Source organism: Homalodisca vitripennis, chromosome 7 (genome assembly GCF_021130785.1).
Source record: "Homalodisca vitripennis isolate AUS2020 chromosome 7, UT_GWSS_2.1, whole genome shotgun sequence".
Lineage (NCBI taxonomy): Eukaryota > Metazoa > Arthropoda > Insecta > Hemiptera > Cicadellidae > Homalodisca > Homalodisca vitripennis.
In genome coordinates this window covers 23,670,840-23,727,525 of record NC_060213.1, presented here as the reverse complement: position 1 = coordinate 23,727,525, position 56,686 = coordinate 23,670,840, and the positions used below count along the sequence as shown (strand labels likewise).

Genomic DNA, 56,686 nt, shown 5'->3' with positions numbered 1-56,686 from the left:
CAGGGTGTACATAAAGTCCTGCACGGGTATAATATTTTCTGAACGATAACAGATAAATAAACAAGATTTGGTATATCAATACTACACCTAAAAATCTACTTTTTGAAGGAACTATCAGTTTTCTGTAATATCATGGGGACGTCCCGCAAGGAGTCAGAAGGAAATCTTAAATAGCAGCATAGGTCAATATGGACATCATTTTAAAGGGCTTATCTAGCAGAGTGTAATGCCGCAAACCGCACTCAAAAAGATTGATCCAGTAAAAAATGGCGGCTGTTCAAAGATTTTACTTGGTTACATTTTATTAGTAGCCATAACCCCAGTAAAGCAAAACTGCAACCAAACGAATACTGCAGCTAACTACTACATTATGCTTGTCAGTTGTACAGAAGTGAATTATGACATTAGTTATCCTCAAGGGTTACAAATTTGGTCCTAATATATTGATAACGGGGAAAACCTGATAACAGTAACAATTAGAAATCTCTTATCTTTGGGTCGCAGTTAGGACTTTCCTATTAGCCAGTCTATTCATAGTAGGCTATTCTAGTTTTCTTGTTTTAGTAGTGCTGTCCATCCATTTTATCAGTGCGCTTTAGTACAAAAGAGTTTGTCGTATTGCTTGTAGTTCTTCAACTACACTATGTCGCTTGACGAACGTGAACGTATAGACGATCACACGAGGAAGCATGCCATTTATTTAATGACTACTTTCACGAGAGGCAGCCAATTTCTAGAACAACTGTAGGGAGAACTGTTCAACACTTTATGAAAACAGGAAGTGTTTCCGATCGTCATAGGTCGCTGAGATTTCTAATTGTTACTGTTATCAGGTTTTCCCCGTTATCAATATATTAGGACCAAATTTGTAACCCTTGAGGATAACTAATGTCATAATTCACTTCTGTACAACTGACAAGCATAATGTAGTAGTTAGCTGCAGTATTCGTTTGGTTGCAGTTTTCCTTTACTGGGGTTATGGCTACTAATAAAATGTAACCAAGTAAAATCTTTGAACAGCCGCCATTTTTTACTGGATCAATCTTTTTGAGTGCGGTTTGCGGCATTACACTCTGCTAGATAAGCCCTTTAAAATGATGTCCATATTGACCTATGCTCCTATTTAAGATTTCCTTCTGACTCCTGGTGGGACGTCCCCATGATATTACAGAAAACTGATAGTTCCTTCAAAAAGTAGATTTTTAGGTGTAGTATTGATGTACCAAATCTTGTTTATTTATCTGTTATCGTTTAGAAAATATTATACCCGTGCAGGACTTTATGTACACCCTGTATAAGCCCATACATATATGCTATGGTGGTTTAGGATTAACGTTAGGATCGGAAAAAAATGAAAAAAAAAACACCCTATATTCCATCATGAAGGCGATTGCAACAGGCAGGTTTCTAGGAAATCTATCTAAACATATATATGTTTAGTCTCCTGATATTTAAAAAAAAATCCTTAAATATATATAATCTAATAGTAGTATCATTGTACAATTAAATATGATTTCAATAATAATAGTACTCCTCATAATGAAACAAAAGGTTTGAAATCTTAGTTTTTAACCGTAGCCAAATGTAACATTCAACATTAAAACATTACTTACACAATAACATGCATGAAACAGTTCAACTTCACTGTAGTGAATCATTATCATTAAACAGATGTTCCAACAACACAAGTGTGATGTACATCGTACAGTACTCTACACAAATTACTTACACAATAACATGCATGAAATAGTTCAACTTCACTGTAGGGAATCATTATCATTAAACAGATGTGCCAACAACACAAGTGTGATGTACACTGTACAGTACTCTACACAAATTACTTACACAATAACATGCATGAAATAGTTCAACTTCACTGTAGGGAATCATTATCATTAAACAGATGTGCCAACAACACAAGTGTGATGTACACTGTACAGTACTCTACACAAATTACTTACACAATAACATGCATGAAATAGTTCAACTTCACTGTAGGGAATTATTATCATTAAACAGATTTGCCAACAACACAAGTGTGATGTACACTGTTCAGTACTCTACACAAATTACTTACACAATAACATGCATGAAATAGTTCAACTTCACTGTAGGGAATCATTATCATTAAACAGATGTGCCAACAACACAAGTGTGATGTACACTGTACAGTACTCTACACAAATTACTTACACAATAACATGCATGAAATAGTTCAACTTCACTGTAGGGAATCATTATCATTAAACAGATGTGCCAACAACACAAGTGTGATGTACACTGTACAGTACCAACACAAATTACTTACACAATAACATGCATGAAATAGTTCAACTTCACTGTAGGGAATCATTATCATTAAACAGATGTGCCAACAACACAAGTGTGATGTACACTGTACAGTACTCTGCGTCTGTATTGGGTTGGCTCAAGTTTAGCTAAACATCGATCAATGAGGCTTCTTGCTCATGTACACGCTGCCAGCTTTTCGATAATTAACTGACGCAATTCTCTTGGAGTATTACAAATAGGAGCCTATGTTTTCGGAACCGGTTTAAGCGATTTAGAGCCTTAATATATCAGTTGCGTTTTGATATTTTTCTTCATGACTTTAAGTGTAACTGCTTTTAGAAGTTGGCAGTTAAACTTGATAACGCAACGTTAAAGTCGAGGGTTAACATTATTATTAAAATATATCAACTGTTATAAAAAAAATTAATTCATCAACACAAGATAAAATTTTACTTCACACAATACTTTTTATTCTAACTCTAGAGTATTCTAAATATATATATATATATATATATATATATATATATATATATATTGAAAATTAAAATTTAGAGATTGTATAGTATATAACATTATTATTATACTCTAGTGTTTAGTTATTCAATCAAATTCTGGTGCCCATTTTCGAACAATATAAAAATGTTGAACATAGATGTGGCTGTTTTAATAATTAGAACTTCTGAGTGCCCTGAGTATAACGTAGATTTAAATATACCCTTTCATGTACATATCTTTAACAGTGGAGATACAATTTAAATCGTTGTTAAAAGTATATCAAGTGAGCTTTATTGATTTTCAGTATATTTTTGTAGTTTGTATTTAAGTTTATTTTATTTTTCTAAGCAGAGTTACTGTAGGAAAAGTAACTTTTCAAAGGACAAATTTTACATTGGCATCATGCTTTACAAAAGGGCGGGCGTTACATTGTTTAAAGTATGTGCAGATTCATAATTAATCTTAAAAAACCATACTTAACAATATATCGATTGGGAGCTTTCATAAATTACTTTTTTAAACGAACTTTAGAATATAAATCAAACAGATAACCCTTTTTTAATGCTGCCTATTTAAAAACAAGAAATATCAAGAGAAATGTTTCGTTACACACCATTTTTAAAATATTTTTTTGTATATGATAGGAAAACTTATTGATCCAAATTTAATTACTATCTTGATTCTCTTCCATTCAATTCGAAACTCTTTGATTTAAAAATTCAGTCCTCCTTTGCACTATGTTCGAGCTTTTCAGTTTTTAACGTTGAAAACACAATTTGTGTATTATGTATTTAAGTTGTATACTATACACACCAATAAGTAGTTCGTCTTACTGCATTCCTTAAAATTTAAGCCAGAGAGACAATATGTGTTCTTATTTGATTGCTGAACTATATAAAACTCAAATTTTCAAACGGCCACTAATTTTTATACTGCTAAGAAAGCTACCTTTTCTTAATTATTTACATTAATATTTTTTATTCTTCACCTTTTTTGGTAAGAAGACACAGTTCGTTGATATATATATAACGTCTTAGAACTATCCCTATACTTTCAAAAAAAGAATAAAAAGTAAAAATGTATTTTGTTTTCACTACTTTGGACTTGTTTTAAATGGTAACATTTTATGAGTATCGAAGGAAGAAGCGATAATTCACTTCTTTTTTATCGACCCACTAAAACTGTGTTCTATGAGTTAGGATCGGTGCATATTTTACCTTTCTGGGCTTAGATATCAGACAGTATTGTGACGACTTCAGTTGATCATATTCACTTAATGATTTGTAATAAAACAAAAACATAATTACAGACCAAAACAGTGAAGACGAATACTTGCTCATCCTATTTATATACAGTTTGTTAAGAGATTATCTTCTGAGACGACATTCTGATACTCGCTAGACCTATAAAACGATTCTCATCGTTATCAGCGGTGGCAACGAACGACAGAAAAGTGCCCCGTCATTGTGTTTACACAGTGGGTCCAGAATAGTCCAGTAGACGGGTTATCAGTGTTGTGTCGACCGCTCAGCTGCAATGTCACACTTGAGAGGACCGGATGTCAAAACGTCTCATCCTCGCTTCCGGGCGAACACTTCCGTCCTCCGGCTGTTGGTGGAGGCTCTGCGGAACAATGGCGACGACCTTGCAATGGTATGTATAGTGACCAGTGCTTAGTGTTTTACTTCAGAATGTCATACTCAAAATAACTGCTTTCACTTTGCTTCGGTAGTGCTTCAGTTCGAATAACTATTCTACGTACTTAGATCAGGTTAAAAATGTAATGTGAAAGTACAGTCAAGGATAAATATGTATAGTAACCAGTGCTTAGTGTTTTACTTCAGAATGTCATACTCAAAATAACTGCTTTCACTTTGCTTCGGTAGTGCTTCAGTTCGAATAACTATTCTAAGTACTTAGATCAGGTTAAAAATGTAATGTGAAAGTACAGTCAAGGATAAATATGTATAGTAACCAGTGCTTAGTGTTTTACTTCAGAATGTCATACTCAAAATAACTGCTTTCACTTTGCTTCGGTAGTGCTTCAGTTCGAATAACTATTCTACGTACTTAGATCAGGTTAAAAATGTAATGTGAAAGTACAGTCAAGGATAAATATGTATAGTAACCAGTGCTTAGTGTTTTACTTCAGAATGTCATACTCAAAATAACTGCTTTCACTTTGCTTCGGTAGTGCTTCAGTTCGAATAACTATTCTAAGTACTTAGATCAGGTTAAAAATGTAATGTGAAAGTACAGTCAAGGATAAATATGTATAGTAACCAGTGCTTAGTGTTTTACTTCAGAATGTCATACTCAAAATAACTGCTTTCACTTTGCTTCGGTAGTGCTTCAGTTCGAATAACTATTCTACGTACTTAGATCAGGTTAAAAATGTAATGTGAAAGTACAGTCAAGGATAAATGCCCAAAATTGTTCATAAATGTAATTACATTTTCTTCAAGATCATCAAAATATTCATCTCAAGTCTACGGTCTGATTATTAGTGCCTACGTTGGCTCGATAGTTTTGAACATTATATTCACTAGTATTTGTGATGCAAATAAAATGATTCAGCAAATTAAATTAATTTATATTTTAATCAAACCGTCGTCTTTGTTTATTGTTTGGAAATCTCTCGGTATGCGTTTGTTTTACTATCTCTAATTACTAAATGTAACTTTTCCTTAATTGTTTCATTTTTTAACTGTGTTACTTTATGTAAGGCTGTCTTTTGAGATCGATCAAACTGTCAATACTGCAGAAAATTGATTTACGTTTCCTGTTCGTTTGTTATTGTTTTCATTGTGTTTTCAAAGTCTAATTTCGGTTACGATGATCTTTACAGAGTTAATTAATCTTGCACAAGTCAGCCATTAAAGACGTTTCAGAGCATAATTTTCAATGCATTAGCCCTCAAAGCTACTAAAGTATCTATATTTTGATAATTACAGATGAAATCTGCCTATAAAAACAACTTATTTCTTGGAAATTATGCTTTAATACAAAGCGTAAAATAATTGAGAAATATTATTTTCTGTGTTTTTTATTATTAATTCAATATCATAGCCGTATTGGGAGAAACATATCGACTATTTTATTTTATAATATTGAAAAATATAAGATAGCTCTACATTGTCAGTAATGACGAAAGAACCTACGTGGACTATCCCTTATAAACGGAAATATACACAGACAGACATTCCATGTTTTATGTTTACCCACAACCGGTCGTAAAAGGTATGTTATCGCTTAATTTGAGTTTACCCAAACTCCTTGGTATGTTTCACCATCGATGTTTAAACTCTTACGTTAATGCTACACCCAACCTCACAACCTATTCAATATTTTAATGTTGACTAGATTAATAGCTATAATCTATAAAGCTATATACTGAACTAAACTAGACATAAGTCTCAATGACACGGGTTCGTTCCTTGGGTTTATGGAATGTTTTATGTAATGGACAAAAAGTTTAATAAATTTTTGCTTATTTAAACAACGTATGGGTGTCCCACACCAAGTGTTCGCTGAGATTGCATATAAAGGTCTATGACTCATTTTATTATAGAGATTGACTGCAGACAGATAGACAGACAGACTTATTATAAATTATGTATAAATAGCACATTTCTAGTCTCGAAAGTGAGCTACTGCGGTATGAGACTGCATTTACACGCGAGGTGAAGACGAGTTTGGAACTTGCTATCGAGCTGAACCTTCGAGACGCGTATTGAACGATACTTTTCATTACGATACAAAAAAGTAGAAGATCTCAAATTTCATAGTTATTCTTCCATAAAGAAATTTACACTATTTTATAATTCGTTATGTTGTTAAAATCAGCTGTTTAGATATAGGACTAAAAAAATAACGGAATCATAATACTAGTTCTTACAGGGAAAGAGATGCTTACATAGCGAAGGTAACGGCTGGGAGAGGGGAAATCGACTGGCTTTGCTACGAGGGAAAAAACACTTTCGTAGATCATAGATGTATTTGTGAGTAGTCTCTTGCCATACAGAGTAATGAAAATAAATTTTATACCCCCTGGCTGACAAAAGAGAAATTGTGTTAGCCCACTCAGTGACATGCACAGAATACAGTATAACTCATTCTTGCCTAAATACCAATTAAAATTGTGTTAGCCCACTCAGTGATATGCACAGAATAAAGTATAACTCATTCTTGCCTAAATACCAATTAAAATTGTGTTAGCCCACTCAGTGATATGCACAGAATACAGTATAACTCATTCTTGCCTAAATACCAATTAAAATTGTGTTAGCCCACTCAGTGATATGCACAGAATACAGTATAACTCATTCTTGCCTAAATACCAATTACAATCCATACAACATTTACAGTCTGAGGATGAAATCTTTCTTGAGATAATTTTTCAAATGATACATTCACACTTTTCTTCCGTAATTTAGGGTTAGAATTAATATCAGTTTTAAAATATGATAAACATTACAGTGAGCTAGGGAGGGTACTAAAACGTTAGATTGTACAGAAAAAAGGCAAACATTTTGTCACTGACTTTTCATTCACTTTCCATTAAATTATTTTTGTACTTTAAGAACAAAAGTTTACACACAAAGTCAATAAAAGATATTGTATATGTGTTGGGGTATTTATGTTACGTATCTTATAATGTAATATCTTAAAATCTCATATTAATACAAATAAGTTATATACAAATAATATAAAATACTAGTTTTTTTCTAAATTATTTATTTTTGCAATTTTCTCGTTGCCACCTGCGTTACCCTTAACAGCCAATGTACAAATATTTGCAAACGATCAGCCAAATTCCATCGAGTGAAACGTACTAGACTTTGATCGATCGAACTTCATTCCTGTACACAAAATTCTATGCTTCAGTTGACAGAAATTAAATTTTGTAATAGAAACGGTACAATGGTTGTTCTCACTACTGCTGGAAATACTGTTCACTAAATATTTTGCATTTAACTACTCCTAATTGTAGCACAGCGGCTGCAGGACTGCAAAGCGCTGGTATATCTGCAGGAGACTACATAGTGTTGTGCTGTGACAAGAGCATATTGTCATACTCGCTACTGCTGGGCGTCATGTTCACTGGAGCTACTGCTGTTCTCTTCCCTCCTGATAGTTTGTTCTGTACTCAGGTCGAGGGACAGACAGGGAAGACTGCAACTTTCGCAGATATTCTGCAGCAAAGTACCGCCACGGCTGCAGGACTGCAAAGCGCTGGTATAACTGCAGGAGATTACGTAGTGTTGTGCTGTGACAAGAGCATATTGTCATACTCGCTACTGCTGGGCATCATGTTCACTGGAACTACTGCTGTTCTCTTCCCTCCTGATAGTTTGTTCTGTACTCAGGTCCAGGGACAGACAGGGAATACTGCAACTTTCGCAGATATTCTTCAGCAAAGTACCGCCACGGCTGCAGGACTGCAAAGCGCTGGTATATCTGCAGGAGACTACATAGTGTTGTGCTGTGACAAGAGCATATTGTCATACTCGCTACTGCTGGGTGTCATGTTCACTGGAACTACTGCTGTTCTCTTCCCTCCTGATAGTTTGTTCTGTACTCAGGTCGAGGGACAGACAGGGAAGACTGCAACTTTCGCAGATATTCTGCAGCAAAGTACCGCCACGGCTGCAGGACTGCAAAGCGCTGGTATATCTGCAGGAGACTACATAGTGTTGTGCTGTGACAAGAGCATATTGTCATACTCGCTACTGCTGAGTATCATGTTCACTGGAGCTACTGCTGTTCTATGCCCTCCTGATAGTAAGAAACTTTACGAACATTATGCTTCTTGTGCTTTAGGTTTATTATCTTATTACTTTTTGGACAATAATTATTAATTTATATGAGTTTTACAAATGTCTTACTAATTAGCATTAAGGATCCAAGAGAACATCCTTAAGATAATCAATATTTAGTTAGTTATTGATTTATTTAATTTCTTAACGATCAATCTTGATTCTAGGTCTGAATTATAGGCAAGATATTATAAAGGAGAGATAATGAATATTTAACTAAAGAGAACTAAGATTTAAAAATCTTTACCTTTGTTTGTTCAAAGGATCTTTAGTATCATTTTAAATCTTTACCTGCCCTGTTCTGAAATGAAACCTAGTTACAAACATAATTCTAGACCACTCCAGGAGTTTAGTTTGGACGATTAAATTTTAACGATGTTGGTAGCAAATTGTAATAAGCTAGAACATTGGTTCTGTGTACAGTCACCAGTCGATATTTGGATAAAGGTTTACGATCTGTTATTTTTCTGCACATTTCCTCCCCATCCCCGAAGAATGTAAAAATTCAGTTAAGTTAGTCATTCCGATGTCTTTCATTATAGTTTGTTTTCTCGGTATCAAAATTAATTAATTTTACTTTAATTATAAAAATTAACAGGAACATGTTATAGCAAAAAAGGTTTGACTATACAGTTCGAATCCTGTTGTATGAGAAGAGTCTGGCTAGATTTATCCGTAAAATAAAATAATACATAGCATACGTCTTGGTTCTGTGTGCCAAAATAAGAGGCAAATTTGAATTCAACCACATAACACGTACGGTTTAAAATTATCCACATTGTGCACAGTTTCACTGTATAGCAGGAAAGGTTACTGACACCACTATGTTTGACCCAGAAGCTGATATGATCGACCGACTGACCAGAGGGCATACGGTGAAGGTGATATTGTACGACTCCGTGTACTCAGCATCAGTGAGGATATCCTTGGACAAGATGGATCCCGCACCCCTCCTGTGTGCTACCACCGACTTGGAGGACCTGAGGGCAGTGGGTCTCCTCGGTGCTAGCCAAGACTATAAGGTACACGAGGTGTCGGACATCCACCGGCACGTGTCCATCATCATGTTCTCCAGTGGAACTACCGGAGAGCCCAAAGGGATACAAGTCACTGATGTTGCTATTCAGCTGGCTGGATTTGAGTAAGTTCTCCTCAGTACCAGCCAAGTCTGTAGGGTACACGAGGTGTCGGGCACCCACCGGCACGTGTCCATCAGCATGTTCTGCAGTGGAAATACCAGAAAACACAAAGACATACAGGTCACTGATGTTGCTATTCAGCTGGCTGGATTTGAGTAAGTTCTCCTCCAGTACCAGCCAAGTTCGATGTGTCGGTTTATGTCAACTACAGCCCAAGATTACAAGTCGGACAGGGTCATACCGAAGCAAGTGTCCTTCGGACACCCACTCGATCACGTGTGGCCCAGTTCACTGCGTTGCTATTTAGCTGCCAGTGCCAGAAAACTGCACGTACTCGCTGGAGATGACATATCATGTCACGTAGTGGAAACTCACGAAGTACAGCTGACGTTGCTATTTAGCTGCCTGGATTAGAAGTAAGCCAAGTTCTCCTCAGTCTACAAGCCAAGGTATGCACGGGCTAGTACAAGCAAGTGTCGCGGACACCCACCGTGCGTGTTCCATCATCATGTCCCGTAGTGCTACCGGAACTACTCACTGGTCAGCGAAGTGCCCAAAGTCTGTAGGATACAGGCACGTGGTCATCATCATGTTGTCCAACGTGGGGATACAAGTCACTGAACGTTGTATAGATTAGCCTGCGATGGATGTTTCATTGTGTAGTATGTACTCACTCATGTAGAGTACCAGCACACGTCTGTAGTCACGAGGTGCACACGCACGTATCACGGTTAGTCGGACATCGCGCTCACCCTGGATTAGACCGTGTCTGTAGGGTACACGAAGGTGTCGGACACCCACCAGAACGTGTCCTCATCCATGCTACCCCCAAGTACATGTCACTGATGTACCGTGGATTAGAACTTAGGCGAAGTAGCAACCTTACGGTGGATCATCATGTTGTCAGTGAAAACAGACGTTAGCTATTCAGCTGCCTGGATTGTTCTCCTCGAGTACCAGTAATGTCTCACGTGTCAGTGACTCAGTCCAGTCCCGGAGCCCAAGTCACTGGGTTAGGGCGTACCACGTCTGAAGGTCGTGGCGGACACCCCACACGGCACGTGTCAATCATCACTGATTGTCTTTAGCTGCCAGTGAAACTACCAGAGAACCCAAGGGACCCAAGGACAAGTCACTGTCGTTTCTATGAACGAGCTCTATTTAGCCTGCTGATTAAAGAGTAAGTTCTCCTCAGCCTTACCAGTGTCCAGTAGTCTTAAGTAGTTGTATAGTGGTACAAGGTGTCGGACCACCACCGCCGGGCACGTGTCCATCTCATTCAGTGTCACGTAGTGGAATACCGGAGAACCCAAGAGGATACAAGTCACTGACGTTTCTATTTAGCTGCCTGGATAAGAGTAAGTTCTCCTCAGTACATTCCATAGTCTGTAGGGTACACGAGGTGTCGGACACCCCACCGGCACGTGTCCATCATCATGTCCCGTAGTGGAACTACCGGAGAACCCAAGGGGATACAAGTCACTGACGTGCTGCTATGGAGGCTGCCTGGATTAGAGTAAGTTCTCTCAGTTTACCAGGCCAAAGTCTGTAGGGTACACGAGGTGTCGGACACCCCATCCATGAATCGTTGTCCGTTCATCAATGTTGTCAGTGATACTACCAGAGAACCCAAGGGGATACGTCACTGACGTTGATATTCAGCTGCCTGGATTTGAGTAAGTTCTCTCAGTACCAGCAAGTCTGCAGGGTACACGAGGTGTCGGACACCACCGTGACGTGTCCATCATCATGTCTGTCCCGTAGTGGAACTACGGAGAACCTAAGGGGATACAAGTCACTGACGTTGCTATTTAGCTGCCTGGATTTGAGTTTAAGAGTAAGTTCTCCTCAGTACACAGCCAAGTCTGTAGGGTACACGAGGTGTCGGGCACCCACCGGCACGTGTCCATCATCATGTTGTCCGGCCAGTCGAAACTTACCAGAGAAACCCCAGGGGATACAAGTCACTGACGTTTCTATTTAGCTGCCTGGAGATAAGAGTAAGTTTTTTTCTCTCAGTACCATCCCAAGTCTGTAGGGTACAAAGAAGGTGTCGGACACCACCGGCACGTGTCCATCATCATGTCCCGTAGTGGAAACTACCGGAGAAACCAAGAGGATTACAAGTCACTGACGTTTTCTATTTTAGCTGCGCTGGATTAGAGTAAATTTCTCCTCACTACCCACCCCACGTCTGTAGGGTACACGAGGTGTCGGACACCCACCAGAACGTGTCCCATCATCATGTCCCGTAGAGGAACTACCGGAGAACCAAGAGGATACAAGTCACTGATGTTGCTATTGAGCTGCCTGGATTAGAGTAAGTTCTCCTCAGTACCAGCCAAGTCTGTAGGGTACACGAGGTGTCGGACACCCACCGGCACGTGTCCATCATCATGTTGTCCAGTGAAACTACCAGAGAACCCAAGGGGATACAAGTCACTGACGTTGCTATTCAGCTGCCTGGATTAGAGTAAGTTCTCCTCAGTACCAGCCAAGTCTGCAGGGTACACGAGGTGTCGGACACCCACCGTGACGTGTCCATCATCATGTCCCGTAGTGGAACTACCGGAGAACCCAAGGGGATACAAGTCACTGACGTTGCTATTTAGCTGCCTGGATTTGAGTAAGTTCTCCTCAGTACCAGCCAAGTCTGCAGGGTACACGAGGTGTCGGACACCCACCGTGACGTGTCCATCATCATGTCCCGTAGTGGAACTACCGGAGAACCCAAGGGGATACAAGTCACTGACGTTGCTATTTAGCTGCCTGGATTTGAGTAAGTTCTCCTCAGTACCAGCCAAGTCTGTAGGGTACACGAGGTGTCGGACACCCACCGGCACGTGTCCATCATCATGTTGTCCAGTGAAACTACCAGAGAACCCAAGGGGATACAAGTCACTGACGTTTCTATTTAGCTGCCTGGATAAGAGTAAGTTCTCCTCAGTACCATCCAAGTCTGTAGGGTACACGAGGTGTCGGACACCCACCGGCACGTGTCCATCATCATGTCCCGTAGTGGAACTACCGGAGAACCCAAGAGGATACAAGTCACTGACGTTTCTATTTAGCTGCCTGGATAAGAGTAAGTTCTCCTCAGTACCATCCAAGTCTGTAGGGTACACGAGGTGTCGGACACCCACCGGCACGTGTCCATCATCATGTCCCGTAGTGGAACTACCGGAGAACCCAAGGGGATACAAGTCACTGACGTTGCTATTCAGCTGCCTGGATTAGAGTAATTTCTCCTCACTACCACCCACGTCTGTAGGGTACACGAGGTGTCGGACACCCACCAGAACGTGTCCATCATCATGTCCCGTAGTGGAACTACCGGAGAACCCAAGAGGATACAAGTCACTGATGTTGCTATTGAGCTGCCTGGATTAGAGTAAGTTCTCCTCAGTACCAGCCAAGTCTGTAGGGTACACGAGGTGTCGGACACCCACCGGCACGTGTCCATCATCATGTTGTCCAGTGAAACTACCAGAGAACCCAAGGGGATACAAGTCACTGACGTTGCTATTCAGCTGCCTGGATTAGAGTAATTTCTCCTCACTACCACCCACGTCTGTAGGGTACACGAGGTGTCGGACACCCACCAGAACGTGTCCATCATCATGTCCCGTAGTGGAACTACCGGAGAACCCAAGAGGATACAAGTCACTGATGTTGCTATTGAGCTGCCTGGATTAGAGTAAGTTCTCCTCAGTACCAGCCAAGTCTGTAGGGTACACGAGGTGTCGGACACCCACCAGAACGTGTCCATCATCATGTCCCGTAGTGGAACTACCGGAGAACCCAAGGGGATACAAGTCACTGACGTTGCTATTTAGCTGCCTGGATTTGAGTAAGTTCTCCTCAGTACCAGCCAAGTCTGTAGGGTACACGAGGTGTCGGACACCCACCGGCACGTGTCCATCATCATGTTGTCCAGTGAAACTACCAGAGAACCCAAGGGGATACAAGTCACTGACGTTTCTATTTAGCTGCCTGGATAAGAGTAAGTTCTCCTCAGTACCATCCAAGTCTGTAGGGTACACGAGGTGTCGGACACCCACCGGCACGTGTCCATCATCATGTCCCGTAGTGGAACTACCGGAGAACCCAAGAGGATACAAGTCACTGACGTTTCTATTTAGCTGCCTGGATAAGAGTAAGTTCTCCTCAGTACCATCCAAGTCTGTAGGGTACACGAGGTGTCGGACACCCACCGGCACGTGTCCATCATCATGTCCCGTAGTGGAACTACCGGAGAACCCAAGGGGATACAAGTCACTGACGTTGCTATTCAGCTGCCTGGATTAGAGTAATTTCTCCTCACTACCACCCACGTCTGTAGGGTACACGAGGTGTCGGACACCCACCAGAACGTGTCCATCATCATGTCCCGTAGTGGAACTACCGGAGAACCCAAGAGGATACAAGTCACTGATGTTGCTATTGAGCTGCCTGGATTAGAGTAAGTTCTCCTCAGTACCAGCCAAGTCTGTAGGGTACACGAGGTGTCGGACACCCACCGGCACGTGTCCATCATCATGTTGTCCAGTGAAACTACCAGAGAACCCAAGGGGATACAAGTCACTGACGTTGCTATTCAGCTGCCTGGATTAGAGTAATTTCTCCTCACTACCACCCACGTCTGTAGGGTACACGAGGTGTCGGACACCCACCAGAACGTGTCCATCATCATGTCCCGTAGTGGAACTACCGGAGAACCCAAGAGGATACAAGTCACTGATGTTGCTATTGAGCTGCCTGGATTAGAGTAAGTTCTCCTCAGTACCAGCCAAGTCTGTAGGGTACACGAGGTGTCGGACACCCACCGGCACGTGTCCATCATCATGTCCCGTAGTGGAACTACCGGAGAACCCAAGAGGATACAAGTCACTGATGTTGCTATTGAGCTGCCTGGATTAGAGTAAGTTCTCCTCAGTACCAGCCAAGTCTGTAGGGTACACGAGGTGTCGGACACCCACCAGAACGTGTCCATCATCATGTCCCGTAGTGGAACTACCGGAGAACCCAAGGGGATACAAGTCACTGATGTTGCTATTTAGCTGCCTGGATTTGAGTAAGTTCTCCTCAGTACCAGCCAAGTCTGTAGGGTACACGAGGTGTCGGACACCCACCGGCACGTGTCCATCATCATGTTGTCCAGTGAAACTACCAGAGAACCCAAGGGGATACAAGTCACTGACGTTGCTATTTAGCTGCCTGGATAAGAGTAAGTTCTCCTCAGTACCAGCCAAGTCTGTAGGGTACACGAGGTGTCGGACACCCACCGGCAACGTGTCCATCATCATGTCCCGTAGTGGAACTACCGGAGAACCCAAGAGGATACAAGTCACTGATGTTTCTATTTAGCTGCCTGGATAAGAGTAAGTTCTCCTCAGTACCAGCCAAGTCTGTAGGGTACACGAGGTGTCGGACACCCACCGGCACGTGTCCATCATCATGTCCCGTAGTGAACTACCGGAGAACCCAAGGGATACAAGTCACTGACGTTGCTATTCAGCTGCCTGGATTAGAGTAAGTTCTCCTCAGTACCAGCCAAGTCTGTAGGGTACACGAGGTGTCGGACACCCACCAGAACGTGTCCATCATCATGTCCCGTAGTGGAACTACCGGAGAACCCAAGAGGATACAAGTCACTGATGTTGCTATTGAGCTGCCTGGATTAGAGTAAGTTCTCCTCAGTACCACCAAGTCTGTAGGGTACACGAGGTGTCGGACACCCACCGGCACGTGTCCATCATCATGTCCCGTAGTGGAACTACCGGAGAGAACCCAAGAGGATACAAGTCACTGATGTTGCTATTGAGCTGCCTGGATTAGAGTAAGTTCTCCTCAGTACCAGCCAAGTCTGTAGGGTACACGAGGTGTCGGACACCCACCAGAACGTGTCCATCATCATGTCCCGTAGTGGAACTACCGGAGAACCCAAGAGGATACAAGTCACTGATGTTGCTATTTAGCTGCCTGGATTGAAGTGAGGTTTCTTTTAATTTGAAATAACTTGGCCTTCGTAGCAAAATATTTCATCTTTGAGGACCCAACAACGTAAGGTAGGAGTACGCAAAACCTAGCTTTTCGCGTAAAAGTCTTACCTAATCTTTTTTGCAAATTTCTTTAGACTACATGTTTTAATAAGTCAAATCTTATGATGTCATGTGATTGTACTGATTTTCATTTAAAATTCTTTTATTCTGCAATTTCCCTTGTTGCCTGCACGGTTACCGCTATATCTAATATAAAACTGTTTGTTTACGTTCAGGCAAATTCCATGAAGTTGACAACCATCATAATAGAACTCGGTGTTCATTGTATAGTAATGGGAATATCATGCAGACGGACACACACATGAATAAAAGTTTTTCATGTACGAATTAAATCATGAAATGCCTGAAAGTCCAGTAACTTTATAGTCTTAAGAATTAGCTGTTGTGACAGGTAATTAAAATATAAAATTAATTCTGCCTTTAAAATCCACATGATGCTTTTTTATTATTTTACAGTTTTCTGGAATAAAATGTGATATCTCATTCTCTTTCTAAAGTCCATTTAAAAACTATTTATACTAATAGAACTAAAATTAAAAAGTATCATTTGACTGTTTAACCGCACTATTGTAACCTACTTCTAATACCGATAAATATTAATATTCTATATAAATCTACTACAACTCTATAGTATGTAGTTCAAAAGTATTATATTTACCATACCGATGTTAGATATGTAGACTACATCTGCTTTGGTCTCAAACATACGTAGTCTACATTAGCTACACTAAACATTAAGTGTAATTACTGGTAACTTTTCTCACTAGAGTTAACATTTTAATTATAATTGTACATATATTTATAAGGATTTCCACATTATTGTATATAGAATCTAATTGTTATACAGTGCGGAAAAGATTCTTCACTCCTCCACAACTTGATACATCTTTATAATATTATAAATATGAAAGTGCTTTTGTTTGTTTGTTTTGCTTTCACCATAAAGAACCGATTGTACTGAAATTTTACATGGACACTCTCAGCGTACCTGGGTGAATATATATATATATATATATATATATATATATATATATATATATATATATATATATATATATATATATATATATATATATTCTTTCTTTGAAAATCTCTGTAGGCCTCACTGGTCTCTAAATCAGGAAAAATCCCATCTTTTTCTCTAAAGTTTTGTAATTTAAATTTAAATAGCCTGTCAACTGTAATCAACTATTCTACTCTGTAAACATTGTATTATGACAGCACAACAATATGTTTGATTAATTTAACGACAATTTGAATTATAATAGTTATGTGTCATACTAAAAATTTGACTGGCCCTGAGCTACTGCTCTCAGTCTTAAGATGTATGTATATTTTAATCATCGTGAAGACAAGGCAAACGCAACCATGGCACTGGAATATCTTAGAACAAATAAAGGTTGCACGATACGTAAGTAAACCTTTTCTGGCGGAAGTAGTTTTCTTCGATCTACACATGTATATATTTACACATGCTTTGGTCAGGACAATAAAGTAAACTCAAATTTGACACCATAAATACATTAGAGCGTCAATGTAACGGACAGAAGTAGGGACCTTTTGGTTTTTGACCGACGAAGACTTCTCAGATCTACATGTTTACATATATTCTATTTATCAGGACAACGTGGTAAATCTAATATTGCACTACTAAATCTTTTGCACACACACACACACTTACTTTTTCATCGAGTAAATAAGGAAAACTCAACTGTAAATGGGTGGCTTCTCAGACCTAAGTAGCTAAGTGTTTTTTTCTTCAACAACGAGGCAAATTGAACTTTGTCGCTGGAAATATACTAAGCCGGAAATAGGTTATAAGAGCTCGTGATAAGCGTTTTTTTTTTTCAACCAAAGTAATTTTTGAGACCTATGTGTATATTTTATTGATGAGGCCAACGAGGCAAACTAGATGTGGCATCGGAAATATAATTAATTATGAACCAGAAATGTTCTAAACGCTAATCTTGATATGAGATAGTTCCTCAATCTCTAATCGTCTAACCACGAACACTGAAACAATACGAACTTGATCGTTTACTTACTTACGTTTGAAATATATCATAGAAGACTGTCATATTACTTCATAAGTGCTTTGACAAAGTAGGTTACTGACTCTGATTTTTAAAACCGCGTGCGAAGCCGCGGGTAATAGTTAGTAATTTAAAATGTTCAGTAAATTTTTAAAGTAAAATCTTTCTTTATTCTATCATTTAAATAACACCTTTGTAAGCAAAGGTTAAGATTCCCAGTTTATAAAGCGTTGAAATTTTCCGAATAAAATTAAAACTGATATTGAGATGTTTAATATCTTGGAATTAATTCCAAACTGGGACAGATAATGCACTTCTACAGGTAATGTGTGAGGGGTGCGGAGTTTTATCATAATTCGCTGAGATTAGTCCCTCTTGTGTGAAAGGATACGATTTCAGACATTTCGAAGACTTAAGTCTCCCCTCTTCCTCAGGTTTAAAAACATGTGACAATGGACTGCCAATCGAAAAATGAGTATCATACATGATTTACAAATAGCTTGAAGTCTACACTTGATATGCGTTGTCACTGCAGAGAAGTCAAGGACACAAACAACACGTCGTACTCGCACCAGCAATGGTGCAACACTAACGAAAAAAACCATTTTTACGTTTCCTGTGGGAACATAACGTTTGTACATAAGAGAATAACTATGGCAATCAAACCGTCAATCTTCAATAACAAACTTTAAGCAAAGATCTCCCTTGTGTGTTCTGGTTCCAGATTCGCTCCAGAGGTAAACTCTCTGCTGATCGCCTCACCGATGTACTGGTACAGCAGCCTCTGTACGTTTGTATCCTCCATCTTCAATAAGTACAGAACCGTAATGAGCAATGGCACAGTGGCCAGAGAAAATATGAAAGTCGCTGAGCAATATCAGGTAAAAAACCACCAAATGTGTAAATTGATTTACTCTGGCGCTAAAATATTATGAAATCAGAAAAATGTAGTTTTGCTCCTTTTGATGCTCCCACACGTCGACCCCCCTTCCCTCCGAAAGAGAACTATCAAATCGATCCTACAAGAAACTCCTCTGTCGATTTTACAAAAACTAATTTATACGATTCCACAATAAAAAACTGCCTCTCAACCATAACTACAGATATTTATTTTCCGTCTAATATTGTTTTTCTTTTTTCACGTGTCCTTATCATACACATTTAGTGACTATTTGACTGAAGGTTGGATCTGTATGTCTGAGTTAAAGTTTTCATAAAAAATAAATAATCATTTTCTTTTAAAAATAATTTTGTTTACACTGCAAATTTAGGTATAGTCTAAAGTGGTTTTCCAGTAAACCGTTGTATTTCTCCTTTACACACGCATACAAGAAAATGAATTTGTTCTCGACAAATATAATTAAGCAATTGGATGCAAATACTCTATTTATATAAGTGGAAAAGTTATAGTTTAAATGAGATGATTTACTAAATAAAATATTATAAAACTTAATTACTTAAATATTCAGTTTGTTATTAGATTTGATAGCGGAAATTACCAGCCTATTATTGTTGATTTGATTTAGTAAAGAAATTCATTTAAAATAAGAAAATAAATACGAATACTGTTTTGTAAACCAACTAATTTTATGTTCAGTATGTGATGGGGTATTTGGTTAGAAGATAGAAACTAGTGAAACAAAATATAGAGACAATTCAGTTTAACAATGCGTAATGTATCCAAACAAACTGCATTTTAAGTGTTTAATAGAAGAAAAATGAACTAGCAATATGAGGTGTAAAATGCAACAATCAGCTGATTATTATTCAGCAGTTAAACATTAACACTGAATTGTGTTTTAAGTAAGAGAGAGTATTAAGTAAAACTACTATTCCGTTATTATTATCGCAGCTAAGTAAAGTTGGTATTACAATTTTATTTTCATGTAAAAGTAACCAATAATTAATTTACTGTTATTTTAAACTGTTCATAAATTTCTCTTTTTGGAGCTCGTTGTTTGAATATATTTTTATGGCTGCCGTTATGAAACATGTTCTGATTCTTTTATTAACTCAGGTCCTAATTAGATTAAACATTTTGTAAACTAGATTTATACATCTTTATTCAATTTAAAGCTATTAGTTTTTTCTAAAAAAGGACCAAAAAACCTCAGATACACTGTAAAATAATAAAGATGGCATTATACTCGTATTTTAGATGACTTTTCTTACTAATATGACCGGTCACATCATATGATAAAGTTTAATAGTACTTTTAAACATACAACTTATATAATTTAGAAAGAATCAAATTGCTACATTTTTGTACGAATTTAATATAAATGAACCAGTTGGGTATAGAACAGATTTAAAATTGATAATTGAATTGAATAAGATTAAGAACATCTATAGTCGGTCATTTATACGTTTCAGAAAAACTGGTTGAATTTCTCTCATGTTACTAATAATTAATTTTGCATAACACGAATCAAATGCCTATGTAATATTTTGGTTTCTTACAAATTGGGCGTTAGTCATCCAAGAGGACAAACACTTTAAAATCTAAATTTATTGGAAACCCAATTACCGATTGAGTTTCAGATAACTTGGAAGTTTCAGAAAAGTCCGACTTTTTATGAACTAGTTAAACACAACAAGTACTCCTCTGGGTTGTTTTACAGGTAGAAGGATGGTTTGTGAGTCTTGGATCAATGATACAGTGCATCAATGAGCCAGATCTTCACGCTCATAACCTTTCTTCCGTTAAGAAAGTCTTAACTGGTAAGTTGACAATTTGGACTATTAGAATAAACCTATTTACAGGCGTCACATGTGGTTTTCGATGATTGTCACTGTTTCAGGGGGTGAGCTAACTCTGCCGAACGTAGTAAAGTCCTTTATGACCGAAGTGCTGAAAGGAAAAGTCACCTTGGAAATAATCTTTGGCAACACCGAATGTGGAATTTTATCCTCTTATAAGGTCACTGGCGACCTCAATTTAGGAATGTGTGGACAAGTGAAACCCGGGGTCGAGTTAAAGGTGAGTTGCCTGGCAGACGTTGACGATCTTGTCAGATGAAGCTTATTGTAGGTGTTATACAAAAACACAACACAAATAAGTCGACGTGTTTAGATTTTGGACGACAATGGCACAGCGGTCGCGCTTGGCTGTGCGGGGGAATTATGGATCAAGTCCATTGGCATGACCCCTGGCTACTGGAGTAGACCTGACCTCAACAGTGCAGCGATCGACAGAGACGGTTTCTTGCAGAGTGGAGACTCGGCGTTCTTCGATACTTCCGGCAACCTCTACCTCAGAGGTCGGATCGGCGACCTCATCAACTATAGAGGGTTCCAGGTAGGAGAGACCAGTATGTCGTAACGTCGAAATGTTCATGTCAGAGTTCAACTTGAACAATTCACTCATTTCTGATCTATTAAAACCGAGTCAATCCGAATCTTTGATCCCTTTCATGGTTTTTTTAGCTATCCGAGTTCTACAGTGGTCAGTTTTCCTGACACAGTTCACAGTAAGAATTAACAGGAATATTGTGACCATTGCATATCCTTGGAGGCACAGAAAAGATAAAACACAGAAGGCTCACTGGAACTTTCAACACACAGTGCGATCCGACGGCTAGGGCTAGTACTACCGCCGACAGGTCCAACAGCTGCACTAACTTTTTGACTGGTCATAATTACTAAACTCGATGGGAAATGGAAGTTTTTTGTTTGACCAGAACAATTGGAAAGATTTCTTGTTGTTAATTAATTATGTTCCTTTTGTTAACGTAAACGAATTTTTTTGGTAGGTTATGACATTTGTAGCACCAAAGATATTCCAGAGTGTCAAGCAGTGTTCGACTGTGTGTGTTTTAGTATTCACCAGCCGAGGCAGAGAATATTCTAATGTCTCACCCCGCGGTCCTCGACGCCGTGGTGGTGGGCAAGCCTCACTCTAGCGACTTACAACAAGCCACGGCCTTCGTGGTCAAGAGGGCTGGAGCCGCGATAAGCGAGGAGGAGATTGCATCTTTTGTCGATGGTGCGTTTGGTAACTCCTCTAGTATATTCGTTAAATATGTAACAATGGTTCTGGAAAAGGTTAAGTAACAGGTTAGGTTGATGTATTTGAAATTTTAGAGTCTCGCCCTATAAGAACTTCCCTGAGGACGCAAAAACATTTATTATTCCACGAGATGTGGTGGCATGATTACACATTTTCTAGCCGAGCAAAACAGACCACGGCGGATGAAGAAAAATGTGTGCGTTTGTACGCAGTTTGTATGTGTATTACTACTAATTCAGGGATAGGTATGATTTTAAATCATTACAAAGTCAGAGAAATTATTTTTTAATGAAAAACAATTTTAATTACACATACTAAAAAATAGTGTAATGATTTTTTACAAGACCTTACTCATAATTACTAATTATTCATCCTGAATGAGATTGTAGACATTTTTTGTTTTATAGGAGTAATTTCTTTTGAAATACATTGTCATTACTCGTCGCGCGCGCGCACACACACACACACACACACACACACACACACACACGCGCGCACACACACACACGCGCACACACACACACACACACGCGCACACACACACACACACACACACACACACACACACACACACACACACACACACACACACACACACACACACACACACACACACGTTCTTTTTGTTATGGCTTATCTTGACTTTGTTAATATTTATGATTATTTATTATTGTTGTTATTTTGTTTATAATTTTATTATAGTTACGTTGTTATATCTATATATATATATATATGTATGTATCTGTTATTAATCTTTAGGCTTAATTATCTATTTAATGGAACTATTTTGGTGGAACACTGGACTGGATTGAATTTATTTGAATTGTGTGAATATTATTGCATGTCATCTTGATTTAAACATGCACAATGTAATTGGGTGTGTAACCTGTATTGTTGCATGTAAATAAAATAAATAAATAAATAAAAATAAATAAATAAAAATCTAATTTGTGACGTTAGACGACAAATAATGAATGTCTATAATTATTGTCATATTTAGATTATTTTACATGATCAATAACAACCTATAATTTGTATCCTGCATATGACAATGTTGTCTTTCCCTATTTAGAAAGTAAATGTTATATTAAGATTATTTTACATGATCCACAACAACCTATAATATTTATACTGCTTATCACATTTTTTTTAATTCTATTTAGATAGTGATTGTGCTGTTTGCATCTGTATTGTCATTAGTATTACATACCAGGAACTTGGTGATCAATCAAGGGCCCTGTTCCTGTCGTTCTGTTCGTTTAGAGCAATACAGAGAATTTATGTTTTTAGTTTAACTTTTTATGAGTCTTTTTAGATAATTTTGTTCAAAAACAGGTCAAGTAGATGAGAAGAAGAAACTGAGAGGCGGCGTCAGTTTCCGAGAGAGTCTGCCGCGAGTGGCTGTGGGGAAGGTGACTCGGAGGGGACTGGCAACTGGCAACTGAGTGATATAATGTTCCATCGCACTTTACATGAGTCAAATTTGCAAGAGTACTTGTACTTGAACATATCAATAATACTACTTTTTATTATCAAATAAATTGTTTAAATAAATAATTCCATATTTGAATTATTTGTTACTTTAGATAACTTTTTAACTTACACTAAAGTTTCATTACGACTTAGAGAGTATATAATCCATCCAAGTATACAACAAATATGAGGTTAGTTTACACACCGTTACATAATGGTTTAAGACAAAGCTTGTTATCTTGGATTAATATTTATGTACAAACACCCGAATTATGCAAAAAAGTCCTTTGTCTCTGGTTTGTTGGCAAACCACATTTGACGACCTTCCCGGACCTTTGAAATACGCGTAGTAGTTACTGAACTATCTGGCTCCAAAAAGTCTCTTGAGGGTGTAGTATACTCACTACTTCTTTATGGCAACGGTATATACTAATGTACCTACTGGTTACACAACTAATATAATTAAAGTTATTAGACTCAACCTATATTACAACAGCCTCTAAAATTTTTCATGTCTCTAGTGTCTAGTAAACTATTTATCCAGTATCTAGAAACTACTGATCTCTAGCTCTCTCGCTGCCAGGACGTGGTAACTTCTGACCTCTAGGGGCTATTGGCTTCTGAGATCCTCTATTTCTGAAAATTGCTAATGATTGGCATCAGCCTTTCCATGGAGAGATTATACAGAGACTAAACATCTTTATGTCGATAACTGGGAGCTTTTATTTAGCACTGATTATTGCTCTGTAGTGTACTAAGCTAAAAAAACTACGCCGTTTGAGAAAGATTAGAATTTAACATTTTTAACCTTTGATGCACTCTTGAGTTCGGACCTTCAACCTGTACCGAATGGACGAAACACATGAGTTGGATCCTGCCGAGGTCGTGGTAATGAATACTCGATTTGCAAAGTATAAATATATGTTTAATTTTGGCAATAAACATAAAAGCACCACTTCTAGATGTTAGAAATAAAATAATGTATTCCCACGTTTCTGCCAAATAGAGTGACAAAAAACTAAATGATATCATGGGTGTGGACCGGATGGTTCCGATGTTCAATGGGGATTTTCAAACTATTTAAAACTTTAAAATTGACTTCCCTTCACGTTGGTGCCGACTCACAAGCGCGGGCCTCAGCAGCTTGGCTCGACATTGCAGCTGTAGTATTAAAAAGTGCAGATTAATTGATTAGAAGTCTAAAACATGAATGCCGGAAGCACTGGAAGTTGAAGCAAGAGACTCGGTTGAACTCGTCTAAAACAAAATCACGACGGTATTAGCCATTTATCGAGACAAATTAAGATTCATGATAACGTGGTCTCGTCAGAAGGACATCACCAAACTATTATCAATATTAATTGAAACTAGTGCAAACAATTTTAAAAATATAGTTGATGAAATTACGCGCAAGGCAAATAAATCAAATATGGGTGGTTCTCGTCTCACTAAGTTAAAACCTTGGATCACGCCTGGTTTAATTAGGTCAATTAGAAAAAGGGACAAGCTAAGCAAATTGGTTAAGAAACAACCTTTTAACACAGAACTTATTAACTATTTTAAACGCTATCGAAATTCCTTAAATAACTGCTTAAAAGAGACTAGGTTGATTTACTATAGAGAAAAAATAAATCAGTGTGGGAATAATCAACGTTTATTTTGGAAGACAGTTAATGAACTGTCAGGAAGAAATAAAAATAAAGATTCTTTCCCAATAGGGAAATATATGCAGGGGACGGACAGTAACATTACTCACTGTGACTATGTGGACATAGCCGACGACTTCAATAACTATTTTTCAACAGTAGGATGTAACTTGGCAACTGCAATCGACTCAAGCGGCCCACCAGTGTTATGTGACGAGGATTACTCTACCGACTCCACTTTTACTTTAAGCACTGTAACTGAGACTGACATTATTGAACAGGTTAACAACTTACGTGGACTGTCCGCGCCTGGGTGTGATGGTGTATCAGCCTCCCTTCTCAAAAATAACATTGAATTTTTTTTTGAAACCATTATTGCATATCTTTAATTTGAGCATTATTTCAGGCAAATTTCCATCTGTTTTTAAATTGGCAAAAGTTATTCCGCTCTACAAAAATAATGATTTCCGTACCAAAAGTAATTACCGTCCAATATCATTATTAAGCGTATTTTCTAAAGTACTCGAGAAAATAATTAAAAATCAATTAGTTAAGTATTTAAATAACAATAATATTTTAACCTCATGTCAGTTTGGATTTAGAAAAGATAAAAACATAACAGATGCGTTGTACATGCTGACTAAAGGAATTAACGATGCTATTAGTTCGAATAGGCGTTGCCTCATTGTATTTTTAGATTTGGCTAAAGCATTTGACTCCATTTCACGGAGTAAGCTCTTACAAAAGTTACATTGTATAGGCTGCCGAGGTAGCACATACTTATGGTTTGAGAGCTACCTGTCGGACAGGAAGCAATATGTATCGATCTGTGGAGCAAAGAGTAGTGAACAGCAAGTAGACTACGGAGTCATCCAGGGAAGTACACTTGGTCCCATTCTTTTCCTAATCTATATTAACAATCTTGCCAATCTGTATGTGGAGGGTGAGTTGTTTCTCTTTGCAGATGATTCCGCAATACTATATGAAGGAAAGAATTGGGGAGAAGTCAAAACTAAGACATTACGTGGCTTATCCATAGTAAAAAAATGGTTTGATCAAAACTTATTATCTTTAAATGTTTCCAAAACGAAATTCTTGCCAATTTCATTACGAACTAATCATGATTTTAATGAAAATAGTCTAAAACTTCATTCCTGTGGCAATTTCACGAGTGAAACATGCGGTTGTGACACTATAAGCAGTGTCGATTCATATAAATATCTAGGAATTATGTTTGACAAACGGATGCGTTGGGCAGAGCACATAGATTACATGAAAAACAAATTAAGAAAATTTATTTTTGTATTTAGGCAGCTACGTGAAATTTTAAATTTTAATGAATTGAAACTTGCTTATTTTGCTTATTGTCAATCAATGTTATTGGTTGGTATTATAGCTTGGGGTGGTGCCTATAAATCAGTATTAGAACCTATAAATGTTGTCCAAAGAGCCATTCTTAAGACTGCCCTGTGTAAAGGTAACCGTTATGCATCATCTGCACTTTTTAATGATATGGGAGTTTTGGGGGTCAGGCAGCTATATGTAAAAACATTGGTTTTGTATATGTATAAAAACAATAACACAATTTTTAGACGAACTAACCATAGGTACGGAACTAGGATTTCGGTTTCAGTAAATATTCTAACAGATAGATTAACTAAAAGCTTTACATTAACTAATTCTCATTATATAATGCAAATTTTGATTAGAAATTTACCGAGACCATTAACTGATTTTTATAATATAAAAATTGGAATATTTAAGAAGCTACTGGTTAATTGGCTTACGGATTTGGGAGGGGAGGCAACGGAGAACGTTATTGCATCCAATTACAGATAGGATTTTCTTTTTCTTTTACTTCAAGCTCATGTCTGTTACTAGCCTATGCCCCGTTACCTTACTTACTCTTTTTTTAGCTCTATTGTAATGGGAGCTAGGTTTATTTATTTATGTATGTACGTGAGTGTGTTAAGTGTGCTACATATCTGAGTTATATATGATTAAAACTTATCGGCAATGTGGGTCGACCTGTCTTTTCAACGACTCGTGCCCACGCACAGGCTTGCCTATGTGGGTACTTTTTTCCTATATTTTAAGTAATGTTAATGTTTTAATCATACTTGAAAATTACTATAGTATATATTACTCTATTATGGAACTGTAATTTCTTTATTTGGAAATAAATAAGGTTTTGAATTGAATTGAATTGAAATTAATCTGCCAAATCAAACATCAATCAAAGTAAGTTACTTAACTGTTTACAATTTTACTTTATATTGCATTGAAAATTGGATGTCTCGCATGAAAGGGCTAATTTGTAACACAAAAATATAAATTTTAGTTACGGACATGGCGCGCGAGGTGTTTTTTGGCAGGAAGATGGTCAGCTACAAAGTTCTCGAGAGAAAAATTAATACGCGTGCCAATTAGGCTATTAATCTGCCAAGAATTCAGTTCCCAAAACATCGGATGTAACTTCTTATATTGAACAGTAACGAGCAACAGGATAGCGAAAATATATATTATTTAAAATACAACTAAATAACGGTACAAACCAAACTTAGAGTGGCTTATGATTAATTTATTTCTTAGAGGAAATTCCTCTATACATTTCACGAAATTTGATCAGTTTTATGAAAACAAACTGTCTCCCGTTTCGGAACTAGTGGCTGCAGATGTTGTTAGTCAATTTCACTGTATACTTCACTATACGTGGCAGCAGTGGTACGTGTTCCTCTTGTAACTTACAATTATTCCAGTGTGCAATTACTAGATACAGCTCATTACTTGGTACGAAGATATAAATAAGCCACAAGTCAAGTAATTATATTATCTAGTTACTGAGATATGCAAATCTCAATATAACACTAGCTAGCTTCCTCACCATCTACAAGTCCGGTATGGTCTAGTAGCTAGGATACCTGGCTCTCACCCAGGAGGCTCGGGTTCGATTCCCGGTACCGGAAAGTACTTTTTGGTCCAGACTGAAATGTAAGCAACAATGATTTTGTCAAGAGTAATAAGATTCCTTCAACTTGTGAATTTTTGCATTGAAGTAGTTTATAGAGTAGTTTACCACCAACTATATGCAAATATTTTAATGTTATTTTTATAGAAAATCGCAATATACTGGTATACTTTATAGACATGATCAGGTATTGAAACCGCACATCCCCGTTCGCACCCCCAAAGTGGACAATTAGGAAGCGAGCACCCACGGTGACGAACGGGATGGCGGATCACAACTCAACCTAGAAGGAAAAAAACACAGTTAGTATGCTCAGAATAATTTACTACTAGTTTGGAAAAAACATATTTAACTAAGATACGAACCTTTCTGTAGAAATAACAATATTGGCCTGACAAAAAACTGATTACTACAGTTAACATAATATTTCTGTCATATGTTTCAGGTGCACCTGGATAAATAAAAAAAATTAGGAACAACCATAATAACAATAACTGCCAATTCCACCCGGTATCCTTCGGCTAAGGGCGGGCTCCTAATGAATACCAAGAAATAAGACTTAATAGCACTTAAACTAAACTTAAAAACTAAATAACAAAATATAAACTATAATAACTGGCAACAATAACAAATAAATAAATTAAACAAATCGCAGGTTATCACAGATGTCACTATTGGTATTCAGCTCATCATGGAGGCCAGTTTTCCAGCAGAGTACGAAAATCCTGGAAACTGATGTCTGCGACCACCCATGATGAGGAAGCAGCAAGAGGTAAGAGTTTCTCTCCTGGACCTCATCAGTGCGAAATGTAGAACATACGCCAGCATGTTAGTGGAAAATTTTAAAAGGAAATACAAATTACTTGAAAAGGCAACATTTACTATAAGTACTTCCACTAACGTACAAGAATTTCAAAAGTTCCTAGCCACTCGGAAAAGGATGTGCAGAGAGCTCTGAAACAGTACAGTCAGTGCCTTCTGCAGCCACAACGAACAACACTTACATGTACTATATAAATACACAACATGAGCCGGAGAGATAACTGGGCTCAGTATGAAAACAATGATCTGGCTTCAGTTTATCTAAAAGTTCATCCCATTATAGTAATTAAAAGAGTAAAATAGTGAGTTTAATAAATGCCATAATATATATAAGATCTTCAAACGCTAAACATAATGTACTTCAAATGTATTTGCATTTTAAAAGTAGAAGTTGCCAATTGTCATACTGTTTTGTGTAATATTTGCTACCGTTTTGACAGGACTAAAATCCACCGTCGCTTCGCTAAGACGTAAATTAATGTATGCTGACTGGCCATGGAATGGTTGAAACAGACCTCTGGACTCTAGTGTTCTCTCACTTGCCAATGCTTTGAGTCAGAGAGTGAGATTAAAATCCTCTCCGGAGCTTAGTTTGTAGACCTCTGTACTCTATTAATCTCTCACTTGCCAATGCTTTGAGTCAGAGAGTGAGATTGAAACCCTCTCCGGGCCTTAGTTTGAAGACCTCTGGACTCTAGTGTTCTCTCACTTGCCAATGCTTTGAGTCAGAGAGTGAGATTGAAACCCTCTCCGGGCCTTAGTTTGAAGACCTCTGGACTCTAGTGTTCTCTCACTTTTCAATGCTTTGAGTCAGAGAGTGAGATTGAAACCCTCTCCGGGCCTTAGTTTGAAGACCTCTGGACTCTAGTGTTCTCTCACTTGCCAATGCTTTGAGTCAGAGAGTGAGATTGAAACCCTCTCCGGGCCTTAGTTTGAAGACCTCTGGACTCTAGTGTTCTCTCACTTTTCAATGCTTTGAGTCAGAGAGTGAGATTGAACCCCTCTCCGGGCCTTAGTTTGAAGACCTCTGGACTCTAGTGTTCTCTCACTTTTCAATGCTTTGAGTCAGAGAGTGAGATTGAAACCCTCTCCGGGCCTTAGTTTGAAGACCTCTGGACTCTAGTGTTCTCTCACTTTTCAATGCTTTGAGTCAGAGAGTGAGATTGAAACCCTCTCCGGGCCTTAGTTTGAAGACCTCTGGACTGTTTCAATATGCCGCTGACAGACGTATATATGGCACATTTCCATACAAATGTAACTAACTGAATAATCCTGGTCATAGCAATTACTTTTGTTTTTATTCAAACAGGCTTCTTCTTTCTCTATGACCATGCTGACCATGCATTATTCTTTTACATGTATTAAAACCATATTTCATCATATAAAAAAGGAAACATTTTTACATACGTCTCTTAAATGAAACGAAAGTATGGGAGCGATAAACATAGTAGCGTAGACTGTCCGACATCTGCTATAAAAACATATCTTACAGTTTAGTCACTGGGAGGATTCTCTACGATATGGAACCGGTAGAGATAACAAGATCAACAGTTCTTACTAAACGAAATGTACTTGCTCTTCATTATATATATATATATATATATATATATATATATATATATATATATATATATATATATAGATTCTTTTTCTTTAAGTTTCAATCAGTTACAATATCCATAATATTAGTTATTTTTCCATAACACTAGTTGTTACAATATTTCCAACACCCCACCAAGGCATTTTAAACACAGAAGGCCAGTGTTTCGGCAAATTTTCACAACACTTCTTTTATTTCAAGATACTTTCACGAAGCACTTAGGCATGAATCAGTAATTATTATATTGGAGTATGCCAATCATCAACGTTCAGTATGGAGTGCGGAAGATTCTAGTGACTAGAAGGACAAAAAAAGTCTATGTCTTTAGTTATTAATTATCCAATTACAAGTGAAGTACTTTCCGCCTAATTAGGTGATTACTATTCAACACGTAGCGATGTTCCCGCCAAAACCTCCCCTCCCCTAACATCTGTCTCTGACTCGGTCATGTATCATTCTCCTGCTTCCCGCAGGCTATCGATCTGAGACACTACCTCATTATATACATCACAAATGTATCAATTAGAATAGAAATGGGATTCCTAAATTTTAATATATTTCATTTATAGCTCCTTCACGCGCACTCACCAGCCTGTAAAATTATTCCCTCTATGACTCGGAAGTATACCTTCCAATATCGATGTTAAAAATGCTTACAAATTGTCGGGATATCCTTGTTATAATGTGTGGAATCTACTTACGAGTCCGCGGGTAACATGTCACAACTTTCGCCAGATTTTGAGATTAGCTCCAACCAAGGCAATAAATGAATGATTCTAAGGAAAGTGAGTGGTATGAATACAATTAATGTGTAATGAATGTAATATCAATGTTAAGAATGCTTACAAATTGTCGTGATATCCTTGTTATAATGTGTGGAATCTACTTACGAGTCCGCGGGTAACATGTCACAACTTACGCAAGATTTTGAGATTAGCTCCAACAAAGGCAATGAATGAATGATTCTGAGGAAAGTGAGTGGTATGAATACAATTAATGTGTAATGAATGTAATATCAATGTTAAGAATGCTTACAAATTGTCGTGATATCCTTGTTATAATGTGTGGAATCTACTTACGAGTCCGCGGGTAACATGTCACAACTTACGCCAGATTTTGAGATTAGCTCCAACCAAGGCAATAAATGAATGATTCTAAGGAAAGTGAGTGGTATGATTACAATTAATGTGTAATGAATGTAATATCAATGTTAAGAATGCTTACAAATTGTCGTGATATCCTTGTTATAATGTGTGGAATCTACTTACGAGTCCGCGGGTAACATGTCACAACTTACGCCAGATTTTGAGATTAGCTCCAACCAAGGCAATGAATGAATGATTCTGAGGAAAGTGAGTGGTATGAATACAATTAATGTGTAATGAATGTAATATCAATTTTAAGAATGCTTACAAATTGTCGTGATATCCTTGTTATAATGTGTGGAATCTACTTACGAGTCCGCGGGTAACATGTCACAACTTACGCCAGATTTTGAGATTAGCTCCAACCAAGGCAATAAATGAATGATTCTGAGGAAAGTGAGTGGTATGAATACAATTAATGTGTAATGAATGTAATATCGATGTTACGAATGCTTACAAATTGTAGCGATATCCTTGTTATAATGTGTGGAATCTACTTACGAGTCCGCGGGTAACATGTCACAACTTACGCCAGATTTTGAGATTAGCTCCAACCAAGGCAATGAATGAATGATTCTGAGGAAAGTGAGTGGTATGAATACAATTAATGTGTAATGAATGTAATATCAATTTTAAGAATGCTTACAAATTGTCGTGATATCCTTGTTATAATGTGTGGAATCTACTTACGAGTCCGCGGGTAACATGTCACAACTTACGCCAGATTTTGAGATTAGCTCCAACCAAGGCAATAAATGAATGATTCTGAGGAAAGTGAGTGGTATGGATACAATTACTGTATAATGAATGCAATATCGATGTTAATAATGCTTACAAATTGTCGTGATATCCTTGTTATAATGTGTGGAATCTACTTACGAGTCCGCGGGTAACATGTCACAACTTACGCCAGATTTTGAGATTAGCTCCAACCAAGGCAATAAATGAATGATTCTAAGGAAAGTGAGTGGTATGAATACAATTAATGTGTAATGAATGTAATATCAATGTTAAGAATGCTTACAAATTGTCGTGATATCCTTGTTATAATGTGTGGAATCTACTTACGAGTCCGCGGGTAACATGTCACAACTTACGCCAGATTTTGAGATTAGCTCCAACCAAGGCAATAAATGAATGATTCTGAGGAAAGTGAGTGGTATGAATACAATTAATGTGTAATGAATGTAATATCAATGTTAAGAATGCTTACAAATTGTCGTGATATCCTTGTTATAATGTGTGGAATCTACTTACGAGTCCGCGGGTAACATGTCACAACTTACGCCAGATTTTGAGATTAGCTCCAACCAAGGCAATAAATGAATGATTCTGAGGAAAGTGAGTGGTATGAATACAATTAATGTGTAATGAATGTAATATCAATTTTAAGAATGCTTACAAATTGTCGTGATATCCTTGTTATAATGTGTGGAATCTACTTACGAGTCCGCGGGTAACATGTCACAACTTACGCCAGATTTTGAGATTAGCTCCAACCAAGGCAATGAATGAATGATTCTGAGGAAAGTGAGTGGTATGAATACAATTAATGTGTAATGAATGTAATATCGATGTTAAGAATGCTTACAAATTGTCGTGATATCCTTGTTATAATGTGTGGAATCTACTTACGAGTCCGCGGGTAACATGTCACAACTTACGCCAGATTTTGAGATTAGCTCCAACCAAGGCAATAAATGAATGATTCTAAGGAAAGTGAGTGGTATGAATACAATTAATGTGTAATGAATGTAATATCAATGTTAAGAATGCTTACAAATTGTCGTGATATCCTTGTTATAATGTGTGGAATCTACTTACGAGTCCGCGGGTAACATGTCACAACTTACGCCAGATTTTGAGATTAGCTCCAACCAAGGCAATAAATGAATGATTCTGAGGAAAGTGAGTGGTATGAATACAATTAATGTGTAATGAATGTAATATCGATGTTACGAATGCTTACAAATTGTAGTGATATCCTTGTTATAATGTGTGGAATCTACTTACGAGTCCGCGGGTAACATGTCACAACTTACGCCAGATTTTGAGATTAGCTCCAACCAAGGCAATAAATGAATGATTCTGAGGAAAGTGAGTGGTATGAATACAATTAATGTGTAATGAATGTAATATCAATGTTAAGAATGCTTACAAATTGTCGTGATATCCTTGTTATAATGTGTGGAATCTACTTACGAGTCCGCGGGTAACATGTCACAACTTACGCCAGATTTTGAGATTAGCTCCAACCAAGGCAATAAATGAATGATTCTGAGGAAAGTGAGTGGTATGAATACAATTAATGTGTAATGAATGTAATATCAATTTTAAGAATGCTTACAAATTGTCGTGATATCCTTGTTATAATGTGTGGAATCTACTTACGAGTCCGCGGGTAACATGTCACAACTTACGCCAGATTTTGAGATTAGCTCCAACCAAGGCAATGAATGAATGATTCTGAGGAAAGTGAGTGGTATGGATACAATTACTGTATAATGAATGCAATATCGATGTTAATAATGCTTACAAATTGTCGTGATATCCTTGTTATAATGTGTGGAATCTACTTACGAGTCCGCGGGTAACATGTCACAACTTACGCCAGATTTTGAGATTAGCTCCAACCAAGGCAATGAATGAATGATTCTGAGGAAAGTGAGTGGTATGAATACAATTAATGTGTAATGAATGTAATATCAATTTTAAGAATGCTTACAAATTGTCGTGATATCCTTGTTATAATGTGTGGAATCTACTTACGAGTCCGCGGGTAACATGTCACAACTTACGCCAGATTTTGAGATTAGCTCCAACCAAGGCAATGAATGATTCTGAGGCAAGTGAGTGGTATGGATACAATTACTGTATAATGAATGCAATATCGATGTTAATAATGCTTACAAATTGTCGGGATATCCTTGTTATAATGTGTGGAATCTACTTACGAGTCCGCGGGTAACATGTCACAACTTACGCCAGATTTTGAGATTAGCTCCAACCAAGGCAATAAATGAATGATTCTGAGGAAAGTGAGTAATATGAATACAATTAATGTGTAATGAATGTAATATCAATGTTAAGAATGCTTACAAATTGTCGGGATATCCTTGTTATAATGTGTGGAATCTACTTACGAGTCCGTGGGTAACATGTCACAACTTACGCCAGATTTTGAGATTAGCTCCAACCAAGGCAATAATTGAATGATTCTGAGGAAAGTGAGTGGTATGAATACAATTAATGTGTAATGAATGTAATATCAATTTTAAGAATGCTTACAAATTGTCGTGATATCCTTGTTATAATGTGTGGAATCTACTTACGAGTCCGCGGGTAACATGTCACAACTTACGCCAGATTATGAGATTAGCTCCAACCAAGGCAATGAATGAATGATTCTGAGGAAAGTGAGTGGTATGGATACAATTACTGTATAATGAATGCAATATCGATGTTAATAATGCTTACAAATTGTCGTGATATCCTTGTTATAATGTGTGGAATCTACTTACGAGTCCGCGGGTAACATGTCACAACTTACGCCAGATTTTGAGATTAGCTCCAACCAAGGCAATGAATGAATGATTCTGAGGAAAGTGAGTGGTATGAATACAATTAATGTGTAATGAATGTAATATCAATTTTAAGAATGCTTACAAATTGTCGTGATATCCTTGTTATAATGTGTGGAATCTACTTACGAGTCCGCGGGTAACATGTCACAACTTACGCCAGATTTTGAGATTAGCTCCAACCAAGGCAATGAATGATTCTGAGGCAAGTGAGTGGTATGGATACAATTACTGTATAATGAATGCAATATCGATGCGGTGTTTATAAACGACCAACACTAACATAACCAGAAGCGCCTTCAGAAAACTAGATACAAAAAGTTATGTAGACAGTGGAGAAATTGCGGTTTATAAAATGAAGGGATAGTTCGAACTCTCTGGTCAATTTATTGACGCCTTCTATTTATTTACTCTTAATAAGATTCAGTTATTTAGATAACAAAAAGTTCTTTTGCTAACAAATTTCAAAAAAATTATAAAATTAAATTAGCGAGGACTAATTAAAAAAAATAATAAACCACAATTTTAGCGTGTTGGCTCTACGAGTATGCTCGTTTTTTAGGTTTTGAATTATAAAAGATATTATATTTGTATTTTATAAACCGTGTTTTAATTGTCATACATTCGGATCACTCTGGCTCTGTATACAAATAATCTATTTGATTGTTTAAATTTGTATATGGATCTTAACTAATAATTTGAGAAATGTAGTGGAAAATGTCTTTTGGGATTGCACTAAAGAGTAAAAATATATGTCTTACATAACTTGTAAGTTATCACTCAAGCATACAGTACAAGTTGTGGTGATACTTACCAATGCACTTCCACATGGTGATGGTCCACTCTCCTGTTAATATCTGTACGATTCTATATAAAATATATGTCTTACATAACTTGTAAGTTATCATTCAAGCATACAGTACAAGTTGTGGTGATACTTACCAGTGCACTTCCACATGGTGATGGTCCGCTCTCCTGTTAATATCTGTACGATTCTATATAAAATATATGTCTTACATAACTTGTAAGTTATCATTCAAGCATACAGTACAAGTTGTGGTGATACTTACCAATGCACTTCCACATGGTGATGGTCCGCTCTCCTTTTAATATCTGTACGATTCTATATAAAATATATGTCTTACATAACTTGTAAGTTATCATTCAAGCATACAGTACAAGTTGTGGTGATACTTACCAGTGCACTTCCACATGGTGATGGTCCGCTCTCCTGTTAATATCTGTACGATTCTATATAAAATATATGTCTTACATAACTTGTAAGTTATCATTCAAGCATACAGTACAAGTTGTGGTGATACTTACCAGTGCACTTCCACATGGTGATGGTCCGCTCTCCTGTTAATATCTGTACGATTCTATATAAAATATATGTCTTACATAACTTGTAAGTTATCATTCAAGCATACAGTACAAGTTGTGGTGATACTTACCAATGCACTTCCACATGGTGATGGTCCACTCTCCTGTTAATATCTGTACGATTCTATATAAAATATATGTCTTACATAACTTGTAAGTTATCATTCAAGCATACAGTACAAGTTGTGGTGATACTTACCAATGCACTTCCACATGGTGATGGTCCGCTCTCCTGTTAATATCTGTACGATTCTATATAAAATATATGTCTTACATAACTTGTAAGTTATCATTCAAGCATACAGTACAAGTTGTGGTGATACTTACCAATGCACTTCCACATGGTGATGGTCCACTCTCCTGTTAATATCTGTACGATTGTATATAAAATATATGTCTTACATAACTTGTAAGTTATCATTCAAGCATACAGTACAAGTTGTGGTGATACTTACCAATGCACTTCCACATGGTGATGGTCCGCTCTCCTTTTAATATCTATACGATTCTATATAAAATATATGTCTTACATAACTTGTAAGTTATCATTCAAGCATACAGTACAAGTTGTGGTGATACTTACCAATGCACTTCCACATGGTGATGGTCCGCTCTCCTGTTAATATCTGTACGATTCTATATAAAATATATGTCTTACATAACTTGTAAGTTATCATTCAAGCATACAGTACAAGTTGTGGTGATACTTACCAATGCACTTCCACATGGTGATGGTCCCATGCAATGGAGCATAACAAAATTCAGAATCCACATAAATTAAAAATTAATTATTTAGAAATAGGTCATCATAGGGTCCTACAAACTTAAAGTCCGGATGGTCTAAATTTAAGGTATGGATAGTTGTAGATATAACATTAACCGATACAATCAATTTTAATTAGTTTTTTTTATTAAAGTAAACAATTAACTATAAATTGATTTTATAAATTAATAATCCTTGTATTATGCAAAATTATTTACTCTTTGTACCTAATTCAAAACAAAATTTAGTTTTATTAACATATAATGTTTCTCTTATATATTATTTTTTGTTAGTATGTTAACATTTTAACATCTCCTGAAAATGACGTATTTTATACAACTTTTCCGTTTAAATTTATTATATATATATATATATATATAATATATATATAAATATATATAATATATATATATATATATATATATATATATATACATATATTGGGGGAAGGTGTGGTGTTGGGTTATAGGGGTCATTTCGGGGAAGTTATGCAGAAATTCTAGTTAAGTGCTAGAACACACACACACACTGTTTAGTAAATAGTTTCAGGTCTTCATGATAAGATCGATACCAAAATGAATCGCTTTTCATTTACATAATATTGCTCGAACGTTATTTTACACACTAAGAAATAGTTTGGTTCAGTATTACGCCAATTTTTAAGTGATAAAATTGTGAAAATAAACCTCTAACCTATCAGTAACCTATTGGCAGGACGCTCAAGGAGATTTTGTTGAAAATAAACCTACAACCTATCAGTAAGCTAATGACAGGACCCACTAGAACATTTTGTTGAAAATAAACCTATAACCTATCAGTAAGCTAATGGCAGGACACTGTAGGAGATTTTGTTAAAAATAAACCTATAACCATCAGTAAGCTAATGGAAGAACACACTAGGAGGTTTTGTTGAAAATAAACATATAACCTATCAGTAAGCTAATGGCAGGACACACCAGGAGGTTTTGTTAAAAATAAACCTATAACCTATCAGTAAGCTAATGGAAGAACACACTAGGAGGTTTTGTTGAAAATAAACCTATAACCTATCAGTAAGCTAATGGAAGAACACACTAGGAGGTTTTGTTGAAAATACACATATAACCTATCAGTAAGCTAATGGAAGAACACACTAGGAGGTTTTGTTGAAAATAAACCTACAACCTATCAGTAAGCTAATGGCAGGACACTCCAAGAGATTTTGTTGAAAATACACCTATAACCTATCAGTAAGCTAATGGAAGAACACACTAGGAGGTTTTGTTGAAAATAAACCTATAACCTATCAGTAAGCTAATGAAAGAACACACTAGGAGGTTTTGTTGACAATAAACATATAACCTATCAGTAAGCTAATGGTAGGACCCACTAGGAGATTTTGTTGAAAATAAACATATAACCTACCAGTAAGCTAATGGAAGAACACACTAGGAGATTTTGTTGAAAATAAACCTATAACCTACCAGTAAGCTAATGGCAGGACACACTAGGAGATTTTGTTGAAAATAAACCTATAACCTATCAGTAAGCTAATGGCAGGGCACACTACGAGATTTGTTTGAAAATAAACCTATAACCTATCAGTATGCTAATGGAAGAGCACACTAGGAGATTTTGTTGAAAATAAACCTATAACCTATCAGTAAGATAATGGCAGGACACACTAGGAGATTTTGTTGAAAATAAACCTACAAGCTATCAGTAAGCTAATGGCAGGGCACACTACGAGATTTGTTTGAAAATAAACCTATAACCTATCAGTATGCTAATGGAAAAACACACTAGGAGATTTTGTTGAAAATAAACCTATATGCTTAATATATGATCAAACACTCCAATAAAATGAAAAAGTTTTATTTTGTGAGGCCTTTCGTGCTCAAAGAACACATCGTCAGACCCACATAACTGAAATAAAAGTAAAGTAATAATACAAACAATTTAGACTTAAATAAAAACATATGTCTTGAAAAATACAAAGAGATCAGATTTTAAAGGCCAGGAAGTATGTCTACTGTATATGTAAAAATTTATATTTCTTTAGACACACTGGGAGATTTTGTTTGAAATAAATCAAACACGTTTTAAAATCTCTCGCGACTCCTAGTGGCTCCGATAATTCTTCTTAAAGTAGGTTAAAAAAACCTTCAGCTATTGTATGAAATCTAAACATTTTTCGTAGAACACGGATAATGTTGGTCAGGACGCGTAAATATATACAAAAAGCAATAGCTAGCTAGCATATTTACAGAAATATCTTCCAAGCTATTACTTTTCGGGAGCAATGATGAGCTTTCTTATCTGAATAGTTGTGCTAGAGATCTCCATTGTTTATCATGTTTATATAACACAAGTGAGACAACATTGTGGTTACATTGCCACTTCACACTGACACTAGACTATAAGCACTTATGGTCAAGGGTGGAGGGATGTACAGTAGTAACTCCTACACGCTGAATAGTTGTGCTAGAGATCTCCATTGTTTATCATGTTTATACAACACAAGTGAGACAACATTGTGGTTACATTGCCACTTCACACTGACACTAGACTATAAGCACTTATGGTCAAGGGTGGAGGGATGTACAGTAGTAACTCCTACACACTGAATAGTTGTGCTAGAGATCTCCATTGTATATCATGTTTATATAACACAAGTGAGATGGAACAGATGCCACTTATCTCACACACACTGACACTCCATTGTTTATCATGTTTATATAACACAAGTGATACAATGCCACTTCACACTGATACTAGACTATAAGCACTTATGGTCAAGGGTGGAGGGATGTACAGTAGTAACTCCTACACACTGAATAGTTGTGCTAGAGATCTCCATTGTTTATCATGTTTATATAACAGAAGTGAGATAACATTGTGGTTACAATGCCACTTCACACTGACACTAGACTATAAGCACTTATGGTCAAGGGTGGAGGGATGTACAGTAGTAACTCCTACACACTGAATAGTTGTGCTAGAGATCTCCATTGTTTATCATGTTTATATAACACAAGTGAGACAACATTGTGGTTACAATGCCACTTCACACTGATACTAGACTATAAGCACTTATGGTCAAGGGTGGAGGGATGTACAGTAGTAACTCCTACACACTGAATAGTTGTGCTAGAGATCTCCATTGTTTATCATGTTTATATAACACAAGTGAGACAACATTGTGGTTACAATGCCACTTCACACTGACACTAGACTATAAGCACTTATGGTCAAGGGTGGAGGGATGTACAGTAGTAACTCCTACACGCTGAATAGTTGTGCTAGAGATCTCCATTGTTTATCATGTTTAAATAACACAAGTGAGACAACATTGTGGTTACAATGCCACTTCACACTGACACTAGACTATAAGCACTTATGGTCAAGGGTGGAGGGATGTACAGTAGTAACTCCTACACACTGAATAGTTGTGCTAGAGATCTCCATTGTTTATCATGTTTAAATAACACAAGTGAGACAACATTGTGGTTACATTGCCACTTCATACTGACACGAGACTAGAAGAACTTATGGTCAAGGTGGAGGGATGTACAGTAGTAACTCCTACACACTGAATAGTTGTGCTAGAGATCTCCATTGTTTATCATGTTTAAATAACACAAGTGAGACAACATTGTGGTTACAATGCCACTTCACACTGACACTAGACTATAAGCACTTATGGTCAAGGGTGGAGGGATGTACAGTAGTAACTCCTACACGCTGAATAGTTGTGCTAGAGATCTCCATTGTTTATCATGTTTAAATAACACAAGTGAGACAACATTGTGGTTACAATGCCACTTCACACTGACACTAGACTATAAGCACTTATGGTCAAGGGTGGAGGGATGTACAGTAGTAACTCCTACACGCTGAATAGTTGTGCTAGAGATCTCCATTGTTTATCATGTTTAAATAACACAAGTGAGACAACATTGTGGTTACAATGCCACTTCACACTGACACTAGACTATAAGCACTTATGGTCAAGGGTGGAGGGATGTACAGTAGTAACTCCTACACGCTGAATAGTTGTGCTAGAGATCTCCATTGTTTATCATGTTTAAATAACACAAGTGAGACAACATTGTGGTTACAATGCCACTTCACACTACACTAGACTATAAGCACTTATGGTCAAGGGTGGAGGGATGTACAGTAGTAACTCCTACACGCTGAATAGTTGTGCTAGAGATCTCCATTGTTTATCATGTTTTATATAACACAAGTGAGACAACATTGTGGTTACATTGGCCACTTCACACTGACACTAGACTATAAGCACTTATGGTCAAGGGTGGAGGGATGTACAGTAGTAACTCCTACACGCTGAATAGTTGTGCTAGAGATCTCCATTGTTTATCATGTTTAAATAACACAAGTGAGACAACATTGTGGTTACAATGCCACTTCACACTGACACTAGACTATAAGCACTTATGGTCAAGGGTGGAGGGATGTACAGTAGTAACTCCTACACACTGAATAGTTGTGCTAGAGATCTCCATTGTTTATTATGTTTATATAACACAAGTGAGACAACATTGTGGTTACAATGCCACTTCACACTGACCCGAGACTAGAAGAACTTATGGTCAAGGGTGGAGGGATGTACAGTAGTAACTCCTACACGCTGAATAGTTGTGCTAGAGATCTCCATTGTTTATCATGTTTAAATAACACAAGTGAGACAACATTGTGGTTACAATGCCACTTCACACTGACACTAGACTATAAGCACTTATGGTCAAGGGTGGAGGGATGTACAGTAGTAACTCCTACACACTGAATAGTTGTGCTAGAGATCTCCATTGTTTATTATGTTTATATAACACAAGTGAGACAACATTGTGGTTACAATGCCACTTCACACTGACACTAGACTATAAGCACTTATGGTCAAGGGTGGAGGGATGTACAGTAGTAACTCCTACACACTGAATAGTTGTGCTAGAGATCTCCATTGTTTATCATGTTTAATATAACACAAGTGAGACAACATTGTGGTTACAATGCCACTTCACACTGACACTAGACTATAAGCACTTATGGTCAAGGGTGGAGGGATGTACAGTAGTAACTCCTACACACTGAATAGTTGTGCTAGAGATCTCCATTGTTTATCATGTTTAAATAACACAAGTGAGACAACATTGTGGTTACAATGCCACTTCACACTGACACTAGACTATAAGCACTTATGGTCAAGGGTGGAGGGATGTACAGTAGTAACTCCTACACACTGAATAGTTGTGCTAGAGATCTCCATTGTTTATCATGTTTAAATAACACAAGTGAGACAACATTGTGGTTACAATGCCACTTCACACTGACACTAGACTATAAGCACTTATGGTCAAGGGTGGAGGGATGTACAGTAGTAACTCCTACACACTGAATAGTTGTGCTAGAGATCTCCATTGTTTATCATGTTTAAATAACACAAGTGAGACAACATTGTGGTTACAATGCCACTTCACACTGACACTAGACTATAAGCACTTATGGTCAAGGGTGGAGGGATGTACAGTAGTAACTCCTACACACTGAATAGTTGTGCTAGAGATCTCCATTGTTTATCATGTTTAAATAACACAAGTGAGACAACATTGTGGTTACAATGCCACTTCACACTGACACTAGACTATAAGCACTTATGGTCAAGGGTGGAGGGATGTACAGTAGTAACTCCTACACACTGAATAGTTGTGCTAGAGATCTCCATTGTTTATCATGTTTAAATAACACAAGTGAGACAACATTGTGGTTACAATGCCACTTCACACTGACACTAGACTATAAGCACTTATGGTCAAGGGTGGAGGGATGTACAGTAGTAACTCCTACACGCTGAATAGTTGTGCTAGAGATCTCCATTGTTTATCATGTTTAAATAACACAAGTGAGACAACATTGTGGTTACAATGCCACTTCACACTGACACTAGACTATAAGCACTTATGGTCAAGGGTGGAGGGATGTACAGTAGTAACTCCTACACACTGAATAGTTGTGCTAGAGATCTCCATTGTTTATCATGTTTAAATAACACAAGTGAGACAACATTGTGGTTACAATGCCACTTCACACTGACACTAGACTATAAGCACTTATGGTCAAGGGTGGAGGGATGTACAGTAGTAACTCCTACACACTGAATAGTTGTGCTAGAGATCTCCATTGTTTATCATGTTTAAATAACACAAGTGAGACAACATTGTGGTTACAATGCCACTTCACACTGACACTAGACTATAAGCACTTATGGTCAAGGGTGGAGGGATGTACAGTAGTAACTCCTACACACTGAATAGTTGTGCTAGAGATCTCCATTGTTTATCATGTTTAAATAACACAAGTGAGACAACATTGTGGTTACAATGCCACTTCACACTGACACTAGACTATAAGCACTTATGGTCAAGGGTGGAGGGATGTACAGTAGTAACTCCTACACACTGAATAGTTGTGCTAGAGATCTCCATTGTTTATCATGTTTATATAACACAAGTGAGACAACATTGTGGTTACAATGCCACTTCACACTGACACTAGACTATAAGCACTTATGGTCAAGGGTGGAGGGATGTACAGTAGTAACTCCTACACACTGAATAGTTGTGCTAGAGATCTCCATTGTTTATCATGTTTAAATAACACAAGTGAGACAACATTGTGGTTACATTGCCACTTCACACTGACACTAGACTATAAGCACTTATGGTCAAGGGTGGAGGGATGTACAGTAGTAACTCCTACACGCTGAATAGTTGTGCTAGAGATCTCCATTGTTTATCATGTTTAAATAACACAAGTGAGACAACATTGTGGTTACAATGCCACTTCACACTGACACTAGACTATAAGCACTTATGGTCAAGGGTGGAGGGATGTACAGTAGTAACTCCTACACACTGAATAGTTGTGCTAGAGATCTCCATTGTTTATTATGTTTATATAACACAAGTGAGACAACATTGTGGTTACAATGCCACTTCACACTGACACGAGACTAGAAGAACTTATGGTCAAGGGTGGAGGGATGTACAGTAGTAACTCCTACACGCTGAATAGTTGTGCTAGAGATCTCCATTGTTTATCATGTTTAAATAACACAAGTGAGACAACATTGTGGTTACAATGCCACTTCACACTGACACTAGACTATAAGCACTTATGGTCAAGGGTGGAGGGATGTACAGTAGTAACTCCTACACACTGAATAGTTGTGCTAGAGATCTCCATTGTTTATCATGTTTAAATAACACAAGTGAGACAACATTGTGGTTACAATGCCACTTCACACTGACACTAGACTATAAGCACTTATGGTCAAGGGTGGAGGGATGTACAGTAGTAACTCCTACACGCTGAATAGTTGTGCTAGAGATCTCCATTGTTTATCATGTTTAAATAACACAAGTGAGACAACATTGTGGTTACAATGCCACTTCACACTGACACTAGACTATAAGCACTTATGGTCAAGGGTGGAGGGATGTACAGTAGTAACTCCTACACGCTGAATAGTTGTGCTAGAGATCTCCATTGTTTATCATGTTTTAAATAACACAAGTGAGACAACATTGTGGTTACAATGCCACTTCACACTGACACTAGACTATAAGCACTTATGGTCAAGGGTGGAGGGATGTACAGTAGTAACTCCTACACGCTGAATAGTTGTGCTAGAGATCTCCATTGTTTATCATGTTTAAATAACACAAGTGAGACAACATTGTGGTTACAATGCCACTTCACACTGACACTAGACTATAAGCACTTATGGTCAAGGGTGGAGGGATGTACAGTAGTAACTCCTACACGCTGAATAGTTGTGCTAGAGATCTCCATTGTTTATCATGTTTAAATAACACAAGTGAGACAACATTGTGGTTACAATGCCACTTCACACTGACACTAGACTATAAGCACTTATGGTCAAGGGTGGAGGGATGTACAGTAGTAACTCCTACACACTGAATAGTTGTGCTAGAGATCTCCATTGTTTATCATGTTTAAATAACACAAGTGAGACAACATTGTGGTTACAATGCCACTTCACACTGACACTAGACTATAAGCACTTATGGTCAAGGGTGGAGGGATGTACAGTAGTAACTCCTACACACTGAATAGTTGTGCTAGAGATCTCCATTGTTTATCATGTTTAAATAAACACAAGTGAGACAACATTGTGGTTACAATGCCACTTCACACTGACACTAGACTATAAGCACTTATGGTCAAGGGTGGAGGGATGTACAGTAGTAACTCCTACACGCTGAATAGTTGTGCTAGAGATCTCCATTGTTTATCATGTTTAAATAACACAAGTGAGACAACATTGTGGTTACAATGCCACTTCACACTGACACTAGACTATAAGCACTTATGGTCAAGGGTGGAGGGATGTACAGTAGTAACTCCTACACACTGAATAGTTGTGCTAGAGATCTCCATTGTTTATCATGTTTAAATAACACAAGTGAGACAACATTGTGGTTACAATGCCACTTCACACTGACACTAGACTATAAGCACTTATGGTCAAGGGTGGAGGGATGTACAGTAGTAACTCCTACACACTGAATAGTTGTGCTAGAGATCTCCATTGTTTATCATGTTTATATAACACAAGTGAGACAACATTGTGGTTACAATGCCACTTCACACTGACACTAGACTATAAGCACTTATGGTCAAGGGTGGAGGGATGTACAGTAGTAACTCCCTACACACTGAATAGTTGTGCTAGAGATCTCCATTGTTTATCATGTTTAAATAACACAAGTGAGACAACATTGTGGTTACAATGCCACTTCACACTGACACTAGACTATAAGCACTTATGGTCAAGGGTGGAGGGATGTACAGTAGTAACTCCTACACACTGAATAGTTGTGCTAGAGATCTCCATTGTTTATCATGTTTATATAACACAAGTGAGACAACATTGTGGTTACAATGCCACTTCACACTGACACTAGACTATAAGCACTTATGGTCAAGGGTGGAGGGATGTACAGTAGTAACTCCTACACACTGAATAGTTGTGCTAGAGATCTCCATTGTTTATCATGTTTATATAACAGAAGTGAGACAACATTGTGGTTACAATGCCACTTCACACTGACACTAGACTATAAGCACTTATGGTCAAGGGTGGAGGGATGTACAGTAGTAACTCCTACACGCTGAATAGTTGTGCTAGAGATCTCCATTGTTTATTATGTTTATATAACACAAGTGAGACAACATTGTGGTTACAATGCCACTTCACACTGACACTAGACTATAAGCACTTATGGTCAAGGGTGGAGGGATGTACAGTAGTAACTCCTACACGCTGAATAGTTGTGCTAGAGATCTCCATTGTTTATCATGTTTAAATAACACAAGTGAGACAACATTGTGGTTACAATGCCACTTCACACTGACACTAGACTATAAGCACTTATGGTCAAGGGTGGAGGGATGTACAGTAGTAACTCCTACACACTGAATAGTTGTGCTAGAGATCTCCATTGTTTATTATATTTATAATAACACAAGTGAGACAACATTGTGGTTATAATGCCACTTCACACTGACACTAGACTATAAGCACTTATGGTCAAGGGTGGAGGGATGTACAGTAGTAACTCCTACACACTGAATAGTTGTGCTAGAGATCTCCATTGTTTATCATGTTTATATAACACAAGTGAGACAACATTGTGGTTACAATGCCACTTCACACTGACACTAGACTATAAGCACTTATGGTCAAGGGTGGAGGGATGTACAGTAGTAACTCCTACACACTTAATAGTTGTGCTAGAGATCTCCATTGTTTATCATGTTTATATAACAGAAGTGAGATAACATTGTGGTTACAATGCCACTTCACACTGACACTAGACTATAAGCACTTATGGTCAAGGGTGGAGGGATGTACAGTAGTAACTCCTACACACTTAATAGTTGTGCTAGAGATCTCCATTGTTTATCATGTTTATATAACAGAAGTGAGATAACATTGTGGTTACAATGCCACTTCACACTGACACTAGACTATAAGCACTTATGGTCAAGGGTGGAGGGATGTACAGTAGTAACTCCTACACACTGAATAGTTGTGCTAGAGATCTCCATTGTTTATCATGTTTATACAACACAAGTGAGACAACATTGTGGTTACAATGCCACTTCACACACTGACACTAGACTATAAGCACTTATGGTCAAGGGTGGAGGGATGTACAGTAGTAACTCCTACACACTGAATAGTTGTGCTAGAGATCTCCATTGTTTATCATGTTTATATAACACAAGTGAGACAACATTGTGGTTACAATGCCACTTCACACTGACACTAGACTATAAGCACTTATGGTCAAGGGTGGAGGGATGTACAGTAGTAACTCCTACACACTGAATAGTTGTGCTAGAGATCTCCATTGTTTATCATGTTTATATAACAGAAGTGAGATAACATTGTGGTTACAATGCCACTTCACACTGACACTAGATTATAAGCACTTATGGTCAAGGGTGGAGGGATGTACAGTAGTAACTCCTACACGCTGAATAGTTGTGCTAGAGATCTCCATTGTTTATTATGTTTATATAACACAAGTGAGACAACATTGTGGTTACAATGCCACTTCACACTGACACTAGACTATAAGAACTTATGGTCAAGGGTGGAGGGATGTACAGTAGTAACTCCTACACACTGAATAGTTGTGCTAGAGATCTCCATTGTTTATCATGTTTTATACAACACAAGTGAGACAACATTGTGGTTACATTGCCACTTCACACTGACACTAAGACTATAAGCACTTATGGTCAAGGGTGGAGGGATGTACAGTAGTAACTCCTACACACTGAATAGTTGTGCTAGAGATCTCCATTGTTTATCATGTTTATACAACACAAGTGAGACAACATTGTGGTTACAATGCCACTTCACACTGACACTAGACTATAAGCACTTATGGTCAAGGGTGGAGGGATGTACAGTAGTAACTCCTACACACTGAATAGTTGTGCTAGAGATCTCCATTGTTTATCATGTTTAAATAACACAAGTGAGACAACATTGTAGTTATAATGCCACTTCACACTGACACTAGACTATAAGAACTTATGGTCAAGGGTGGAGGGATGTACAGTAGTAACTCCTACACACTGAATAGTTGTGCTAGAGATCTCCATTGTTTATTATATTTATATAACACAAGTGAGACAACATTGTGGTTACAATGCCACTTCACACTGATACTAGACTATAAGCACTTATGGTCAAGGGTGGAGGAATGTACAGTAGTAACTCCTACACATTGAATAAAGATAACGTTTACCACCTTTGTTTACTAATATTCATACTGTCTTAACTAGTTTTTGAGTAAAATTTGATTTAAAATTATACAATTCACCACAAATGTTAAAAGTGTTACTGAGTTTATATATAGTTCACATCTATTAGCAATATACAAAGCACTTTTGTTGAAACTAATCAGATGCAATATTTGTACTAAATATTTTTACTAATATAGTGACACAGGTGAAGCAATTAGGCTACTCCGCTAGATTTGTTGGTAAGACTGGCTTTACGGTCTGTCGGGTTCATGGATACGCCTTTTTTAGTTTATTAAAAATAAAACTAATTTCTCTCCAAATTCACCGTTTTCACACATAATATTTCCAGAGATACCTAATCTTACAAATTATATAGTTGCAACTGGTCACGCTACTGGATAAAGTGGCCGGATTAATTTCTCGCTTTTTTCCAATACTGTATTACTGTCTTGTACTTATGGGAAATAAATTCATTTATTCATTTATTCATTTATTCATTTTAACAAGTTAAACAAAAAGTTGAAAAAAAGTAAAACAAGTGTTCTAAGAATACGGCCTCTTCCGGAATCGTTTCCGGACTAAAAACTAAGGAATTAAATTCGTCAGAGGGTGGAGCTAATTTTAATTTTAAGTGATTTCTTTTTTAAGAACTCGTTCTACTTCGTTTGCTTACTTCTAATTTCTTCCGAAACATTTCCCGTCAGCTATTTAGCTTTGTTGATGTTCTAATTCTACTGTAAAAATATAAATACAACATAAAATACTCACATTATAATTGTTAGTGCTTCAGTTTCATTAAACTTAAATACTCAACGAGTGATCAAAAATAAATAAAATTACCATAATTATGCAACAAACAAATAAAAACAAATTTAAACTTTATTGGTTTATTTTTTCATTCATTTAATAAAATTTACATTCATAAAATTTATGGTTTTTTATTTTGCGACTGTTTATTATTTTGAAATTTTAACTAATATAAACGTACAGATGTGGAGAAAATTTTTATATTTAAATTTAAGATTAACTTCCAATACTCTACTGCACGCTACTTGCAAATACGCAAGTGTGCATCGAGCCTAAAAATGCAAGCAGTATTGAAAAATAAAACTATTTTCCACAGTTGAGTTTATTATAGGAATGCAAAACATCAACTAACAACTCTAATTTACCTTTATTTTCTTGTTGACTAGACCTCCAGTTTTAACCTCAGTGTTACTTTAGGTTTTAAACTGTCTGGTTTAACCCATCCACTATTAATATATTTTCTTAAAACTTTTTAGCATACTTGAAGTAGGTACGTCTTGTTTGTTTAAACAAATGGTACATATTAATTTATTTTCAAATATTTTCTTCCTGAAAAATGAAGCATAGCTGTGGAAATGAAACGGATTTTATTTCGACAGGATAAACCTGTAGGTAAGACAAGCCAAAAGAGAGAACAACCAACGTCCACATGCTCTGAAATATTTTAGTTCTGAAATCGAATAAAGACCTTTTAAAATCTGTAACGTTGATCAAACATGCTCTATTAACATGGTCTTTATTATATTATCAATTCAAACATTTGCTGTGCGCCAGTTTCAACAGTTACAACACTAAATATTTGCCGAATTCAGTTAGAGCCGGTGCCTAACTTTATTAATACAGTTTCTTGAAGTATTGTCGTAGTTTTGGTATTTGTAAACTCCCCCAAACCCACCGCCGCTGACGTCCTCACCTCATCAGACTAATTAATTGCCCAATAGAGGCAACTGGTTGACTGCCGCCGGTGGTCCGTCAATCGAATAAGTAGTGAGCAGTTGTGTGGCCACAATATTGGGGCTCACAATGGCTCAATCATTGTGTACAACCGGCGCACAATGGCACAATGGTAGTCGAGCCATCATCCTGCTCCGGCCCACCCACCAGCGCCACGCGACACCGCTGTACCGCACAGAGTGTACCATCGAAATGGCAAAACTCGTATTTCATATTTAATAGGTTTTATTGCGTCAAAAACTACAAGATCGCATGCAAGCGTCAGGTTCATTCGTTACTATATACATTCTAATACATTAACGTGACGAATGGTTGAATACTATTGTACAAAGGAACAGTTTTATTGCGTCAACAACTACAAGATCGCATGCAAGCGTCAGGTACATTCGTTACTATATACATTCTAATACATTAACGTGACGAATGGTTGAATACTATTGTACAAAGGAACAGTTTTATTGCGTCAACAACTACAAGATCGCATGCAAGCGTCAGGTACATTCGTTACTATATACATTCTAATACATTAACGTGACGAATGGTTGAATACTATTGTACAAAGGAACAGTTTTATTGCGTCAACAACTACAAGATCGCATGCAAGCGTCAGGTACATTCGTTACTATATACATTCTAATACATTAACGTGACGAATGGTTGAATACTATTGTACAAAGGAACAGTTTTATTGCGTCAACAACTACAAGATCGCATGCAAGCGTCAGGTACATTCGTTACTATATACATTCTAATACATTAACGTGACGAATGGTTGAATACTATTGTACAAAGGAACAGTTTTATTGCGTCAACAACTACAAGATCGCATGCAAGCGTCAGGTACATTCGTTACTATATACATTCTAATACATTAACGTGACGAATGATTGAATACTATTGTACAAAGGAACAGTTTTATTGCGTCAACAACTACAAGATCGCATGCAAGCGTCAGGTACATTCGTTACTATATACATTCTAATACATTAACGTGACGAATGGTTGAATACTATTGTACAAAGGAACAGTTTTATTGCGTCAACAACTACAAGATCGCATGCAAGCGTCAGGTACATTCGTTACTATATACATTCTAATACATTAACGTGACGAATGGTTGAATACTATTGTACAAAGGAACAGTTTTATTGCGTCAACAACTACAAGATCGCATGCAAGCGTCAGGTACATTCGTTACTATATACATTCTAATACATTAACGTGACGAATGATTGAATACTATTGTACAAAGGAACAGTTTTATTGCGTCAACAACTACAAGATCGCATGCAAGCGTCAGGTTCATTCGTTACTATATACATTCTAATACATTAACGTGACGAATGGTTGAATACTATTGTACAAAGGAACAGTTTTATTGCGTCAACAACTACAAGATCGCATGCAAGCGTCAGGTTCATTCGTTACTATATACATTCTAATACATTAACGTGACGAATGGTTGAATACTATTGTACAAAGGAACAGTTTTATTGCGTCAACAACTACAAGATCGCATGCAAGCGTCAGGTACATTCGTTACTATATACATTCTAATACATTAACGTGACGAATGGTTGAATACTATTGTACAAAGGAACAGTTTTATTGCGTCAACAACTACAAGATCGCATGCAAGCGTCAGGTACATTCGTTACTATATACATTCTAATACATTAACGTGACGAATGGTTGAATACTATTGTACAAAGGAACAGTTTTATTGCGTCAACAACTACAAGATCGCATGCAAGCGTCAGGTTCATTCGTTACTATATACATTCTAATACATTAACGTGACGAATGGTTGAATACTATTGTACAAAGGAACAGTTTTATTGCGTCAACAACTACAAGATCGCATGCAAGCGTCAGGTTCATTCGTTACTATATACATTCTAATACATTAACGTGACGAATGGTTGAATACTATTGTACAAAGGAACAGTTTTATTGCGTCAACAACTACAAGATCGCATGCAAGCGTCAGGTACATTCGTTACTATATACATTCTAATACATTAACGTGACGAATGGTTGAATACTATTGTACAAAGGAACAGTTTTTATTGCGTCAACAACTACAAGATCGCATGCAAGCGTCAGGTACATTCGTTACTATATACATTCTAATACATTAACGTGACGAATGGTTGAATACTATTGTACAAAGGAACAGTTTTATTGCGTCAACAACTACAAGATCGCATGCAAGCGTCAGGTACATTCGTTACTATATACATTCTAATACATTAACGTGACGAATGGTTGAATACTATTGTACAAAGGAACAGTTTTATTGCGTCAACAACTACAAGATCGCATGCAAGCGTCAGGTACATTCGTTACTATATACATTCTAATACATTAACGTGACGAATGGTTGAATACTATTGTACAAAGGAACAGTTTTATTGCGTCAACAACTACAAGATCGCATGCAAGCGTCAGGTTCATTCGTTACTATATACATTCTAATACATTAACGTGACGAATGGTTGAATACTATTGTACAAAGGAACAGTTTTATTGCGTCAACAACTACAAGATCGCATGCAAGCGTCAGGTACATTCGTTACTATATACATTCTAATACATTAACGTGACGAATGATTGAATACTATTGTACAAAGGAACAGTTTTATTGCGTCATCAACTACAAGATCGCATGCAAGCGTCAGTTTCATTCGTTACTATATACATTCTAATACATTAACGTGACGAATGATTGAATACTATTGTACAAAGGAACAGTTTTATTGCGTCAAAAACTACAAGATCGCATGCAAGCGTCAGGTTCATTCGTTACTATATACATTCTAATACATTAACGTGACGAATGATTGAATACTATTGTACAAAGGAACAGTTTTATTTGTCAATAAGTTTCATCCGCGCGCCCCTACAACGGAAAAAAACGCCCTTGACAACTGGACGTTGTGAATAAACGAGAAGTTTGATTCGCTCAGGCAGCTTGTTTATCAGTTTCACCACACCAACTTGGAACTCTAGTCTCCTATTGGAGATCGTCACCGCCTTAGACCGGTAGCAGTATAGGACGACGTCGAGTATCTTTTGCACAACTCTCTAAAATTTAATTTATAATGAATTCTAACAGCTTTTTTGAGTTCTAAATACTTTTTCGAGTTTGTATTTAGAACAGCTACCCCCGTAATACAAATGTTGGTGTTTCTGACCGAAGTAGGCCATTTTTATTATATCAATCAGGGTAAAGTTTTTCAAGATCCCACAAAACACAAATGTGAGAAGCAACCTTTGAGCGGACCTTTGAGCCCAGTCAGTACAAATTCCATCCGCTTGGTAATAATATATGGTTATAGATATAAATGTAATACAGTGCCTATATTGTTGTCATTCAGAACTACGTTACTGTGAATGAAACGCATCGTAGGAATTGACTACTGCAAAAAGATATGTTAAAATTACAACATTCTTTTGTAGTAGAAAAGATTATTAATTTTCTAGATGCTGATGGGCAATATTACTAGATCAAAAATTGATTTCTATATTCGAGTTGGTGGTTAAAGATTGTGATTTGTTCCGTTTAATGTTTTAAAACATCACTTATTCCAACAAATAGCATTTTACTTAATTTGTATTTGCAATCAGTGAAATGAAAAATGCTTTTATTATTGAACACATCAGAAAAAATTGGCCATTTATCCGTTGTAAAGTTTTACTGAATAAGGATATCAACTAACAATTATATTCCTAATAATCTCGGCCAATGAAAACACAAAATCTTGCATCAAAATGTTGCTAACAATATAAAATGATACTAGCCAAACTTGCGAGCACAGAAAAGCATTCAGAAATTGTAGCTCTACTTGCAGGAAAGTAATGTAATGTCAATTTCTGTGAATTTTAATTTTTTATATTTTATAAAATTGCCAATATTATTTGAACATATTATTGAACTACAAAGATTTTTCAATAAATTGGGCTTCTAAAAACTGATAATCAATTATACAATAACGAAATAAATTCAGTCACTACTGCAGCTTTTCAACACAATCATGTTTCAATTATTAGTTGTCGTTTATTTATTATATCATACTACGTTTTACGTTTCTTTGGGACTAAAATATACATATAACACAATAAAAATTATTTTATAGTCTTTAAAGTTTTATATTATTTAGATCTGTTATAATAAATTGGTGAAGTTAGTTATTGGTTAATAAATTTCAAAGTCATTCTTTGTTAAACTTTCTTCAGAAAAGTAGAAAAGGTGAAATAAAATGTTTTATCACACCACAAGAATTTATATTTGGCAAATAAAGTAAAGATTATTGGAAATGTTTTAATTATGAGAATGAAAATTGGCTGTGATAAGAATATGATTTTTGTAGTTAAATATTAAATGTGTTACGTGACTGAAAAGAACTACATAGTATTGACTGATTTAGAAATGTCTCAAGTAAATCACTTTTTAAATAGAATTTAAATTAAACCAACATAAAAACTGTATTACAAATAAAACATCTTGTCAGTCCCTTAATTTATTTTTGATAAACTGTAAGGATTTAATATCCTTTTTTTACATTTTTGTAGGTCTGATTAGAACGCATGCACACATTTTTCTTTATGACTACAATTTCCCATCGAATAACAATAAACTGTCTTTATAATTTTACTGTCCTCAAAGTAAACCAGGAGGAGTTTTTACCAATTTTATTGTGTGTTAAATAAAAGACAATCCATTAAATGGAACCGAATGTTTTTATAACAATAATCATCATCATTAAAATGCATGTCTATTCCTGAAAGTTACCTATTGTAGGTTATATCTGTCTTGGTTACACATTTTCCTATTTTAAACACCTGTAATAACTCTAGGACAAGTTGCCACCTGTTTATTTTCTTCTCTTCAGAAACGTTATCTTAAAGAGTTGTTACCGAACCTAACATCGAGTGACTACCGTAATAATTATTAAAGGCTATTTTGCCAGCCAAATTTATAATAGCCGCGATTGTTCATTAGTTTTAGTGACTACCGTAATCATTATTAAAGGCTATTTTGCCAGCCAAATTGATAATAGCCGCGATTGTTCATTAGTTTTAGTGACTACCGTAATCATTATTAAAGGCTATTTTGCCAGCCAAATTGATAATAGCCGCGATTGTTCATTAGTTTTGTTTTTAAAATCTTGTTAGTTCTGCATTTTAAATGATATTGACTATGTTTTATTATATTGATACCTTTTCTTTCTTAAGTCATATTTATCGTTCTCTTTGTTACGTTAACTTTTGTATTGAATTTTGTTCAATTCTTTGTGTTTTATACATTTTTATTAGCCTCAGGATATTAGTTTAAGTTAAAAAGTTTGGTTTAATTAGATTCAATAAAATTAAATTAAAATGAAACTACATGTAGGGATGAAGCATGAATTCCATCACTTAGAATTTCAGCACCGAATATTTGCATTGTCATTTCTATAATGTACCCAAGTTCGGTAGTTGCATTACATTAGGAACAACTATAGTAACAAACTTGCCTTTCTCAGTTCTAACGTCTCTAGTTACCAATGACCAGAGTTGGAGTATTATCGGCACTTCACTATCAGTTGTACAGTCCACTGTCTCTAAACAAAAATTAGTACTAAAGCTTGTTCATTGTAACTACTATGTACTTGCCCCTGTAGATTATAGTAAGAAACTTGCCTGTCTCAGTTCTGACCTCTAGTTACCAATGACCAGAGTTGGAGTAGTATCGGCACTTCACTATCAGTTGTACAGTCCGCTGTCTCTAAACAAAAATTAGTACTAAAGCTTGTTCATTGTAACTACTATGTACTTGCCCCTGTAGATTATAGTAAGAAACTTGCCTGTCTCAGTTCTGACCTCTAGTTACCAATGACCAGAGTTGGAGTAGTATCGGCACTTCACTATCAGTTGTACAGTCCGCTGTCTCTAAACAAAAATTAGTACTAAAGCTTGTTCATTGTAACTACTATGTACTTGCCCCTGTAGATTATAGTAAGAAACTTGCCTGTCTCAGTTCTGAACTCTAGTTACCAATGACCAGAGTTGGAGTAGTATCGGCACTTCACTATCAGTTGTACAGTCCGCTGTCTCTAAACAAAAATTAGTACTAAAGCTTGTTTATTGTAACTACTATGTACTTGCCCCTGTAGATTATAGTAAGAAACTTGCCTGTCTCAGTTCTGACCTCTAGTTACCAATGACCAGAGTTGGAGTAGTATCGGCACTTCACTATCAGTTATACAGTCCGCTGTCTCTAAACAAAAATTAGTACCTAAAATCTTGTTCATTGTAACTACCATGTACTTGCCCCTGTAGATTATAGTAAGAAACTTGC

The 56,686-nt window shown here is 36.9% G+C and overlaps 1 protein-coding gene and 1 non-coding gene across 4 annotated transcripts; both read left to right on the top strand.

Annotated features, from left to right (window-relative positions):
- The first annotated feature begins 4,044 nt into the window (after window positions 1–4,044).
- Window positions 4,045–23,419, top strand: LOC124367012 (probable CoA ligase CCL7). Of its 3 annotated transcripts, none has more exons than XM_046823687.1 (9): window positions 4,056–4,440; window positions 7,941–8,571; window positions 9,447–9,747; window positions 18,565–18,721; window positions 20,462–20,561; window positions 20,642–20,820; window positions 20,914–21,138; window positions 21,660–21,825; window positions 23,185–23,419. In XM_046823687.1, exons 1-9 carry the CDS (start codon window positions 4,324–4,326, stop codon window positions 23,292–23,294), a joined length of 1,986 nt encoding a protein of 661 aa, XP_046679643.1. In that variant the 5' UTR covers window positions 4,056–4,323; the 3' UTR covers window positions 23,295–23,419. The 3 variants fall into 3 exon arrangements, with proteins under 3 accessions (XP_046679644.1, XP_046679643.1, XP_046679642.1); XM_046823686.1 differs by having other exon boundaries at window positions 4,062–4,440; window positions 9,444–9,747; XM_046823688.1 differs by lacking the exon at window positions 21,660–21,825 and having other exon boundaries at window positions 4,045–4,440; window positions 9,444–9,747.
- A 4,443-nt stretch (window positions 23,420–27,862) lies between these two features.
- Trnae-cuc lies at window positions 27,863–27,934 on the top strand. The gene has a single exon. It is a non-coding gene; the product is annotated as a tRNA-Glu (tRNA).
- The last annotated feature ends 28,752 nt before the right edge of the window (window positions 27,935–56,686 follow it).

What these genes read in the sequence shown, in the direction of transcription:
- LOC124367012 (XM_046823686.1), top strand. Translation starts at nt 4,324, where the DNA reads ATGTCACACTTGAGAGGACCGGATGTCAAAACGTCTCATCCTCGCTTC. An exon ending in AAGTCGCTGAGCAATATCAG is followed by an intron (nt 18,722 to 20,461) that starts GTAAAAAACCAC and finishes GTTGTTTTACAG; the next exon opens with GTAGAAGGATGGTTTGTGAG. An exon ending in GATTGCATCTTTTGTCGATG is followed by an intron (nt 21,826 to 23,184) that starts GTGCGTTTGGTA and finishes GTTCAAAAACAG; the next exon opens with GTCAAGTAGATGAGAAGAAG.